Source organism: Salmo trutta, chromosome 7 (assembly GCF_901001165.1).
Source record: "Salmo trutta chromosome 7, fSalTru1.1, whole genome shotgun sequence".
NCBI lineage: Eukaryota > Metazoa > Chordata > Actinopteri > Salmoniformes > Salmonidae > Salmo > Salmo trutta.
The window spans coordinates 395,320-467,408 of NC_042963.1; the positions used below are offsets into that span (position 1 = coordinate 395,320).

The 72,089-nt window shown below is 43.7% G+C and overlaps 1 protein-coding gene and 1 pseudogene across 2 annotated transcripts in view; both read left to right on the forward strand.

The window, feature by feature from the left end:
- LOC115196706 (uncharacterized) overlaps positions 1–2,888 on the forward strand; it is a 4,587-nt gene extending 1,699 nt beyond the window's left edge. The window contains exons 2-4 of one of the 2 annotated variants that reach the window (XM_029757547.1): positions 361–728; positions 831–1,077; positions 2,022–2,888. In XM_029757547.1, the coding sequence (XP_029613407.1) occupies positions 438–728; positions 831–1,077; positions 2,022–2,383 (900 nt within the window). In that variant the 5' untranslated portion in view covers positions 361–437 and the 3' untranslated portion in view covers positions 2,384–2,888. The remainder of the gene's footprint in view (positions 1–360; positions 729–830; positions 1,078–2,021) is intronic. The other variant, XM_029757548.1, reaches the window with a different exon arrangement.
- An 18,215-nt stretch (positions 2,889–21,103) lies between these two features.
- LOC115197759 (RNA-binding protein 28-like) lies at positions 21,104–35,613 on the forward strand (annotated as a pseudogene).
- The last annotated feature ends 36,476 nt before the right edge of the window (positions 35,614–72,089 follow it).

Here is a 72,089-nt window from a genome sequence, read left to right on the forward strand (position 1 = left end):
CCACCACTGCCCAAATGTAAGTACTGTTTTAACGCCGTTGCAGCCAACAGTATTTTTCAGTGACAACACGTTTGTGGCGTCCGTCTTCCATTTACACACGTGTTCGGAGATGCAGATAGCTAATTAGCATAGTGAGCTAGTCCACTCAGTCTTCCGTTTTGTTTTCTGTAAATAACCGCTGTAATATGGAAGTGTGGGGAAACCTAACCCCATAAAGGTGTGTATCAATTGAATATATATATATATATATATTAATTCTCGCTGACATGAAAGATGAGGTCCTTATGCTTCCACACCCTATCTGTAATGTTGCATGTTTAAACAGCAAATCTGTCTGCAAAATTTTTCTTCCCCTTTCAGACCAAAGCCTTCAACAGTTGCCTTACAGCACCACCTCCAGGCTCCCTAACCCTGCACTCTGAATCCCTGCTGTCACCATGCAAGCCCGTAGGGTCACTGTTCACCGCATCAGCAAGACCGTCACTTTGTACCTGAATGACACAGCCTCACCTAAACCCTCCCCTGGCCCTCTGTCTGCCCTGAACGATGCAGCCAGTACCTCTCCATCCCTAGCCCTTACCTCTGCCCCAACGAAGCCCCTGCTGCTGATGCTGCCCTGGTTGGGGTCGCGACCTCAGGCTTTGGCCAAGTACTGTGAGATCTACTTCCGTACAGGCTTTGACGTGCTCATAGTGGAGAGTGCGGTGAGGAAGGGACAACGTTCATGGGTGGAAAATCTGTAATTATTTAAAAGTTCTGTTTAGAATGCTCCTCTCTATGGTCTCCTTCCTCTCTAAAATACCTCACATATTGCCTCTCCTCTACCCTAGGTGAGTCAGTTCCTGTGGCCTCGCTGGGGCCTGGACTACGGGGCAAGGGTACTAGATCTCCTGCAGAGTGACCGCTTTGTGTCACGCCCCCTGCTCGTGCACGCCTTCTCCATAGGAGGGTACACCTTCACCCAGCTGTTGGTGCATGTGTCCCGCGACACACAGAAGTATTACAGCTTCACTCAGAGGATCAGAGGCCACATCTATGACAGCCTTGTGCTGGGCTCGCTGGAGAGGATGGCTACAGGTGAGCCTGGGGTACAGGGGTTACCGTGAGAGGATACCGACCAGGTGTAACGCATCTGACAGCCTAGTATAGCCTGGCTAACCAGTGAGCTGATGTTGTTCTTTATCCTCAGGACATTTATACTGAACAAAAATATAAATGCAACAATTTCAATGATTTTACTGAGTTAGTTCATAAAAGGAAATCAGACAATTGAAATTAATTCATTAGGCCCAAGTCTATGGATTTCACATGACTGGGCGGGCATAGGCCTACCCTCTTGGGAGCAAGGCCCAGCCAATCCAAATGAGTTTTTCCCCACAAAAGGGACAGGTGATGAAACTGAGGAGTACTTCTGTCTGTAATAAATTACAGACAGAAGTACTCCTCAGTTTCATCACCTGTCCGGGTGGCTGGTCTCGGATGATCCCGCAGGTATGGAAACTGAATGTGGAGGTCCTGGGCTGGAGTGGTTATGCGTGGTCTGCGATTTATGAGGCCGGTTGGATGTACTGCCAAATTCCCTAAAACGACATTGGAGATGGCTATGGTAGAGAAATGAACATTAAATTATCTGGCAACAACCCTGGTGGACATTCCTGGAGTCAGCATGCCAATTGCACACTCCTTCAACTTGAGACATCTATGGCATTGTGTTGTGACAACTGCACATTTTAGTGGCCTTTTGTCCCCAGCACAAGGTGCACCTGTGTAATGATCATTCTATTTAATCAGCTTCTTGATATGCCACACCTGTCAGGTGGATGGATTATCTTGGCAAATGAGAAATGTTCACTAAAAGGGATGTAAAGAAATTTGTGCACATCATTTGAGAGAAGCTATTTGTGCGTTTGGAAAAATTCTGGGATCTTTTATTTCAGCTCCAGAACCGTAAGACCAATACTATACGTGTTGCGAGTTTATATTTCTTGTTCACTACATTTTGTCATTGATTATCTCTTCAGGTCTAGGTAAGAGCCTGTTCCCCCGGCTGGAGAGCCAAGTGAAATGGGCCAGTATGCTCTACTTCAGAGCCTTCAAACACCACACAGTCGACTACTTCAACAACGGCATTGATGTCTTCTGGAATAACCCTGTCACCGCACCCGCTCTCGTCTTCTTCTGCAAGAACGACGCACTGTGTGACCCGGAGGGCATGGAGGAGATCATCGCCTACTGGAGAAAACGAGGGATGGAGGTGACAGACAGGAAGTGGGAGGAGTCAACACATGCAGGCCACCTGAGACGACACCCCCAGGAGTACCTGTCTACCTTGGAGACCTTCCTAAAGACTCTCGGTATGGTCCCTCTCAAGGCCAAGATGTGACCCTAGGCAGGACCCACACAGCTGCATAATTCGTATGCGTGCCACTAGAGATCCCTGCATTAGCATGTTTCTGTTAGCTGGTAAATCCTGAAAAAATACCCCATTTTGCTGGCCTGCTAATGTGCCTGGACCTTGAAGGCTAAACATTTGAGGAAAAAAAAACAATTGATCCAAATGATTGTCCAATCAGGCAGGCTAGATGCAATCAATTTGAAATGAATATGCATTCAAAACACCAGGCTTTTGAGCAGTTATTCAAATGACAGGCTTTTCACTGCAGTTTACAGCCTAGACTAGAGTTTTGTACTCACTTGAAAACAATAACATTCTTCATTACATTGTGTTGTAGGCTACATTTCTTGTCCCTAAGAAGCTGAAACTATAGGGTAGCTTTTCAAGCTGGTACCAGGGGACTGGGAGGGAGCACACTCAGCTCAGCCTCGGGAGCACACACAGTGTAGGCTACCTATGATTTTGTTATCTGATAAATATTTTGTTGTGTAAATTTACGTGATATTCACTGCAGTATTGAGCTTATGAATTATGGGCTAATATGCATATGCTTCTAATTTAGGCTATAGTCTACATCCCAAGCCTGTCTGTCTTTGTTCTGTTTTGCAATTACGCACCTGGCCCCTCTGCTGCCATGGCTGTTCCTGTTAAATCTTGAGTCCCAGGAAAAGCAAGACTACAAAAGCTTGTTGGACACTTACAGTTGAAGTTGTAAGTTAACATACACCATAGCAAAATATATTTAAATTCAGTTTCTCAATTCCTGACAAGTAAAAATTCCCTGTCTTGGGTCAGTTAGGACCACCACTTTATTTTAAGAATGTGAAATGTCAGAATAATATAGATTTATTTCAGCTTTTATTTCTTTCATCACATTCCCAGTGGGTCAGAAGTTTACATACACTCAATTAGTATTTGGTAGCATTGCCTCCAAATTGTTTAACTTGGGTCAAACATTTCGGCTAGCCTTCCACAAGCTTCCCACAGTGAATTGGGTGAATTTTGGCCCATTCCTCCTGACAGAGCTGGTGTAACTGAGTCAGGTTTGTAGGCCTCCTTGCTCGCACATGCTTTTTCAGTTCTGCCCACAAATTTTCTATAGGATTGAGGTCAGGGCTTTGTAATGGCCACTCCAATACCTTGACTTTGTTGTCCTTAAGCCATTTTGCCACAACTTTGGAAGTATGCTTGGGGTCACTGTCCATTTGGAAGACCCCTTTGCGACCAAGCTTTAACTTCCTGACTGATGTCTTGAGATGTTGCTTCAATATAGCCATATCATTTTCCTTCTTCATGATGCCATCTATTTTGTGAAGTGCACCAGTCCCTCCTGCAGCAAAGCACCCCCACAACATGATGATGCCACCCCCGTGCTTCACGGTTGGGATGGTGTTCTTCGGCTTGCAAGCCTCCCTTTTTTCTCCAAACATAACGATGGTCATTATGGCCAAACAGTTCTATTTTTGTTTCATCAGACCAGATAACATTTCTCCAAAAAGTACAATCTTTGTCCCCATGTGCAGTTGCAAACTGTAGTCTGGCATTTTTATGGTGGTTTTGGAGCAGTGGCTTCTTCCTTGCTGAGCGGCCTTTCAGGTTATGTTGATATAGGACCTGTTTCACTGTGGATATAGATACTTTTGTACTTGTTTCCTCCAGCATCTTCACAAGTTTCTTTGTTGTTGTTCTGGGATTGCTTTGCACTTTTCTCACCAAAGTACGTTCATCTCTAGGAGACAGAACGCGTCTCCTTCCTGAGCGGTATAAAGGCTGCGTGGTCCCATGGTGTTTATACTTGCGTACTATTTTTTTTGTACAGATGAACGTGGTACCTTCAGGCATTTGGAAATTGCTCCCAAGGATAAATACAGGCTTGTGGATGTCTCTTATTATTATTATTATTATTATTATAATTTTTTTTTAAATCCTGAGGTCTTGGCTGATTTTTCTTTTGATTTTTTTTTTTTTTCCTCCCATGTCACGCAAAGAGGCACTGAGTATGAAGGTAGGCCTTGAAATACATCCACAGGTACACCTCCAATAGGCTAATTGACATCATTTGAGTCAATCAGAAGCTTCTAAAGTCATGTCATAATTTTCTGGAATTTTCCAAGCTGTTTAAAGGCACAGTCAACTTTGTATGTAAACTTCTGACCCACTGGAATTACGATTCTGTAAACAAATGTTGGAAAAATGACATGTCATGCACAAAGTAGATGTCCTAACCGACTATAGTTTGTTAACAAGAAATTTGTGGAGTAGTTGAAAATTAGTTTTAATGACTCCAACCTAAGTGTATGTAAACTTCTGACTTCAACTGTATATAGACTACTAATAGCCTATTGGATGAGAGATGCACACTTGCTCTTGCTGAATATAAAGTAGTCTACAGCATTAAGAACGTGTGGGGAGTTGGAAAGGAGAAGCACATATTTTCCAATTGGCCAATCTTAACACTGGGCTACATCCTGACAAAATACATTAGCAGGCCACTCATGATGTACCTTTCTGGACCTTCTAAACTGTTGAGAAAAGACCCAAAGTGATCCAAATGGTTGCATAGTCAGGCCTAGGCTGTTGGCCTATGCAGTTATTTCGACGTTAAATAAAACGGGACATTTGAGAGGTTATTCAAATTAGCCTACATCACTGCATATTACAGTCTATGGACAAGAATTGTGTACGCACTTGGTAACAATAATACATCCCCATTGCACTGTTGTAGCCCAGGTTGAATAATATTGTCTAAAAACGTAAGCTTTGCGTGTCATGGGGTCAACAGCGCAGCCAGGAGGAACATGCAGTACAGATCTTCAATTTCATAATCTGTTAACTTTTTTTTTTCTTGCACTTTGACTGGTAAATCTTTAGCTTATAGCACTAATATTTTGCTAATGAATGGCCTAATATCTAGCTAATATGCACAACCGGCTATAACAGGAGTAGACAACCCTGGTCCTGGGTGCCGCAGGCACTTCATGTTTTTGATTTAACCGACCTGGAAGACCAGATATGTTGACTTTAGGCAATCATTGAACTGATCAATTAGCTTAGTTGGTCAGGTGTGGTGCCTAGTTAGAACACAATCCTGCAGTACCTGTGGATTGTTGAGACAAAGTACATTGGTGTGCTAACTTTTGGCTGGTTATTATAACATTGTTGCGCCGATGCATTATTTGCAGTTTTCACTGACAATGAACATACCCGGCATTGAATGGTCTGAACCTGTGTCTGTGCGTTAGAGACCCCATGAATGGTTTTGTTAACACCTTTCATTAATAGGCAGCGTGCAGTATGATGCATTGATCAGTTGATTGACATGTAGGACTGCAGAATGAAAAACGATTATCTTTCCTCTAGTGTGGATGCTCAAATGTTTTATAGATGTAGCCTATAGTTATAGATGTAGCCTATAGTTATGGTGCTTGGTGGATGGCCTTTAATGCTGACGCGACACAACTAACGTTATCACAACAGAACTAGCCTAGCTAGCTAACGTTGGAGAACTTGGATGAAATAAAAATACACTTATACTTGTTTACTTTTATACTATATCAATTTACTCTGGCAAGTTTGCCACCGGCGCGCTGCAGTAGGAAAGCAAAGCGGAAGTTGAATCATCACTTCTGCTGTTTGGCTGTGCTCATAAAAGTTTGAAATTGAGGTGGACAGTGCAAAGTGTGTTAAATTACTACTGTTTTTATTATGACGTACAAACACTGCATAGATTATTTAACACAAGTTGTAATCTTATTAAAATTGTTCAATGGATTTATACGTTCTTATAAGTTTCTTGTAAAAGATATGCATACGGAGTGGTATTGTTGGTTACGTAACTAATGAAGAGGAATTTCTCAAACACACCCAGTGAGAGCCCCTCCACAGTTTGCCAAGAGATTCAAGGACATCTAGGCAGACAGTCTCTCAGCTGAACATGCCATAATTGTACTAACAATTACCTATTAATTGGGTGTAACTAATGACATATGTCCTCTTATGATAACCAGCCTTATAAAGCCTTAAGAACACATCCTTGTGTAAACTTTAATATCCAGCATAATACTGCTAACACTTAGTAACAAAAGCAACATGAATGCTGGGACAGAAGAGGAAAAAATAAACGTAATGACTGATATGCAATTCGCTTACACTGGTGGTTCTCAGAGAATGTATCTTTACACATATTTCCCAGAGCATACAGACTTGTTTTGAAGATCATTTAGAACAGGGGTGTCGCACTCATTCCATGGAGGGCCTACTGTCTGCTGGTTTTTTAAATTTTATTTTCAATTAAGACCTAGACAACCAGGTGAGGAGAGTCACTGATTCGTAAGGAAATCATCTGTACAAGGGAGGATCGAAAACCCAGACACTTGGCCCTCCGTGGAATGAGTTTGACGCCTATGATTTTAAAATAATCGGTTGTTCCTTATCAAGCAGTTATCAACTTGTTTTCGTCTTACTTGACAAATCCCATAGTTAAGCCTGACTATTATCAGACAGATGCAAGATTGCTTTGTTTCACTATCTAGATTTCAATCTGTCGCCAATTGGATGGAAATGTGAATACTCAAGAATCCGCATATTTTGTCACTAGTGGTGTTTTCCCAAAACTGACCCTTTCTCTTAAGTTTTCATGTACTGAATAAAAACCTAAAGTTCAATATTTCCATCGCATTGTCAATTCTACCGATAGTTTTGTCACAAACTGCATTAAATATAAAATGTGCGTCTTGGCACGTGCGCTCCAGCCAACATCTCGCAGATGCAGTGTGGGTAGGCTGTGCGGGTATAGTCTACATCAGGGGCGTCAAACTCATTCCATGCAGGGTCTGTTTTTTTCACCTTTCAATTAAGTCCTAGACTACCAGGTGAGGGGAGTTCCTTACTGATCAGTGACCTTGATTGATGAATTAAGTACAAGGGAGGAGCGAAAAATCGCCGATATACAGCCCTACATGGAATGAGGTTGACGTGTGGTCTACATGATGAATATTACGGATAAGAGCGATAATTTTTATTTGTCATGTCAAAAGGCAGTTAAGCATCGATCATGTCACCAGAATATGACCCTTTATGTATTGAAAGGAGCATCAAGATCAGTGCACTTTCACCACCCTGTGAAGTTTAACGTATTTCATCAGTAGCCTAATAAACTGCATGGGTTCCCGAGTCGTAGTGGGAGGACCACACACCATATCATCGCGTGACTCCAAGTTTACTTCGATATGATGGTTATTATTTACATATTTGCGCATAAAGGACTTTCCACCGCCATTTCTTGCATAATTTTAAATGCGTATGACACATTTCAGTTGAAGGCATTGTTGTACAACTGACTAGGTATCCCCCTTTCCCTGGATTTAATTTTACTAACACAAAAAGATCCTACTGTGTCGAACGAACATTATCTGTTGGCATTTATAAAGTTGTTTCCATCACAGCTGGCATACTCTTAAAATTATGACTTTACTCGCATAAAAATGAATGGAAACGTGGTTTATGATACATTTTCCAGACATGATTAATCTCCTGTTTTTATATAGAAACGTAATTTAGATTTGGCGTCAGTCTTACCCACCTTTCTATATTAACCAATCAAGTAGCAGTCTTGTTTGACAATCAAATGAGGAACACTAGAACAGGGGTCTTCAACCTTTTCTTGCCCAGGGAAACCGGTGACCCAGGTGGGATCTTTTGTTATCATCAGGTGAATGATAATGGCAAGGAGAAGTTATCAACATTTTAAAATGAATAGATTTGGTAGATAGTTTTTTTTCTTCCCTTATTTTGACCTGTGAAGGTGTGTGAATCTCTAACATACCTTTCTAGCTAATAGGCTAACTCCAAACACATTTTCACTAAGAGCAGCTGTTTAGCTGGTTAAACAAAGGTTAGCAATGTGTTGACAAAAATGTATACCCAAGTCAAGAAAGCTTTACCAGCAGCACTTGCTTCACTGGTAGCCTATTCGCGGGTGCTTTTTTTGAAGCCTATGATACTCCAGTGAGTGTAATTTGCTTAATATTAGGAGTTGAAGCCTTTAGAAGATATTCTCCTCTTTTCTACTGTAGGTATGTCATTCAAAAACATTTGTTGTTGCTAGCGATATTCATATAAAAATCCACTTGTTTTTATATATTTTCACCGTCCTCCTGCATTACCTCGAACCCCAGGTTGAATACCCCTGCTCTAGGACCTCCTAAATCTACAGGTATATAATAAATACTCTGTTATTATCATCCCTGTGTGTATTCTCCTGTGTACATCGCAGTGAAGTTCTGATTGTCTTCGCCGTTCTTTAAAAATAAATATTTTGTTAAGACATACTGCAACTCTTCAATGCAATGTTTTCCAACAGATGTGCCATTTTACTTTAACTGGATAAGTAATTCATTGAGATGAATTTGTCAATGTTACCATTAGTTGATTTTTCTAATATTTACACTAGATTTAAACTGGAAAGATAAGCTGACAATGGACAATTACATGTTTTTTTCCCCCCCAAGATTTATCCAATTCTGTCAATTTGTTTTAGCCAAACCTTTATGTTCATGATCCGCCAGTACTGTAGGTCCACCGTGACCACTTGTATTAGAACTATTGTCATGCATTCTATTTTTGGAAAGCATGATTAAAAGAACAGAAATGTTGAATTTTGTGGGACTCTTTGTTGGCGGAAATGTGTTTGTTTGGCGAGATGGTGCAAAATAGGGGAGGTGGCAGAACGAACCAGTTGGATGGTCTTTGATATTCATAGGCGGGCACGTCTTTCCACAAGTGTGCACGCGCTAGTGCGCTGATTTTCTTTTTTTAAGTGGTTGTAATTGTAAAGACCGTAGGCAGCTTTGGACAAACATACCTGATTCAACACATTAATGGTTTTAAGATTAATTGACAAGTTGAATCAGGTGTGCTTGTCAGGTGCTACAATAAAAATGTGTACTGTTGGGGTTACTCAAGGACCGAGACGGGCTCTCCGTGCAGTAGGTGGCGGTAAAGTTCCATGGACGGAAGATGGCGGAAACTGCTAGTGAGTCATGTGAAGCTAAGAGTACAGAAAGTGAGTGAGTGGGTTACAGTGGTGAAGAAAAAGGGAAACGATAAGTAAAGCTATGTTGGGAAAATAGGAAACCAATAGACTCGATTTTGGTCGGAGTCAGGGTTTTGGATGAATGCTACTTGGGAAATCTGTTTAACATCTCCAGGAAAATATGGAATGTGTTGGAAGAAAGTGTTGAGTCGATGAGAGTCACAAGTTTTTTTTTTTTGTGTGTGTCTGCGGAGCAGAAGAAGCATGTGTTAAGACTAAAAAAGATATCGGAGTGGAATGTTTCCTGCATGGATTTTCGTATCAAGGGGGTTATTTCTGGGGTGGTGCAAAAAATAAAGGCAGAGGATTTAACTGAAGAATTGATGGAGTGGTTGGTGCACGTCAATTGACCTGCATGGTAACAGTAGATGGAGAAAAGAAGTTCACTTCATCCATGCTACTGTTTTTTGATGAGTCTCTCCCTTCTCATATAAAGTTAGGATTCATGACATACCCTGTAAGAGCTTCTGTGCACAAGCCCCTTCAGTGTCATGAATGTAAAATATTTCGTCAAGTGTGTGTGTGTGCGCGTGCGTGCGTGCAGAAGGAAAGAATATTGTATGCCAGAGGAAGGGAAATGCTGCAACTGTGGATGTGAACATGCGCCTGAATTCTTGGAGTGCCCTGTTAGGGTGAAGGAGAATGAGGTGGCAAGGGTAAGGAGTATCCAGCGTGTCTCCTATCTGGAGGCGGTGAGAAGATTTGGAAGGAACGGGTAGCGGGGGAGAAGCAACGGTAGAGGAGCCACCAAGACCAGTGAAGGTTTCTCATCAACCGAAGGACAGTGAAATGCTACATGTTAAAAAGGTGGACTTTGTATTATTTATTGTAATGGTCATAAACTGTACAGCACAAGTGGAGAAGTCTAAGAAAATTGGAATCATTGAATGCCGCTGAACGTTTTTCTGGGGTCTTTTGTGATTTCACAGCCGAGGCGGTGCAAGAAATCCTGTAGGTGAATGTATACCCATCACAGGCCCTTGAGCCTGTGTAGGGATGTATTTTGGAGTGGACTGTGATTTTTTTTAAACATCATTATACTTCTTAATTATTTTAATGTTTTTTAGTTGACGTTTTATTTTGTATTATGTTTTTCCCCCTTTCCTGGAATGTTTATTTTGTTTCTTATTCAATACCCCGTCCAGTTGTTGGCGGTAATGCACCATTAACATTGGATGCCAACCGCCTTTAAACCCCATCGAAGAAGGTACTCAAGGACCAGAGTTGGGAACCACTGCCCTAGTAGCTTTGCATGATACACGCACAGTTGCAGTAATGCACAGACTAGTTGGTTGGCTCACTACTACCATACGGAATAAGAAGACTTGCTGGTGTCGATGCCATATCTAACTGTTTAATCCTGAATGCTGATTGGTTAAAACCGCATTCCAGACGGTGTCTATTCCACAAGTTACGAACAGCTAAGTCTACGATGTTAAAATGCCTATTTACTCTGTTCCATCTGACTGCGCAATCCACTGTCTCATCAATCCAGCCAGGCACTTTATAAACTTGATCTCCACTATAAAAAGTATCTAAACATGATCTCACATTTATTTTAACTGTATGAACCTTGCTGTATGTCTCTCTGACATTTGTATCATTGTTTCAATATTCAAATTCTATCTCCTGCTGTCCCGTAGTAATGAACATGTCGGGAGGCAGTGTTTCTCAGCCGGTCGAAATCATAAATCAGCTGGCATCATTTTTATGGATATATGCAAAGTCATTTCAATAGAAAAAAGGTCAAACTAAACTAAGTGTAGCTAGTTTTCAGTCTTTCCAGCTTCAGTTTGAAAAGATTGTGTTAGATGTGATGTGTTGTTGGCTATCTCCTCTGAACAACGAGAGCACATTTTCTATGCCAGGTGAAATCGCGCCTCATTAGCTCATTGTTATGGATGTGTCCAAATAAATGTCACTAGAAAACAGCTTATGCAAATGCCGCTACTGTTGTTCTGGCTGCACTGTTTGACGTGACTAAGTTAGCCGTAGTTGGCTAGCTAGCAAGCAATGGATAAGAACGTTGCCACTCAGTATGGCAATGGAACATTTAGTACGAACGACTGGGTCGCGTCCATATATACAGACAAAAAGACTGAACGACTGGGCCGTGTCTCTGGCAACCAAACTGATAGAAGGAACAACCAGCCGGCTTGGGTAGCAACCCTAGATTTGTGTCTGGACTTTATCTTGTGGAAGGATGAAATAGTATGAATAAATTCATAAAAATAATGTTACATTTACATTTACGTCATTTAGCAGACGCTCTTATCCAGAGCGACTTACAAATTGGTGCATTCACCTTATGATATCCAGTGGAACAACCACTTTACAATAGTGCATCTATATATTTTTTTTGGGGGGGGCAGAAGGATTGCTTTATCCTATCCCAGGTATTCCTTAAAGAGGTGGGGTTTCAGGTGTCTACAGAAGGTGGTGATTGACTCCGCTGTCCTGGTGTCGTGAGGGAGCTTGTTCCACCATTGGGGTGCCAGAGCAGCGAACAGTTTTGACTGGGCTGAGCGGCAACTGTGCTTCCGCAGAGGTAGGGGGGCCAGCAGGCCAGAGGTGGATGAACGCAGTGCCCTTTTTTGGGTGTAGGGCCTGATCAGAGCCTGAAGGTACGGAGGTGCCGTTCCCCTCACAGCTCCGTAGGCAAGCACCATGGTCTTGCAGCAGATGCGAGCTTCAACTGGAAGCCAGTGGAGTGTGCGGAGGAGCAGGGTGACGTGAGAGAACTTGGGAAGGTTGAACACCAGAAGGGCTGCGGCGTTCTGGATGAGTTGTAGGGGTTTAATGGCACATGCAGGGAGCCCCGCCAACAGGGAGTTGCAGTAATCCAGACGGGAGATGACAAGTGCCTGGATTAGGACCTGCGCCGCTTCCTGTGTAAGGCAGGGTCGTACTCTGCGCTTGTTGTATAGCATGAACCTACAGGATTGGGTCACCGCCTTGATGTTAGAGGAGAACGACAGGGTGTTGTCCAGGGTCACGCTGAGGCTCTTAGCACTCTGGGAGGAGGACACAATGGAGTTGTCCACCGTGATGGGGAGATCATAGAAAGGGCGGTCCTTCCCCGGGAGGAAGAGCAGCTCCGTCTTGCCGAGGTTCAGCTTGAGGTGGTGATCCGTCATCCACACTGATATGTCTGCCAGACATGCAGAGATGCGATTCGCCACCTGGTTATCAGAAGGGGGAAAGGAGAAGATTAATTGTGTGTTGTCTGCGAAGCAATGATAGGAGAGACCATGTGAGGATATGACAGAGCCAAGTGACTTGGTGTATAGCGAGAATAGGAGAGGGCCTAGAACTGAGCCCCGGGGGACACCAGTGGTGAGAGCACGTGGTGCGGAGACGGATTCTTGCCACGCCACCTGGTAGGAGCGACCTGTCAGGTAGGACGCAATCCAAGAGTGAGCCGCGCCGGAGATACCCAACTCGGAGAGGGTGGAGAGGAGGATCTGATTGTTCACAGTATCAAAGGCAGCAGATAGGTCTAGAAGGATGAGAGCAGAGGAGAGAGAGTTAGCTTTAGCAGTGCGGAGAGCCTCCGTGACACAGAGAAGAGCAGTCTCAGTTGAATGACCAGCCTTGAAACCTGACTGATTTGGATCGAGAAGGTAATTCTGAGAGAGATAGCAGGAGAGCTGGCCAAGGACGGCACGTTCAAGAGTTTTGGAGAGAAAAGAAAGAAGGGATACTGGTCTGTAGTTGTTGACATCGGAGGGATCGAGTGTAGGTTTTTTGAGAAGGGGTGCAACTCTCGCTCTCTTGAAGACGGAAGGGACGTAGCCAGCGGTCAAGGATGAGTTGATGAGCGAGGTGAGGTATGGGAGAAGGTCTCCGGAAATGGTCTGGAGAAGAGAGGATGGGATAGGGTCAAGCGGGCAGGTTGTTGGGCGGCCGGCCGTCACAAGATGCAATATTTCATCTGGAGAGAGAGGGGAGAAAGAGGTCAAAGCATAGGGTAGGGCAATGTGAGCAGGACCAGCGGTGTCGTTTGACTTAACAAACGAGGATCGGATGTCGGCGACCTTCTTTTCAAAATGGTTGACGAAGTCATCCGCAGAGAGGGAGGAGGAGGAGGGGGGGAGGAGGATTCAGGAGGGAGGAGAAGGTGGCAAAGAGCTTCCTAGGGTTAGAGGCAGATGCTTGGAAGTTAGAGTGGTAGAAAGTGGCTTTAGCAGCAGAAACAGAGGAGGAAAATGTAGAGAGGAGGGAGTGAAAAGATGCCAGGTCCGCAGGGATGCTAGTTTTCCTCCATTTCCGCTCGGCTGCCCGGAGCCCTGTTCTGTGAGCTCGCAATGAGTCGTCAAGCCACGGAGCAGGAGGGGAGGACCGAGCCGGTCGGGAGGATAGGGGACATAGACTCGAAGGATGCAGAAAGGGAGGAGAGGAGGGTTGAGGAGGCAGAATCAGGAGGTTGGTTGGAGAAGGTTTGAGCAGAGGGAAGAGATGATAGGATGGAAGAGGAGAGAGTAGCAGGAGAGAGAGAGCGACGGTTGCGACGGCGCAATACCATCTGAGTAGGGGCCAGAGTTAGTGGTGTTGGAGGAGAGCGAGAGGGAAAAGGATACAAGGTAGTGATCGGAGACTTGGAGGGGAGTTGCAGTGAGATTAGTAGAAGAACAGCATCTAGTGAAGATGAGGTCAAGTGTATTCCCTGCCTTGTGAGTAGGGGAGGACGGTGAGAGGGTGAGGTCAAAAGAGGAGAGGAGTGGAAAGAAGGAGGCAGAGAGAAATGAGTCAAAGGTAGACGTAGGGAGGTTAAAGTCACCCAGAACTGTGAGGGGTGAGCCATCTTCAGGAAAGGAACTTATCAAGGCGTCAAGCTCATTGATGAACTCTCCAAGGGAACCTGGAGGGCGATAAATGGTAAGGATGTTAAGCTTGAATGGGCTAGTGATTGTGACAGCATGGAATTCAAATGAGGAGATAGACAGATGGGTCAGGGGAGAGAGAGAGAATGTCCACTTGGGAGAGATGAGGATTCCAGTGCCACCACCCTGCTGACCAGATGCTCTCGGGTGTGTGAGAACACGTGATCAGATAAGGAGAGAGCAGTAGGAGTAGCAGTGTTTTCTGTGGTAATCCATGTTTCCGTCAGCACCAAGAAGTCGAGGGACTGGAGGGTAGCATAGGCTGAGATGAACTCTGCCTTGTTGGCCGCAGACCGGCAGTTCCAGAGGCTGCCTGAGACCTGGAACTCCACGTGGGTCGTGCGCGCTGGGACCACCAGGTTAGAGTGGCAGCGGCCACGCGATGTGAAGCATTTGTATGGCCCGTGCAGAGAGGAGAGAACAGGGATAGACAGACACATAGTTGATAGGCTACAGGAGAGGCTACGCAATGCAAAGGAGATTGGAATGAAAATTAACTAAACAACTGGGGAAGCGAGAGAGCAGGGCCTCCCTCACTAACAATTCACTGAAACACTAAAATGCTAAAATATAACTTTTCTAGCTACCACTAGACATTAAAATTGATGTAAACTACAGTGGTTCAATGTTTCCAGGAATAGGCTCAAACTTAGTTTATTCCGCTAGATAACTTGGTACAGTATTCTTCCGTGAAAACCCACCTAGTGCACCGTGTCCTATGACGCCGTAGCTAACTAGCATGCTAGCATCCTATAAACACACGGTTAGCACCAATACTTGGTAACAACAAGCTACCAATGGATCATTCGTGTCCGTGTCTAGTTCATAACGCAGAAGTAATTAAACGTTGGCTAGCTAACACAAAGTCAGTCCTGCTAGCTACACAAGTGGCCTACACATCTCGAATGTTCAGAAAGTTAAGCTTACATTGCAAAAATCTTTATTGACTAAAAATGATACAGCTAGCTGGTAGGGTTAGCTAGCTAGCAGTGGGCACGTTGTAGACTATGTTAGAAAATGTAGCTGGCTAGCTAACCTCGATAGTTACTCTGTACTACGCCTTTATCTTGATACAAAGACAACTATGTAGCTAGCTAACATTACACTAGTCTAATCGTTCTGTTGTAATGTATATAGTTTCTACGGTACTGCTAATTGGTAAAGTTGGCTAGCTAACAGTGGTGTTATGGTGTTGACGCCGTTTTGAAAACTTCGCGAACGAACGAATACAGCTGGCTAGCTAACCTCGTTAGTTCCTCAGAGCTACACCTTTATCCTTGATACAAAGACAGCAGATACAACTATGTAGCTAGCTAACAATACACTAATCAAATCGTTCCAATCAAATCGTTCCAATGTAATGTAATGTGATGAAATGTAATATTACCCGCGGAGCGAGGTGCAGCACGACCACTCACTCCAGTATCCTTAACTAGCATTGAACAAGTTAATCCATTCTTCTCTACTGTTAATGAAAATGTCAAACATTATTTGAATATATTGGTAACTCGTTGTATAAAAGTGATAATGCCCTCAAAGCCAGTGTTTGGAGGATGTATTTTGGAGTGGACTGTGATTGAAGAAGTATGTTTTTTTTTGTTTTTTTTTAAATGACAAAAACAATCACAGTCCACTCCAAAATACATATATATCCTCCAAACACTGGCTTCAAGGGCATTATTACTTAAACTGAATCAGCCACCGGGCTTCTCCATGCATCGCGCCGACAGAGATAAACACACCTCTGGGAAGAGGAAGGGCGGGGGTGTATGCTTGATGATTAACGACTCATGGTGTAATCATAACAACATACAGGAACTCAAGTCCTTCCGCTCACCCGACCTAGAATTCCTTACAATCAAATGCCGGTCATTTTACCTACAAAGAATTCTCGTCAGTTATAGTCACAGCTGTGTACATTCCCCCTCAAGCAGACACCAAGACGGCCCCCAAGGAACTTCACTGGAGTCTATGTAAACTGGAAACTATATGTCCTGAGGCTGCATTTATTGTAGCTGGGGATTTTTACAAAGCAAATTTGAGAACAAGGCTACCTAAATTTCATCAGCATATTAATTGCACCACACGCAGGGGCAATACACTCAACCACTGCTACTCTAACTTCCACGATGCATACAAAGCCCTCCCTTCGGCAAATCCAACCACAATGCCATCTTGCTTCTACCGTCTTATAGGCAGAAACTAAAACAGGATGTACCAGTGACGAGAACCATTCAACACTGATCTGACCAATTGGAAGCCACGCTTCAAGATTGTTTTGATCACGCAGACTGGAATATGTCCCGGTTAACCTCAGAGAATAACATCACGCTGACTCGGCAAGTGAGTTTATAAAGAAGTGCATTGGAGATGTTGGGAATATGGCTGAATATAAACATTGCTCCCTTGGCAAGGCAATCAAACAAGCGAAATGCTGGTACAGGGACAAGGTGGAGTTGCAATTCAACGTCTCAGATACGAGACGTATGTGGCAGGGTCTACAGGAGATCACGGACTACAAAAAGAAAACCAGCCACGTCACGGACACCGAAGTCGCGCTTCCAGACAAACTAAACACCTTCATTGCCAGCTTTGAGGATAATACAGTGCCACCGTCGCGGCCTGCTAACAAGGACTGCACCCCCCCCCCTCTCTCCGTGGCCGAAGTGAGTACAACATTTAAATGTGTTAACCCTCGCAAGGCTGCTGGCCCAGATGGCAGCCGTAGCCACGTCCTCAGAGCATCTAGCTGGCTGGTGTGTTTACGGATTAATTCAATCGCTCCCTATCCCAGCCTGTTGTCCCCACATGCTTCAAGATGGCTACCATTGTTCCTGTACCCAAGAAGGCACATAACTATACTAAATGACTACCGCCCAGTAGCACTCACTTCTGTCACCATGAAGTGTTTTGAGTGATTAGTCAAGGATCATATCACCTCCCCCTTACTGGCCACCCTAGACCCACTTCAGTTTGCATACCGCCCCAACAGGTCCACAGACGCAAACGCCATCACACTGCACACTGCCCTATTCCATCTGGACAAGAGGAATACATACAGTATGTAAGAATGCTGTTCATTGACTACAGCTCAGCATTCAACACCATAGTACCATCCAAGCTCATCATCAAGCTGGAGGCCCTGGGTCTCAACCCCGCCCTGTGCAATTGGGTCCTTGACTTTCTGATTGGCCGCCCCCAGGTGGTCAAGGTAGGAAACAAAATCTCCACTTCGCTGACCCTCAACACTGGGGCTCCACAATGGTGCGTGCTTAGCCCCCTCCTGTACTCCCTGTTCACCGACGACTGCGTAGCCATGCATGCCTCCAACTCAATCATCAAGTTTGCAGACGACAGAGGTGAGGGCACTCGGAGTGTGGTGTCAGGAAAACAACGTCTCACTCAACGTTAACAAAACAAAGGAGATGATCGTGGACTTCAGGAAACAGCAGAGGGAGCATCCTCCTATCCACATTGGAGGGACAGCAGTGGAGAAGGTGGAAAGTTAAGTTCCTCAGCGTACACGTCACAGACAAACTGAAATGGTCCACCCACACAGACAGTGTGGTGAAGAAGGCACAACAGCACCTCTTCAACCTCAGGAGGCTGAAGAAATTTGGCTTGTCACCCAAAACCCTCACAAACTTTTACAGATGCACAATCGAGAGCATCCTGTCAGGCAATATCACAGCCTGGTACGGCAACTGCACCACCCTCAACCGCAAGGCTCTCCAGAGGGTAGTGCGGTCTGCACAACACATCACTGGGGGGAAACTACCTGCCCTCCATGACTACTACAGAACCCGATGTCAGAGAAAGACCAAAAAGATCAAGGACAACAACCATCCGAGCCACTGCCTGTTTACACCGCTACCATCCAGAAGGCGAGGTCAGTACAGGTGCATCAAAGCTGGGATCGAGACAGAAGCAGTTTTTCAATCTCAAGGCCATCAGATTGCTAAACAGCAATCACTAACACAGAGGCTGATGCCTACATTGAGACCCAATCACTGTACACTTTAATAAATGGATCACTAGTCACTTTAAACAATGCCACTTTAAAAATGTGTACATATCTTACATTACTCATATCACATGTATATACTCTATTTTATACCTTGCCTACGGTGCTCAGCCATCACTCATCCATATACTTATATGTACATATTCTCATTCACCCCTTCAGATTTGTGTGTATTAGGTACAGTTGAAGTCGGAAGTTCACATACACCTTAGCCAAATACATTTAAACTCAGTTTTTCCACAATTCCTGACATTAATCCTAGTAAAAATTCTCCGTCTTAGGTCAGTTAGGATCACCACATTTTAAGAATGTGAAATGTCAGAATAATAGTAGAGTGATTTATTTCAGCTTTTATTACTTTCATCACATTCCCAGTGGGTCAGAAGTTTACATACACTCAATTAGTATTTGGTAGCATTGCCTTTAAATTGTTGAACTTGGGGTCAAACATTTTGGGTAGCCTCCCACAAGCTTCCCACAGTAAGTTGGGTGAATTTTGACCCATTCCTCCTGACAGAGCTGATGGAACTGAGTGAGGTTTGTAGGCCTCTTTGCTCGCACAAGAATCTTCAGTTCTGCCCACACATTTTCTATAGGATTGAGGTCAGGGCTTTGTGATGGCCACTCCAATACCTTGACTTTGTTGTCCTTAAGCCATTTTGCCACAACTTTGGAAGTATGCTTGGGGTCAGTGAATATTTGGAAGACCCATTTGCGACCAAGCTTTAACTTCCTGACTGATGTCTTCAGATGTTGCTTCAATATATCCACATAATTTTCCTACATCATGAAGCCTTTTATTTTGTGAAGTGCACCAGTCCCTCCTGCAGCAAAGCACCCCCACAACATGATGATGCCACCCCCGTGTTTCACGGTTGGGATGGTGTTCTTCGCTTGCAAGCCTCCCCCTTTTTCCTCCAAATGACAGTCATTATGGCCAAACAGTTCTATTTTTGTTTCATCAGACCAGAGGACATTTCTCCAAAAAGTATGATCTTTGTCCCCATTTGCAGTTGCAAACCGTAGTCTGGCTTTTTTATGGTGCTTTTGGAGCACTGGCTTCTTCCTTGCTGAGCGGCCTTTCAGGTTATGTCGATATAGGACTCGTTTTACTGTGGATATAGATACTTTTGTACCTGTTTCCTCCAGCATCTTCACAAGGTCCTTTGCTGTTGTTCTGGGATTGATTTGCACTTTTCGCACCAAAGTACGTTCATCTCTAGGGAACAGAACGCGTCTCCTTCCCGAGCGGTATGATGGCTGCGTGGTCCCATGGTGTTTATACTTGCGTACTGTTGTTAATACAGATGAACGTGGTACCTTCAGGCGTTTGGAAATTGCTCCCAAGGATGAACTAGACTTGTGGAGGTCTACAATCTTTTTTCTGAGGTCTTGGCTGATTTCTTTCTATTGTCCCACGATGTCAAGCAAAGAGGCACTGACTTTGAAGGTAGGCCTTGAAATACATCAACAGGTACACCTCCAATTGACTCAAATGATGTCAATTAGCCTATCAGAAGCTTCTAAAGCCATGACATCATTTTCTGGAATATTCCAAGCTGTTTAAAGGCACAGTCAACTTAGTGTATGTAAACTTCTGACCCACTGGAATTGTGATCCAGTCAAATAATCTGTCTAAACAATTGTTGTAAAAATGACTTGTGTCATGCACAAAGTAGATGTCCTAACCGACTTACCATAACTATAGTAACATGAAATTTGTGTAGTGGTTGAAAAACGAGATTTAAAACCCCAACCTAAGTGTATGTAAACTTCCGACTTCAGCTGTAGTTGTTGGGGAATTGTTAGATACTACTGCACTGTCTGAACTAGAAGTACAAGCATTTCGCTACACTCGCATTAACATCTGCGAACCATCTGAATGTGACCAATAAAATGTGATTTGATTTTACTAACCGCCGTGCCAATCTGCATCACAAAAAAAAGTTTGGGATGCTGATTCGCTGCTTCTCTCCCACAACTCTGTTACTATGCCTAACAGGTGCGTGTGAGCAGTTCCCGGGAAAACACCTTGCTTGCCGGATCTGTCTCCAAGTTGTGGGAGAGAATCAGCATCCAAAACGTTTATTTGTGACGCAGATCGGCGCTGTGCTCAGTCAGATTCGGTCGGTTGTCAGAACTGGCATCGAAAATTACCGATGACAACTTCCTTACAATTAGAAGATGGCTGCGTCGTTGAGAAAACGTGTGTTTACCATTTAGCTACTAGCGGTTACCATTCTTTCATACCATTTTTATATTATTTTGATAATTGTATCACTGTCTTGGAAGTGAAGATTAGAATTCGCTGGGGAGACAATACTTTTGAAAGTACCGGAAAGAAAGTGGCCAGTTAGCTTGCCAGTGTGCTCCATTTGACGTTGGTTGACTGGCTAAAAAAAAGCAACAGTTGTCAGACGAAACTAGCTAAAGATTAGTAAATAATAAACAATGTCAGCCCTAACAATTTTCGTCCGGAGTCTGCCAGTAGATGCATGTAACGACCGCCTGGAGGAGATATTCTCTGAGATTGGACCTGTGAACCACTATTTTGTTGTCAAGGAAAAAGGTGAAACAGCTACTAGTTAGCTAGCCAATTTTATGACATTTGTCATCTTTGTAAAATTGTGCTGATCTCAACGTCATCCAGACCATGTCGTGCTTTGTAATAATATTAAAGAATATGTGTGAAAAGACAACTCTTACACATGGTCCCTACAGGTGAAGACAAATGTCGGGGGTTTGGGTATGTCACCTACTCCATGGAGGAGGATGCACAGCACGCTGTTAGAGAGGTGAAAGTCTATGATGGACAGAAGATCAACGTGTCGGTGGCCAAGAAGAAACTACCCAGGGGTGGATTTAGACATGGGCGGCATGGGGCGCCTGCACACAAAAAAATATATATTCCAAATGGTAACATTTGCGCGATCGATTTTCTATTGCTCATTTGCTCGTCACGTCAATGATATCATGTCACCGTGTGGGACTGTAGGTCAATTAACTTTGTCGGAGTGGGCACCCTGATTCTAGTTTGCGAGTTAGGCAGGCTACTGTCTGGGAAGATCTCCCACTCAGAAGTACAAGATGGGGAGGGGGCAGAGGTAGGTTGATCTCACGTTCTCCCCATTGGAAGCCCGAGGTAGGGGCGCGGGGGTAGGTTGTCCTCACGTTCTCCCCACTGGAAGCCCGAGGTAGGGGAGCGGGGGTAGGTTGTCCTCACGTTCTCCCCACTGGAAGCCCGAGGTAGGGGTACCAGGGGTTGATTGACCTCGGGTCTCCCCATTGGAAGCCCGAGGCAGGGGGGGCGGGGGTAGGTTGACCACAGGTCTCCCCACTGGAAGCCCGAGGCAGGGTGAGCGGGGGTAGGTTGACCTCAGGTCTCCCCACTGGAAGCCCGAGGCAGGGGGAGCGGGGGTAGGTTGACCTCAGGTCTCCCCACTGGAAGCCAGAGGTAGGGGAGGCGGGGGAATCTATCAAATACTGCATCTCTAACTTTGTACGGTACTAATGCAATTAGTTGTGCAATTTAGTTTGTGTTTCTTGTTTTGAAGTGCAATAATCTAATCAGGTTCTCTTTTTTATAAGTGTGTTATTCTTTGTGTGATATAGAATTTGTGCAATTGTTTTATTTGTGTATTTTTTGTTAGCAATAGGGTAATAGTGTAATTTATTTGTATTTATATACTACAATTTGTTTGTCTTTGTTTCTGCTTTTTGATATTTGAGTCTTTTTGTGTATATTTTTATATTTATATAGTTTTAAATGTTATGATTTTTTACATTTGTTTTCCAAATGTCTGAATAAAATTACAATTAGTGCAGAATTGTGTTTTTTTTTTTGGGGGGGGGGGGTTCGCCCAGGGAGCCATACAAGCTAGAACCACCACTGCCTGCACCTAACTATAACCTGCAAATATAGAAAATGCACAGCACAGTCAGAGATGGCCGAATTCGTTTTTGACGGGCCTTTTTAGATAGGCTTATGTTTTTGCTTATCGTTTCCAACATTTTAGGCTTAGTCAACTTGTCTATAATTAGATACATGCAGCTTCTCTTCTGTCATTACTTGTTGCCCTAGAAGACTAAATAAACCCCTGCTCACCAGAATGCCATAAATTGATGTAATCGATAGTTTTTCTCTTTCCTCTTTCATCTCTGCTTCTCTCCCGCAGCAAATACGTTTAGGGACCAGGGAGAAAATGCAATAAAAATAAGCTGTACAAGTTTTTCTATGCTAAATTTCCAAATGGCATCAGTGACCGGTTTTAAGGAAATTAGTAGCAGTTAAAACGACTCAACATGTTTTTGATTAGATTTCAGTTCGGCTCGGATGCATATTTTATGATGCTGATGAAGATGACGCCTTTTACAGATGGTCCCTAACCGCTCATTTATTCTCTCTGAAAGAAAGAGATCATATTTCTCCACTCCTGATCCAGAGTAAAAATGTTACATTTGGTGTATAATTTTACTGCAAGAAATGCTTAATTCTGAGGGAGTTAATATTATTATAGGCATTGTGAGAGGTTGAATTTGTACAGCGCTTCGCAATCATCGCACAATCATCCTCTTTTTACCACTTAATTGAATCTTTCCCAATCATTAGTATACTGTTCTGGCCCTCCTTTCTATTTATTTTCAACTCTCAATTTTGCAGCTTTTCTCTTATTGAATGAAATGCTGAACTTGTTGCCTCAGTGGATCATCGTTAACTTTTTCTGCCCAAGTTCCCCAAAGCGTTTCGCAATTGTTGTGTATTTGGTGCACGCTACAGTTAGGCCATGAAGTTTAGGCTTAGGCTACGTACCAACAGCAGATTAAAAAATAATGAAAGAAAAACCTAAATGTAAACCATAGATATGAATTTCACAAAAATTATACTAAGTGTACAAACCATTTGGAACACCTGCTCTTTCCATGACACAGATTTGACCAGGTGAAAGCTTTAGTCCCTTATTGATGTCACTTGTTAAATCCATTTCAATCACTGTAGATGAAAGGGAAGAGAAAGGTTCAAGAAGGATGTTTATGCCTTGAGACAATTGAGACCTATTGTATGTGTGCCATTCAGAAGGTGAATGGGCAAGATGGTAGTAGGTGCCAACAGCACTGGTTTGAGTGTGTCAAGAACTGCAACGCTGCAGAGTTTTTCACACTCAATAGTTTCCCGTGTGTATCAAGAATGGTCCACCACCCAAGGACATCCAGCCAACTTGACACAACTGTGGGAAGCATTGGAGTCAACATGGGCCAGCATCCCTGTGGAATGCTTTCGAAACCTTGTAGAGTTCATGTCTCAATGAATTGAGGCTGAGGGCAAAAGGGGGCGAAACTCAATATTAGGAAGGTGTTCCTATTGTCTTGTTCACTGTGTACATTTATGGATTTTTAATGCATTGTTTTCTCTTTATTCAACCCACCCGCCACCCACCCGCCTTTCAACCACACAATATTTCATTGCCTTAAACCTGCCCACCCCGCTGATATAACCGCGGGGATTGTGGGTTACGAGTCAACCCTTGCATAACTAACAGACACACAGACAAACAATCTTTCGCTTTGGCCTCCCCTTTGTGCGAGGATGCTTTGTCTGCAGTTAGTTGTTAATGTTTGTCTTGTGTTTTCACAGTGCTCTGAGGATGATCTGAAACAGACCTTTGCCAAGTTTGGGACAGTTCTGGAGGCTAACATCCCCCTTAAACCAGGTACAGACTTTAACTTGAGAGAATCACCACCCAACCACACTAAGCACGGTTGAGCCTTTGTGGATTTAGTTGCGCAAAGACAACTACAGAGTCAGTAACATGTTTTCTATCTGCTGTCTGACTATTCCTCATTTTGTTTACCTTCCCGTGTGTGTTTCATCAGATGGAAAGATGCGGGGCTTTGCGTTTGTCCAGTTTAAGAATGTCTTGGAGGCAGGAAAGGCCTTGAAAGCAATAAACCTAAAGGAAATGAAAGGTGAGACACCTTAACCTGGTGTGTGTGTGTGTGTGTGTGTGTGTGTGTGTGTGCGTGTGTGTGTGTTAGGAATTGAAAACCTGGTCAAGGTGTGGAGAACTGCTAGATGAAAAATATAAGGGGAACAACTTCTTTAATTAAATGTTGAATTAACAAAGACAGACATATGTGAAGACAGATATGTTCCTCTAAGAGGTTTGCAGCAAATCTCTCACCCTCCAGCGGGGAGGGCTGGTCTAAATACTCTGCCATATCTGTTTGTTGTTTCACACTTCCGTGCCCGGTGCCAAAACATTTGATCAAGGTGGAGACCTTGGTGTTGAATAGACTATACATTTGAAACATCTTAATCATTTAAGGACACCTATGGTTATGGCTCAGGGGCCAAGATACCATTTACTGAGACCTGCTTTACGGTGACCTCTGGCCTGAGAGAGGGTACCTAGAGGCCATATTCCAATAGGGAATAATCATGAGAAAATAGTATTCTTAACAGTGTGTGTGAGACCTTTTTCTGCCCTGTGAATATCTCTGATAAAGATGGGTCACATCTCAATAGTCTACTGTGGCTTCATCTGTGCAATCAAGTCGTTCTCTCCTCTGTTCTTTACAGGAAGGCAGGTAGCTGTTGATTGGGCTGTGGCTAAAGACAAGTTTGTCGCTACTCAGCCAGGAGCTAAGAAAGAGGAAAAGGTCACAGCAGAGAAACCGGCACCTGAAAGTGACTCTGAAGAGGAGGAGGAGGAGGAAGAAGTAGAAGAGAACAAGTATGAGCTTTTGCTGTCTTTTTAATCTCTATTTCTGCATGTCCTCAGTTTGAGATGAGCTGTAAAGATGTAGACCTTGACCTAGATGTAATTAAGCAATAAGGCATGAGAACCTAGGGATTATCGTGTGAATAACTGCCGACTAAGGGCTGTCTGAAGACCCAACACAGCCTGGGGGGTCAGGGGAAACAGCCCATAGGAGGCTGTTATTCCCTATCATTCCTGTTTTAGAAAATGGTTACCAACATATATTTTTAAAGATGAATGACATGTTTTCATAAATGAAAATGAGTACATTTGTTTAATTCCGTCCTTCCACCAGATGATATAGTCCGGGCAAAAGCCAGTTGTTACTTCTGAGATTCCGAAGTAGCTAGCCAAACAAGCTTTGTTTATTACAAACATTCTAAGCAAAAAAGGTTGCCATGCAGGCTAGCTTCTTCTTCTTTGCTAGCTAGCCAACTAAAGCTAACTCACGAGCAAATCAAGCAGCTGAAATGACAACAGACATTTGTTTTACGTTTGTTTCTGTTGCCAGTTCTTTTGATATATCCGTAAAAATGATCCTGATAAATGTATTCGTCTGGCTCAGAGATTGTCAGTCATGTTTATTCTCTCCTATGGTAGGGTGGAGATTGCCCAAAAAAAACTGTAACATTGTTGCACATGTCGGAAAAGCAAGCAGCAAGATTTAGTCAAACCCCAAATGTTGCAAACCAAATGCTTGCCTAGTAGAATGAGTTAATAATGTGTCAACTTTTTTCCAGGGGAGATTAAGTTTATAAATTGCCTGGCTGGGCTGTAGGACAGTAGATCTGCATTGATAATTCAAATTGAACTGTTAACAGCGAGTTAACCAATCAGGATCCAAACAACCCATTTTATGTCTAAGTTGATCTTCTTTGGCCAGTCTTTGGTTCTGAGGACTGGAGTATTTCCGCCAGGATATTGTTGAAGTGTTGTGTTTAATAGTTTTTCTTTCTACAGAGTCAGCTCTAAGTCAGCTCAGCATCCAGACACCCCGTCAGAGGACGAGGGTGTTGAGGAGAATGACGATGCAGAGTCTCAGGAGGCAGATGACGACAAAAGTGATCTTGGGTCTGATGAAGACAACGATGAAGATGATGACTGTGAGGATTCTGGTATGAAATAGTTGTCTTTCTCTTGATGAAATATCAATGTGTATGTTCCAGGCTGCCTTCTGTTTGAACCCCTCCAACGCCCTGGCTCTTGCTCTCTCTGGCTCTGGCTCTCTCTGGCTCTTGCTCTCGCTCTCTCTGGCTCTCGCTCTCTCTGGCTCTCGCTCTCTCTGGCTCTCGCTCTCTCTGGCTCTCGCTCTCTCTGGCTCTCGCTCTCTCTGGCTCTGGCTCTCTCTGGCTCTGGCTCTCGCTCGCTCTCTCTGGCTCTGGCTCTGGCTCTCTCTGGCTCTGGCTCTCTCTGGCTCTGGCTCTCTCTGGCTCTGGCTCTCTCTGGCTCTCTCTGGCTCTCTCTGGCTCTCTCTGGCTCTCTCTGGCTCTCGCTCTCGCTTTCTCTGGCTCTGGCTCTCGCTCTCTCTGGCTCTCGCTCTCTCTGGCTCTCGTTCTCTCTGGCTCTCGTTCTCTCTGGCTCTGGCTCTCTCTGGCTCTCTCTGGCTCTGGCTCTCTCTGGCTCTGGCTCTCTCTGGCTCTGGCTCTCTCTGGCTCTGGCTCTCTCTGGCTCTGGCTCTCTCTGGCTCTCTCTGGCTCTCGCTCTCTCTGGCTCTCTCTCGCTCTCTCTGGCTCTCTCTCGCTCTCTCTGGCTCTCTCTGGCTCTCTCTGGCTCTCTCTGGCTCTCTCTGGCTCTCTCTGGCTCTCTCTGGCTCTCTCTGGCTCTCGCTCTCTCTGGCTCTCGCTCTCTCTGGCTCTCGCTCTCTCTGGCTCTCGCTCTCTCTGGCTCTCGCTCTCGCTCTCTCTGGCTCTCGCTCTCGCTCTCTCTGGCTCTCGCTCTCGCTCTCTCTGGCTCTCGCTCTCGCTCTCTCTGGCTCTCGCTCTCGCTCTCTCTGGCTCTCGCTCTCGCTCTCTCTGGCTCTCGCTCTCGCTCTCTCTGGCTCTCTCTCTGGCTCTCGCTCTCTCTGGCTCTCTCTCTGGCTCTCGCTCTCGCTCTCTCTGGCTCTCTCTCTGGCTCTCGCTCTCGCTCTCTCTGGCTCTCTCTGGCTCTCTCTGGCTCTCTCTGGCTCTCTCTGGCTCTCTCTGGCTCTCATTCTCTCTGGCTCTCTCTGGCTCTCATTCTCTCTGGCTCTCATTCTCTCTGGCTCTCTCTGGCTCTCATTCTCTCTGGCTCTCTCTGGCTCTCTCTGGCTCTCTCTGGCTCTCTCTGGCTCTCTCTGGCTCTCTCTGGCTCTCGCTCTCTCTGGCTCTCGCTCTCTCTGGCTCTCGCTCTCTCTGGCTCTCGCTCTCGCTCTCTCTGGCTCTCGCTCTCGCTCTCTCTGGCTCTCGCTCTCGCTCTCTCTGGCTCTCGCTCTCTCTGGCTCTCGCTCTCGCTCTCTCTGGCTCTCTCTGGCTCTCTCTGGCTCTCTCTCGCTCTCTCTGGCTCTGGCTCTCTCTGGCTCTCGCTCTCTCTGGCTCTGGCTCTCGCTCTCGCTCTCTCTGGCTCTGGCTCTCGCTCTCGCTCTCTCTGGCTCTCGCTCTCGCTCTCTCTGGCTCTCTGGCTCTCGCTCTCTCTGGCTCTCGCTCTCTCTGGCTCTCGCTCTCTCTGGCTCTCTCTCTCGCTCTCGCTGGCTCTCGCTGGCTCTCGCTGGCTCTCGCTGGCTCTCGCTGGCTCTCTCTGGCTCTCGCTTGCTCTCGCTCTCTCTGGCTCTCGCTCTCTCTGGCTCTCGCTCTCTCTGGCTCTCGCTCTCTCTGGCTCTCGCTCTCTCTGGCTCTCTCTCACTCTCGCTCTCTCTGGCTATCTCTGGCTCTCGCTGGCTCTCGCTGGCTCTCGCTCTGTCTGGCTCTCTCTGGCTCTGGCTCTCTCTGGCGCTGGCTCTCTCTGGTGCTGCCTCTCGCTGGCTCTCGCTCTCTCTGTCGATCATGCAGCCAACAGAAAGCCCCTCCCATCAGATGTCAATGAGGGCAAAACCATCTTTATCAGGAACCTGTCATTTGATACGAAGGAGGAGGGCTTGGAGGAGGTGTTACTGCAGTATGGAGAACTGAAGTACATCAAGATCTGCCTACACCCAGACACTGAACACTCTAAAGGTATAGTCCTGGCTCCAACACAACATCATTCTCTCTCTAGCTCTGTCCCCTGCCCAAACTTAAACAATGCCAGGAAGTGATGCCAGTCAGATAGTAGATGTCTACATGTTAACATTGAATCATGACTGTGTTGGTTGGTAATGGTTGTTGACTGTGCTCTGTTGTCTGGTCAGGTATTGCCTTTGCTCAGTTCATGTCTAAAGAAGCAGCAGAGAAATGCATTGCTGCCGCGGAGGACGAGTCAGAGGTGAGACGGAATAGGATAAATTACTCATGTATTCTACAGGTACATCTCTTCTGATGAGCTCTGAGTTGCTGTAATGTATGCTTGGGGGTAACATGTTTGTCTGTCTTAGAGCGAGGGTATCCGTGTGGATGGTAGAAAGCTGAACATCGTAGCATCGGTAAGCAGAGAGGATGCCGTCAAACTGAAGGACAAGAAGGTCAAAACACATACAGGGACCAGGAACCTCTACCTGGCTAGAGAGGGATGTAAGTTACACCTCCTTTCTCCTCCCTTTTCCTCTCCTCTCCCCAACCCTCCATCTCATACCCCTTTCTCTCAGTGATACGGGCAGGAACTAAGGCAGCTGAGGGTGTTCCAGCAGCAGACATGACCAAGAGGACCAGAGTAAGTACTTCCTGTTTTTTAACCAATCAGAGCGTCATAGTGTTACAATCACAACACAGTGTGTTGGTAACTTGGGGCTTGTGTCCTCAGTGTGTTTTTTTTGAGGAAGGCTAACACTCTCCTTCTGTGTTAGTTTTAGGACCTGAAGCGGACCAAGCTTCGGGACATGAATGTGTTTGTGTCCAAGACCCGCTTGTGTATCCACAACCTGCCCAAGTCTGTAGACAGCAAACAACTAGGACAACTCTGTCTGAGCTCTGCAGGAGCTGGCAAGGGGGTCCTCATTACCGAGGTAAGACACTGCTAGCACATTTCCATAGCTGTTTCCATCCCAGTCAAATCTGTCAATAGGTCCTCATCTCTCTGGGTCAGTGGTTCCCAAACTTTTTATAGTCCTGTACCTTTTCAAACATTCAACCTCCAGCTGCGTACCCCCTCTAGCACCAGGGTCAGCTCACTCTCAAATGTTGTTTTTTGCCATCATTGTAAGCCTGCCACACACACACTATACGATACATTTATTAAACATAAGAATGAGTGAGTTTTTGTTACAACCCTGCTCGTGGGAAGTGACAAAGAGCTCTTATAAGACCATAATAATCAATAATTTTGCTCTTAACCATCTTACATATAACACCTTATTTGTTAATACAAAATGGAGAATAACTCACCACAGGTTAATGAGAAGGGTGTGCTTGAAAGGATGCACATAACTCTGCAATGTTGGGTTGTATTGGAGAGAGTCTCAGTCTTAAATCATTTTCCACATACAGTCTGTGCCTGTATTTAGTTTTCATGCTAGTGAGGGCCGAGAATCCAATTTCACATAGGTACGTGGTTGTAAAAGGGCATCAGTGTCTAAACAGCGAGATTTGCCAAGTGCAGCCCAATCCAGAAATCTGGCAGTGGCTTCTGATTTAAATTACATTTTCACAGAACCGCTTGTTGCAATTTCGATAAGGCTCTCTTCAGGGATGCAAACTAGTCACCTTTTGGCAAAATTCGCTGTTTTGAATCCAAAATAGGTGACCTATGTGATTCGTGTAGATCTGATGAGAAAAGTTTTGGAGGGATAGGGGGCTTTGGATCAGACTACTGGCTGTAAGCGAATGAGTGATGTGCGTTTGGAGCAATACTGGCTGTATCCAAGGCTCAGCCAATCGTAACAGCAGAATGCAGCACGTGACTAAAGAGAGAAGAGACAACCAAATTGCCAATTATAGCATCAGCGCATCCTCTGGAAAGACAGCAGAGAGTAGAAAGGCAGTTTTCCATTTACATCAGCTTGTCTCCTGAACGATAACGAAGAGGTAGGTGAGAAGCCTGACCACGGAGACGGGGGTGAGAAGGTGATGAAGCATACTTCATGTGCTGTAACCGAAAAACAACTGGCATTTGGAAGGTTTGAGGTGAGGGAGAAAGTGTGATGGAACAAGTATTGTTAGCATTTTAAGTAATGTTTTCTTGCTAGCAGGATCGAATTCTCCGTTAGCTAAGTTAACCAGAGAAACCTATAGAGGTGAAAGGAACACCACACACTTTTCCTCTTTCTCACTTTTTCAGTACAGTGGATAAAAATAGGGTATGTCAGGTCTGCCTGAAAGAGATCAATTATGCCAACAAAAGGGTCTCATGCTCTGCTGCTGGCACATTGGACATTTTCTGACTGTTGACATCTGTTCTACAATGTAGTAACCTCCAGTGTAGCCCAAAGGTATTGCTTTTGTTGAACTTGACAGTACCACGTGTGTGAGTGAGGGGGGATTATTACCTTTTTTAACTTGGTGAATGTTATTTTTGCACACATGTAGCCTTGTGCACTTGATCGATGTCTACTATAGTGGCCTCTATAATAGAGCAAAAATAGAATGCCTGTTTGTTTCATTCTATTTCTACTTTAGATGTTTTTTCCCCCAAGTGCAATATTTAGATGTGTGTGTGGTCACAAGCATTCTATTATAAACGCTGTCATGGCTAACTGCAATATTAGTGTATTGTTTTTTTCTCAAGACTTGCGTGTCATTTGCAGTAAAGTCTAGGCAACAATTATATATTTTTTGCTGTGAGTTAGGTTCACATTAACCACTTTTTATTTTACACCCACAGACTGAGCATGTAGATCATATTCTTTGTTGTTTAATTAGTTAAAACTTGCATTTCCCCCTAGCAGGGATTTTTAGAATTGTTCAGTGCAACAAAAAAGTGTCACCTTTTTGGGCCCTCACCAGTTTGCATCCCTGTCTCTTGTTCAGATATTGGTAAGTGGACTGGAGGCAGGGCATGAAAGGGATAACGAATCCAGTTGTTTGTGTCATCTGTTTCAGGAAAGTACCTGTGTAATTTCGCACCCAATTCACTCAGGTGCTTCGCTATATTACATTTGACATTGTCCGTAAGCTTGAGTTGATTTGCACACACAAAAATCATACAATGATGGAAAGACCTGTGCTGTCCTTGTTAATGCAGACAGGGAAGTGTATCAACTTCTTAATTATAGCCTCAATTTTGTCCCGCACATTGAATATAGTTGCGGAGAGTCCCTGTAATCCTAGATTCAGATCATTCAGGAGAGAAAAAACATCACCCAGATAGGCCAGTCGTGTGAGAAACTCGTCATAGTGCAAGTGGTCAGACAAGTGACAATTATGGTTAGTAAAGAGAACTTTAAGCTCGTCTCTCAATTGAAAAAAACCGTGTCAATACTTTGCCCCTTGATAACCAGTGTACTTCTGTATGTTGTAAAAGCGTTACATGGTCACTGCCCATGTCATTGCATAGTGCAGAAAATACATGAGAGTTCAGGGGCCTTGCTTTAACAAAGTTACCATTTTAACTGTAGTGTCCAAAACATCTTTCAAGCTGTCAGGCATTCCCTTGGCAGCAAGAGCCTCTCGGTGGATGCTGCAGTGTACCCAAGTGGCGTCGGAAGCAACTGCTTGCACGCATGTTAACACTCTACTTATGTCTCATGGCTTTTGCGCCATCAGTACAGATACCAACATGAGCAGCAGCAACGTTTGGCTACATACGGACCATTAGTGGAATTCCCACGAGAGGGTAACGGTTAATGTGATTGGATGTTAATTATTTGACTAGCCTACCTGTATTTGACATTGTGTTGTTATTTCACTGAACACTAGATGGTTTAATTTTATTTTTGGCAGTGAAACGAGGCTACTCAGGCGAGGGGAAAAAAACCTCACCCAAATGTATAGCCCCGTTGGAAAATATATATTGACTGTTTGAAAATGTGAAGAAAAAAACATGTAAAGAAATAATATTTTTACCCCAAAAAATAAAACCCAGTTTTGGAATACCTGCTCTGGGTGAACTATTAGTGACCACCAGGTAGCACTACAGTGCCTTCAGAAAGTATTCACACCCCCTTGACTTTTTGTTCTAATGGTTTCTTCTTCCTCCTCTTCTTCAAAGTCACTTTCAGGTGCCACATTTTTTTGTTTTACAGCCTGAGTTCAAAATGTATTAAATTGACCCACCCATAATGTCAATGTAATTATGTTTTTAGAAATGTTTTAATTAAAAATACAAATTAAATGTTTTAATTAAAAATTAAAAGCTGAAAAGTCTTGTCAATAAGTATTCAACCCCTTTGTTATGGCAAGCCTAAATAAGTTCGGGAGTAAACATGTGCTTAACAAGTCACATAATAAGTTGCATGGCCTCACTGTGTGCAATAAGTGTTTTAACATGATTTTTAATGAATACCTCATCTCTGTATCCCACATATAAAATGATCTGTAAGCTCCCTCAGCCGAGCAGTGAAGTCCTTCCTACCTCAGTTGCTGGAGAAGAAGAAAACCGCTCAGGGATTTCACTGAGGCCAATGGTGACTTTAAAACAGAGTTTAATGGCTGTGATAGGAGAAAACTGAGGATGTATCAACAACATTGTAGTTAGTCCACAATGCTAACCTAATTGACATAGTGAAAAGAAGGAACACTGTACAGAACAAAAATATTCCAAAACATGCAGCCTGTTTACAACAAGGCACTAAAGTAATACTGCATAGCAATAAACTTTTTGTCCTGAATACAAAGTGTTATGTTTGGGGGCAAATCCAATACAACACATTACTGAGTACCATTTTCCATATTTTCAAGCATAGTGGTGGCTGAATCATGTTATGGGTATGATTTGCAATCGTTAAGGACTGGGGAGTTTTTTAGGATAAAAAAGAAACGGAATGGAGCTAAGCACAGGCAAAATCCTAGAGGAACACCTGGTTCAATCTGCTTTCCACTAGACACTGGCAGATTAATTCACCTTTCAACAGGACAAAAACCTAAAACACAAGGCCAAATCTACACTGGACTTGTTTACCAAAAAGACAGGGAATGTTCCTGAGTGGCTGAGTTACAGTTTTGACTTAAATCCGCTTAAAAATCTATGGCTATCTAGCAATGCTCAACAACCAATTTGACAGAATTTTGAAAAGAATAATGGGCAAATATTGCACAATCCAGGTGTGGAAAGCTCTTAAAGACTTACCCAGAAAGAATCGCTGCCAAAGGTGATTCTAACATGTACTGACTCAGTGGGTTGAATACTTACTTAATTACTGGGTTTTTCTGGGGTTTTTTCATACAAATGTTATAATTTTTCTTCCTCTTTGACATTTTAGAATTTTGTGTAGATTGTTGATGGAAAAAATGACATTAAATGCATTTTAATCCCACTTTGTAACAACAAAATGTGGAAAAAGTAAAGGGGTGTGAATACTTTCTGAAGGCACTGTTTTGTCCTATAAAGCTGCCCTTTCCATGTTGAATGGCCTTTTATTTGTCTCTTTACAACCTCTTTCCGCAATTGTCTCTTTGTTTATCGTTTGCTTCTCACCCCCTTTCTTTTCCTCACCATCTCTATCTGTATGCCCCCTCTCTCTCTCTCTCTCTCGCTGTCTTTCTCTCTCAAGTGCAGGGTGATGTATGATAAGAAGCCAGAGCGGGGTCAGGTGTTAGGCCGGTCGCTAGGTTACGGCTTTGTTCAGTTCCAAGATCATGAACACGCTCTGAAGACACTACGACACCTCAACAATAACCCTGATATCTACGGAAACACCAAGGTGTGTTTGTGTGGTGCTGTGTCTTTGTTGATCTATCTGTGTGTGTATGCATGTCCTTGACCTTGTACTCGACAGAATGCAGCTGTGTTTGAGGATGAATGCCAGGTTATGTTTCAGGATGTTGTCTTTGGCTCTCAGTAGCTGATGTCAGTAATTGCATTCATTTTATCTCTGAACAATATTGCGTCTCGACTCAAACATCCTAGTCATCAATAGTTATTGTCCCTGAGGAATATAAAGAGAATGTCAAATTGCACGTACACACATTTGGTTTGGCAACCTACAGCATCTGATCAATAATGACGGTCTTGCTAAATGATGAGAATGTGTTATTGAGAAGACTATTCACAGGTTTTTTTTTTTCCTTGAGTGATTTACATTGTCTGTCTACAGAGACCCATTGTTGAGTTCTCTCTTGAAGATGGGAGGAAGCTGAAGATGAAAGAAATGCGACAACAACAAGTCAAGGTTTGTCTTCTCTGCCGTTTATGTTGGTGTGTGATGATGGTTAAGATTAAGAGTAACACATTTTCCAGTCTCCATGGTTCCAGGAGCGTTTTAAGGGGCGTGGCCCTATGGGAAGAGGGAAGATGCAGCCGCAGTCAGGAGGCAGGCTTGGACCTCAGAAGGGTGTGTCTAAACCCCATAGTAACATGGTAACAAAGGAGGGGTCAGCGAAGACCCAGACACAGTCGGCACCATCCGGTCAGGGCAGAAAGGATGGAGGTATGACGCTCTACACTTCTGCCCTAACCCTGAATATAACACACACACAGCTCATCAATTCTGGTGGAACTGCAAATGTTTGTCATTTTTAACATTTCCCTCATTTTCTGTGTTCTTTTTGCTTTTTGGTTGTCGCTGATATTTCCTTCCATTCCTTTCTCTCTCGTCTAGTACCTCCCGCCCAGCCACAGGCCAAGGCTCAGACTCAGCAACAGGCCCAGAAGCAGGGCCGGCAGTACTCAGGCTTCCAGACCACCTCAGTTCTAGAACACATAGAACTGGAGGATGGAAAGAAACGAAGGAAGGTTCTATCTCAGCCCTCTCACTATGGCCCAAAGATAAGGTAATACACACACACACACACACACACACACACACACACACACACACACACACACACTGTACCTATCACATTGTAACCCATACTACATGGTATAATTTTGGTCCTGCAGGGCACGTGATAAGGGAAAGCCTGCTCAGCCTAAGAAGCCCAGGATCGGTTCCAGCAGGAGAGAGAGACAGGGAGCAACGTCACTGGAGAAACCTACACAGGTATGCACACAAATACACACAAACATTACCCATGTCTGCATGTCTTGGCCCCAACATCATGTAATACATTCGACTGTCTTCATTGGTTTTCCAGAGGACTAAAGGGGCCAAGAGGCGGTTTAGGAGCCGAGAGGATGACCGCTTTGACAATCTGGTTGAACAATACAAGAGGAAACTGATGGGCGGCAACAAGACTGCAACCATCAAGAAGAACAAGTGGTTCAACAGTTAAAACCTCTTGGCATTCCCCTAGGATAGGGGGCGCCACAGCGCATTTTGAAAAGAATTTGTGCCCATTTTAAACGGCCTACTACTCAAACTCAGAAGCTAGGATATGCATATAATTAATACTTGTGGATAGAAAACACCCTAACGTTTCTAAAACTGTTTGAATGGTGTCTGTAAGTATAACAGAACTCATATGGCAGTCAAAACCCCGAGAACATTTGTTGTGGACCTGGGATGCCTGGAAGTGCTTTCTGATGAAGACAACCAAAGGTAAGGGATTATTGACAATAGTATACAAGAATAGATGTGATATGCGATTGTTCCAAGATGGCGCAGAGCTGTATTTATTAGGTAATTTTCTGAGTATCGCATCCCCTTTTATCGCAAAGTGTGATTACCCCGTAATGTTATTTTTAAATCTGGTATTACAGGGGCTTTCAAGAGATATTCATCTATAAATCTTAGAATGACAATATTACATTTTAAAAATGTTTTCGAATAGTAATTGAGTAAATTGTAGCACTGTTTCCCCGGATGCATTTGAGGGAAAATAGTTAGTCAACGTTACGTGCCGATGTAAAATGCTGTTTTTATATATAAATATGAACTTTATCGAACAAAATCATGCATGCATTGTGTAACATGATGTCTTAGGTGTGTCATCTGATGAAGTTTGTAAAAGGTTAGTGCTGCATTTAGCTGTTTTTTGGTTATTTGTGATGCATGTGGTTGGTCGGAAAATGGCTATGTGGCTACTTTTACGATATACTCCTCTAACATAATCTATTGTTTTGCTTTTCCTGTAAAGCCTTTTTGAAATCGGACAACGTGGGTCGATTCAGGAGAGGTGTATCTATAAAACGATATGAGACAGTCCTATATTTGAAAAAAATATATATTAAATTTCGTTATGCTAATGTCGATAGGAGTTTTTCGCTGGATGTTCGTCCCATAAGCGTCAAGAGGTTTTAAGTGTGTGAGATGCCATTTTTTGGCATAACCAAAGAAACCTTTCCTTATGTTGGTTTCGACATCATTTACATTTTGAACAAAGATATATGATGGTTGAAATGTTGGTGTAAAATTCACCCATGAACTGTGTAGAATAGAGTCCAGCATATTACTGTCCGTGTATGTCTGTGTCCTCATGTTATACACAACTTGTGGTGTGCCATCACAGTGGTAAAAGGTGGGGTGTCCGAGCAGTCACTTCCTGAATTAACTCTGACGTTAACTCTGTTCAGAACAGATGCTGATGTTTTACTGTACTTTGCTTGATGTTCATGTTAACTATTGGTGAATAATAATGTAAAGAAAATCAGAGATTTGAGAAATGTAAATGACTGACATTTTTATTAAAGAACTTGCAAAGACGGAGACAGTTTTAGTTTCTCTATATTTCATATGTTAAGTGGTCATCTGTGATATAAGAAAATGTTAATGTATCGATACATTTTGGAAACACCCACACAATGTTCATGTGTAATGTTTGCTATACATGTACATCTTCACCCCATGTACCTCTCCCACCCACCCATTTCTGGGCATGTTGATGTACTCTGTGTAAAGGTATTGGTGTGTTCAATAAAGGGTCATCTTTGATCAAGGTAATGTTCAACCTCAGACCAGTTTCTAGTTTGGGAAATGTTGGATTGTAGAAACACTGTCACACCCACACTGTTGATGGCATATTTGGTAATGTTTGCTGACTGACCCTGTTCTTCTCACCCACGCACTGGCCTAGTCAAGGGGAAATTCCGACCCACGCTAAGCACCTGTAAATGGAAGGTAATTCCCTTTTTTATGTCCTTTCTCTGTATTCATTAACTTAAAGGAAAACAATACCTGAAACTGCTATTTGTTTCATTAGGCCATTGTTGACATAGACCCAAAATGTTTTGCTTATCAGCAATCAAGTTTAAGATGCACTATATATACAAAAGTATGTGGACATCCCTTAAACATTTGTGGATTTGACTATTTCAGCCACACCTTTGCTGACAGGTGTATAAAATCAAGAACACAGCCATGCAAACACTGGCATTAGAATGGCCTTACTGAAGAGCTCAGCGACTTTCAATGTGGCACTGTCATAGGATGCCACCTTTACAACAAGTCAGTTTGTAAAATGTCATGGTTCGGTCTAGGTCCATTAGTTCAATTGAATTTAACATTACGGCATACAATGATGTTCTAGACAAATTCTGTGCTTCCAACTTTGTGGCAACAGTTTGGGGAAGGCCCTTTCCTGTTTCAGCATGACAATGCCCCTGTGCACAAAGCGAGGTCCATACAGAAATTGTTTGTAGAGATCGGTGTGGAAGGACTTGACTGGCCTGCACAGAGCCCTGACCTCAACCCATTGAACACCTCGGGAATGAATTGGAACACCGACTGCGAGCCAAGCGTACTTCGCCCAACATCAGTGCCCAACTTGAATGGAAGCAAGTCCTCGCAGCAATGTTCCAACATCTAGTGGAAAGCCTTCCCAGAAGAGTGGGGGCTGTTATAGCAGCAAAGGGGGGAGCAACTCAATATTAATTCCCATGATTGTGGAATGAGATGTTAGACGAGCAGTTGTCCACGTACTTTTGGTCATGTAGTGTATGTAACTTTCAAAATACAAAAATTATCCCGTGTGAAGCAAAACGCAGGATCATATGATGCAAAATGCATCATACAGGGATGATTTCTGTATTTTGAAAGTTACGTATCTTGAATACTTGATTTAGAACGTCTCATGTCGTTGCCTGGAGTATTCAAGATTCAACATGTCATATCTTTAGCCAGTCTTGCGACATGACAGACCCATTTGGACATTCGAACAACAGTGTGCTAAAATTCTGTGTTCAGCTAAGCAGCTAGCTAGCCAAGCAGAGAGGTAGCTAGTTATTTTGATAGCCTGGCTTGCTGATATTTAGGCCAAGTCAAAAAGTGTACCCCGTTTCTGGTGCATGTATTTCAAGACACTCGTTGGTTAAAACAAGTGGCAACTTTGTTTCATCATTGAATTGTAAAGAGGCCCAGTTACCGTGGAAACATTCAACGGCATGTCTTGTGTTCTAGATCTAAATGCCCGTTTTTAGTCAGCTGTTGTACAACAAACATTATACAACTGGCTAGTTTTAACTTTTCATGTCAACTGTTATTTCTGAACTGGGCTTCATTACTTGATGTCTAAACTCTAGAAAATATATAGACTATTTTATATGACTATTTTTCTGTCATGACAGGAATTAATCGACATCAATGCTTGGCAAGCCTGTGTTTCTAGCCCAACCATTATCGAGTATTGGCGCAGAATCAGATCGTTAAGCACAGACTTTATCAAAGTACTTTTGACCATGTCTGTTCCATCATTGTTTCCCCTAGCTGGCCAAGAATAACGTTTTAGCTATCGAATAACAAATTAGACCTAGCCCAAAATATACACGTCTTGCGTGTATGAGACTGTAACATGACATTATATTGAATGATTGAATGTGTCCAATCTGTCTAATAACCTCCTTGTCCAATGATTAAACAAATCATTGGGGAGCCTGATTGCTGTCACTTTTTCCCCCAGCCCCAGCTAACACACCTGACTCCAATAATCAATGTATCATGGTCTTCAGTTAAGAATGCAATTAGTTTAATCAGGTGTGATTAGTTATAGGGCTGGGGGAAAGTGTGATACCAATCAGGAACCAGAGAACAGGAGTTGCCATCCCTGATCTATGTCTACATCTGAGCTCGAGACATTCCAGAATCAATTGCTCATGTTCACAATTTGCTTTCCCTTCTCCAGCCTCACCCTACTGGCCGACTTGAAGGTTCACGGGAAGTGTGAAAACCTACAGAATACTCAGAATTGTTGTTAAAAGTGGTGGGCCTACAACCAAACATGTAAAAAATTTAATTTTGTGTAGGCAACAAAAAACTTGTGTGAGAAACAATACTTGTGCATTCTTTATCTAGTACAGTTGAAGTCGGAAGTTTACATGCACCTAGGTTGGAGTCATTAAAACTCGTTTTTCAACCACTCCACAAATTTCTTGTTAACAAACTATAGTTTTGGCAAGTCGGTTAGGACATCTACTTTGCTTCTGTCCCTCTCCTCGCCCCTACCTGGGCTCGAACCAGGGACCCTCTGCACACATCGACAACAGCCACCCTTGAAGCATCGTTACCCATTGTGCCACAAAAGCAGCGGGCCTTGCAGAGCAAGGGAAACAACTACCTCAAGGTCTCAGAGCGAGTGACGTCACCGATTTAAACGCTATTAGTGTGCACCCCGCTAACTAGCTAGCCATTTCACATCGGTTATACATGACACAAGTCATTTTTCCAACAGTTGTTTACAGACAGAGTGAATTAAGTGAAATAACCTATCACAATTCCAGTTGGTCAGAAGTTTACATACACTAAGTTGACTGTGCCTTTAAACAGCTTGGAAAATTCCAGAAAATTATGTCATGGCTTTAGAAGCTTCTGATAGGCTAATTGACATCATTTGAGTCAATTGGAGGTGTGGATGTATTTCAAGGCCTACCTTCAAAGTCAGTGCCTCTTTGCTTGACATCATGGGACAATAGAAAGAAATCAGCCAAGACCTCAGAAAAAAGATTGTAGACCTCCACAAGTCTGGTTCATCCTTGGGAGCAATTTCCAAACGGCTGAAGGTACCACGTTCATCTGTACAAACAATAGTACGCAAGTATAAACACCATGGGACCACGCAGCCATCATACCGCTCAGGAACGAGACGCGTTCTGTCTCCTAGAGATGAACATACTTTGATGCGAAAAGTGCAAATCAATCCCAGAACAACAGCAAAGGACCTTGTGAAGATGCTGGAGGAAACGGGTACAAAGTATCTATATCCACAGTTAAACGAGTCCTATATCGACATATCCTGAAAGGCCGCTCAGCAAGGAAGAAGCCACTGCTCCAAAACCGCCATAAAGCCAGACTAAGGTTTCCAACTGCACATGGGGACAAAGATCGTACATTTTGGAGAAATGTCCTCTGGTCTGATGAAACAAAAATAGAACTGTTTGTCCATAATGACCATCTTTATGTTTGGAAGAAAAAGGGGGAGGCTTGCAAGCCGAAGATCACCATCCCGACCGTGAAGCACGGGGGTGGCAGTATCATGTTGTGGGGGTGCTTTGCTGCAGGAGGGACTGGTGCACTTCACAAAATAGATGGCATCATGAGGGAGGAAAATGATGTGGATATATTGAAGCAACATCTGAAGACATCAGTCAGGAAGTTAAAGCTTGGTCGCAAATGGGTCTTCCAAATATTCACTGACCCCAAGCATACTTCCAAAGTTGTGGCAAAATGGCTTAAGGACAACAAAGTCAAGGTATTGGAGTGGCCATCACAAAGCCCTGACCTCAATCCTATAGAACATTTGTGGGCAAAACTGAAGAAGCGTGTGCGAGCAAGGAGGCCTACAAACCTGACTCATTTACCCCAAACATTTACTCATTTACCCCAAACAGCAAGCAATGCTGGTGTAGAAGCACGGTGGCTAGGAAAAACTCCCTAGAAAGGCCAGAACCTAGGAAGAAACCTAGAGAGGAACCAGGCTATGAAGGGGGGCCAGTCCTCTTCTGGCTTGGCCGGGTGGAGATTATAACAGAACATGGCCAAGATGTTCAAATGTTCATAGATGACCAGCAGGGTAAAATAATAATAATCACAGTGGTTGTTGAGGGTGCAACAGGTCAGCATCTCAGGAGTAAATTACAGTTGGCTTTTCATTGCCGATCATTCAGAGTATTTCTACTGCTCCTGCTGTCTCTAGAGAGTTGAAAACAGCAGGTCTGGGACAGGTAGCACGTCCGGTGAACAGGTCAGGGTTCCATAGCCGCAGGCAGAACAGTTAAAACTGGAGCAGCAGTATGGCCAGGTGGACTGGGGACAGCAAGGAGTCATCAAGCCAGGTTGTCCTGAGGCATGGTCCTAGGGCTCAGGTCCTCCGAAAGAGAGAATTAGAGAGAGCATACTTAAATTCACACAGGACACCGAATAAGACAGGAGAAATACTTCAGATATAACAGACTGACCCTAGCCCCCTGACACATAAACTATTGCAGCATAAATACTGGAGGCTGAGACAGGAGGGATCAGGAGACACCGTGGCCCCATCCGACGATACCCCCGGACAGGTACAAACAGGCAGGATATAACCCCATCCACTTTGCCAAAGCACAGCCCCCACACCAATAGAGGGATATCTTAAATCACCAACTTATCATTCTGAGACGAAGCCGTGTATAGCCCACAAAGATCTCCGCCACGGCACAACCCAAGGGGGGCACTAACCCGGACAGGAAGATCACGTCAGTGACTCAACCCACTCAAGTGACGCACCCCTCCTAGGGAAGGCATGGAAGAGCACCAGTAAGCCAGTGACTCAGATCCTGTAATATGGTTAGAGACAGAGAATCCCAGTGGAGAGAGGGGAACTGGCCAGGCAGAGACAGCAAGGGCGGTTCGTTGCTCTAGTGCCTTTCCGTTCACCTTCACGCTCCTGGGCCAGACTACACTCAATCATAGGACCTACTGAAGAGATGAATCTTCAATAAAAACTTAAAGGTTGAGACCGAGGTTGAGACCGAGTCTACGTCACATGGGTAGACCATTCCATAAAAATGTAGCTCTATCGGAGAAAGCCCCGCCTCCAGCTGTTTGCTTAGAAATTCTAGGGACAGTAAGGAGGCCTGCGTCTTGTGACCATAGCGTACGTGTAGGTATGTATGGCAGGACCAAATCGGAAAGATGGGTAGGAGCAAGCCCATCTAATGCTTTGTAGGTTAGCAGTAAAACCTTGAAATCAGCCCTTGCCTTAACAGGAAGCCAGTGTAGAGAGTCTAGTACTGGAGTAATATGATCAAATATTTTGGTTCTTGTCAAGATTCTTGCAGTGCTAAACACGGCTAACTTAAGTTTATTTAGTGCTTTATCCTGGTAGCTGGAAAGTAGAGCATTGCAGTAGTCTAACCTAGAATTAACAAAAGCATGGATACATTTTTCAGCATTGTTTTTGGACAGAAAGTTTCTGATTTTTGCAATGTTACGTAAATGGAAAAGCTGTCCTTGAAACAGTCTTTATGTTTGTCAAAAGAGAGATCAGGGTCCAGAGTAATGCCGAGGTCCTTCACAGTTTTATTTGAGACGACTGTACAACCATCAAGATTAATTGTCAGATTCAACAGAAGATCTCTTTGTTTCTTGGGACCTAGAACAAGCATCTCTGTTTTGTCCGAGTTTAAAAGTAGAACATTTGCAGCCATCCACTTCCTTATGTCTGAAACACAGGCTTCCAGGTAGGGCAATTTTGGGGCTTCATCATGTTTCATCAAAATGTACAGCTGTGTGTCATCCGCATAGCAGTGAAAGTTAACATTATGTTTCCGAATGACATCACCAAGAGGTAAAATATATAGTGAAAACAATAGTGGTCCTAAAACGGAACCTTGAGGAACACCGAAATGTGCAGTTGATTTGTCAAAGGACAAACCATACACAGAGACAAACTGATATCTTTCTGACAGATAAGATCTAAACCAGGCCAGAACTTGTCCGTGTAGACCAATTTGGGTTTCCAATCTCTCCAAAAGATTTTGGTAATGGATGGTATCAAAAGCAGCACTAAGATCTAGGAGCATGAGGACAGATGCAGAGCCTCGGTCTGACGCCATTAAAAGGTAATTTACCACCTTCACAAATGCAGTATCAGTGCTATGATGGGGTCTAAAACCAGACTGAAGCATTTCGTATACATTGGTTGTCTTCAGGAAGGCAGTGAGTTCCTGCGCAACAGCTTTTTCAAAACATTTTGAGAGGAATGGGAGATTCGATACAGGCCCATAGTTTTTTTATATTTTCTGGGTCAAGGTTTGGCTTTTTCAAGAGAGACTTTATTACTGCCACTTTTAGGGAGTTTGGTACACATCCGGTGGATAGAGAGCCGTTTATTATGTTCAACATAGGAAGGCCAAGCACAGGAAGCAGCTCTTTTAGTAGTTTAGTTGGAATAGGGTCCAGCTTGAAGGTTTAGCCTCTCTAGGATAGGGGGCAGTATTTTCACATCCGGATAAAAAACATACCCGATTTAATCTGGTTATTACTACTGCCCAGAAACTAGAATATGCATATAATTGTTTGATTTGGATAGAAAACAAAACACCCTAAAGTTTCTAAAACTGTTTGAATGGTGTCTGTGAGTATAACAGAACTCATATGGCAGGCAAAAACCTGAGAACATTCTGTACAGGAAGTGCCCTCTCTGACCATTTCTTGGCCTTCTACACTCTCTTTATTGAAACTGAGGATCTCTGCTGTAACGTGACACTTCCTACGGCTCCCATAGGCTGTCAGAAGGCGCCAGAACATTGACTGATGACTTTGCAGCCCATGGCTGAAAAACAGTAGTGCATTTGGTAAGTGGTCGATCTGAGAACAATGAGACGGGGGCGCGCGTGCACATGAAGAGTCCATTTTAGATTTTGAGTCTTTGAACGAAAACAGGGTTTCCCGGTCGGAATATTATTGCTTTTTTACGAGACAAATCGCATAAAAATTGATTTTAAACAGCGTTTGACATGCTTCGAAGTACGGTAATGGAATATTTAGAATTTTTTTTTGTCACGATACGCGTCCGCGCGTCATCGTTCGGATAGTGTCTTGAACGCAAGAACAAAACAGAGGATATTTGAACATTTTTTTGAACCAAAACAACATTTGTGGATGAAGTAGAAGTCCTGGGAGTGCATTCTGACGAAGAACAACAAAGGTAATCCAACAGCTCCTTCGGGAAGGGAGAGGGTGTCCGCCCTCATCTCGTGCCTCTCGGGGAGAGCTCTTGAGTGGGCAAACGCCGTGTGGGGAGAAGGAGACGCGGCGTTGGACCACTTCGAGGAGTTCACCTGCGCTTCCGGGCCGTCTTCGACCATCCGCCCGAAGGTAGATCGGCAGGGGAACGGCTCTTCCACTTGAGGCAGGGGACGAGGAGCGCCCAGGAGTTCGCCCTGGAATTTCGGGACCTTGGCTGCTGGAGCTGGATGGAACGACAGGGCCCTGATTGACCACTACAGATGCAGTCTGCGCGAGGACGTCTGGCGCGAGTTGGCCTGCAGGAATGCCACCATCACCTTCGACCAACTGGTGGATTTGTCCATTTGGTTGGATAACCTGCTGGTCACCCGTGGACTTCCAGAGAGGGCTCTGTCGGTTCCATCTTCCAGCACCCCCGCTGGGAGGGGCTGCACTTAGGGAGGCTGGAGGAGGCACCTTCACATGCACCATCTGTGGCCGCAGAGGACACACTGCCGGTCGGTGCCGGGTTGGTGCCTCTGGGAGTCGAGGCAGCAGGCAGGGCTCTCTGGCGTCATAGCAGATGAGTCTGCACTACTCTCATCCAGAGTCCTCTGTTGTCCACCTGTTTGTCCATGTTCTTTTCCCTGAGTTTTCCCCGCATTCCCAGCATAAGGCGCTCGTCGATTCAGGCGCGGCTGGGAATTTTATCGACTGAGTGTTCGCCCTTAGTTTTGGGATCCCCATTATTCCTGTAGTTAGACCTTTCCAGGTACACGCTCTGGATAGTCGACCATTTAGGTCCGGGCTAATAAGGGAAGTCACCATCTCCTTGGCCATGGTGACGCAGGGGATCACGAGGAGAGAATCAGTCTCTTTCTCATTGACTCTTCTGCATTTCCCGTGGTACTAGGCCTTCCCTGGTTGGCTCGTCATGACCCCACCATTTCATGGCAACAGAGGGCTCTCACTGGGTGGTCGCGAGAGTGCTCGGGGAGGTGTGTAGGGGTTTCTGTTGGTGCTACCACGGTGGAAAGTCCAGATCAGGTCTCCACCGTGCGCATTCCCCCAGAATATGCCGATTTGGCTCTCACCTTCTCCAAAAGGAAGGCGACTCAATTACCACCCCATCGGCGGGGGGATTGTGCGATAAATCTCCTGGTGGACGCATCACTTCCCAGGAGTCACCTGTATCCCCTGTCGCAAGCGGAGACGGAGGCTATGGAGACATATGTCTCTGAATCCCTGCGTCAGAGGTACATTCGGTCCCCCACTTCACCCGCCTCCTCAAGTTTATTTTTTGTGAAGGAGGGAGGGAGGTCTGTGCCCGTGCATTGACTATCAAGGTCTCAATCAAATAACGTTGAGGTACAGTTACCCGCTACCTCTCATCGCCACGGCGATTGAGTCAATGCACGGGGCGTGCTTCTTCACTAAACTGGATCCCAGGAGCGCTTACAACCTGGTGCGTATCCTGGAGGGGGACGAGTGGAAAAGGGCGTTCAGTACCACCTCAGGGCATTATGAGTACCTCGTCATGCCGTACGGGTTGATGAATGCTCCATCAGTCTTCCAATCCTTTGTAGACGAGATATTCAGGGACCTGCACGGGCAGGGTGTAGTGGTGTATATCGATGACATTCTGATATACTCCGCTACACGCGCCAAGCATGTGTCCGTGGTGCGCAGGGTACTTGGATGACTGTTGGAGCATGACCTGTACGTCAAGGCTGAGAAATGACTGTTCTTTCAGCAGGTCGTCTCCTTCCTAGGGTATTGCATTTCCACATCAGGGGTGGAGATGGAGAGTGACCGCATTTCAGCCGTCAGTAATTTGCCGACTCCCACCACGGTAAAGGAGGTGCAGCGGTTTTTAGAGTTTACCATTTACTACCGGAGATTTATCCGGGGTCTGGCCAGGTGGCTGCTCCCATTACCTCACTACTGAAGGGTGGTCCTGTACGTTTGCAGTGGTCGGCTGAGGCGGACAGGGCTTTTGGGCACCTAAGGGCTCTGTTTACCTCGGCTCCCGTGCTGGCCCATCCGGATCCCTCTTTGGCGTTCATTGTGGAGGTGGACGCGTCCGAGGCTGGGATAGGAGTTGTGCTCTCTCAGCGCGTGGGCACGCCACCGAAGCTCCGCCCCTGTGCTTTCTTCTCGAAGAAGCTCAGCCCTGCGGAGCGGAACTATGATGTAGGGGACTGGGAGCTGTTGGCTGTGGTTAAAGCCTTGAAGGCGTGGCGACATTGGCTTGAGGGGGCTAAACACCCTTTCCTCATCTGGACTGACCACCGCAACCTGGAGTACATCCGGGCAGCGAGGAGACTGAATCCTCATCAGGCAAGGTGGGCCATGTTCTTTACCCGTTTAGTGTTTACCCTGTCCTACAAACCAGGTTCCCAAAATGAAGGCAGACGCACTGTCCCGGCTGTATGACACAGAGGAGCGGCCCATGGATCAGACTCCCATACTCCCGGCCTCCTGCCTGGTAGCACCAGTCGTGTGTGAGCTGGACGCGGACATTGAGCAGGCGTTGCGTACAGAGCCCGCTCCACTCCAGTGTCCCGTCAGGCGTCTGTACGTTCCGTCTGCTCTCCGTGACCAGTTGATCTATTGGGCCCACACATCACCCTCCTCTGGTCGGTGATGTGTCTGAGTGGGAAGTACTGGTGGCCTACCTTGGCAAGGGACGTGAGGGTTTATGTTTCCTCCTGCTCAGTATGCGCCCAGGGTAAGGCTCCAAGACAACTGCCCAGAGGTAAGCTACAGTGAGGGAAAAAAGTATTTGATCCCCTGCTGATTTTGTACGTTTGCCCACTGACAAAGAAATGATCAGTCTATAATTTTAATGGTAGGTTTATTTGAACAGTGAGAAACAGAATAACAACGAAAAAATCCAGAAAAATGCATGTAAAAAATGTTATAAATTGATTTGCATTTTAATGAGGGAAATAAGTATTTGACCCCTCTGCAAAACATGACTTAGTACTTGGTGGCAAAACCCTTGTTGGCAATCACAGAGGTCAGACCCGTCATTATCTGATCCTCCTAAGATAAGGCATGACAAATAATGACCTTGTTGTACATTTATGCATTATATTATCCAATAATATAATCAATGGTTTAATAATTGAAATTACTATTATTCCCAGATCCCAGACTGTAGCATTAAGCTGCTGTCCTGTAGCTACTGTAGGTCTACCCATCAACTCAAGATGGAACTTTGTATAATTTTATATTGTTAATATATATCGTTAATATACTGCAAAATTCACCTAAGCTCCATAGACCTGTCTTCCCTGACTGTCTGACCCTACACCTGTCACCATCTGATCCTGCTAAGACATGATGTTCATAGTGTTGTGTATTGACAGTGCACCATGACTGTGAAGCCTGTAGAGCTGTTTATTACTGTGTCAGTGTTAAAAGTGGGGAATTAGATAGGGAAACTGACAAATCAATAACATTACATTGCTATACTGACTCTAATAAAAACTCACATTGCACCAACATTTTTTCACAATTATCGGTCTTCAATTATTTGGCCGCTGGTTTCAGCGTTTGATTCGGGCCTAATGTGAATGATTCAAAAATAATACTTACTTTTGGCCAGCTCTCTCTCTCTAATTGTAGATCTAGCTAGCTTATTCATTTACCTCAGTCAAGAGGGGATGAAACATTAGTGTAACTAACATGTAACGTTGGCTATCAGCTCAGCACTGGGAACAAGCCGTTTCGTTTTTTTTTCTCTTGTTAAATAGCAGTTACCTTACCAGCTACATCAGTCAACTAAAGATTAGCCAGTTTCTGCTCTGCTTGCTTTTACAACTGGGAGAAAGAGTGCAATACAAACACTGACAGCAGCTGCCTCTGTTCAACTCTTCTGTGCTGGACCAGCCAGCCTTTCGGAAGCTTTGCCTTCACTCAGCCTGTCCGCCCGCTCTTTGGTGTGTGCACAGTCCTAAATCCAGCTGTCTGAAACCTCCAAACAGCCTACCCGACCGCTCTAAGGCGTCTGCCTGGTCCTAAAGTACACCAATGCTGTATTTGGTATCACAGTGCAATGATAAAACTGGGGGAGAGAAAAATGCAATTTCAGAATGTGGGGGGTCATGACCACTCCGTCCCCAGCGAAAGTTGCGCCCCTTCTGAAAGCACTGAATGGTCTGAGCCAGTATCTGTGCGTTAGAGACCTCATGAATCTTCTTGTGTTACTACCTTATTCATAGGCAGCGTACACAGTAGGATGGGTTGATCAGTTGATTAACAGGTGTAGAACTGCAGAACGATAAATGATCAACTTTCCTCTAATGTTAATGCTCACCAACGTTTAATAGAGTTATGTAGCCTATAGTTTATCATTATAGTTATTGGCTTGGTGGATGACCTCTAACACAACACAATACCATTATTATCACAAATGAAGTAGCCTAGTATATCTAGCTAATGTTAGTGAACTTGAATTAAATAAATATAAAAGTACTTGTTTACTTGTAATTAGCACCCCCCCTAAGAAAAATGTCTAATTTCTGACACAAAAAAACAACGTTTGGAAAGAAATTGGTATGTGGATGATGGTCATGCTTAGGCGAATAAACTATGACGGTAAATAAAGGGCTACAGTTTACTCTAGTTATTTCATGAAATGTTTTTAGAAAATGGACGTTTTTTAAAAGTACCAGGGTAACTGCCCAGTGAAGATAATTTAGTGACATCTTGTGGTCTTAATGGGAATTACAGCGGGGAGAGGCATTTAATCCAAGGTTCTAGTTACACCCTTGTACCCTACTCTTTCAAATCATTTACTCTGGCAAGTTTTCCACCTGCATGCTGCAGTAGGAAAGTAAAGCGAAAGTTGAATCCATTATTTCCGTTTGGCTGTGCCCATAGCAATGTTCGAAAATGGGGTGGATAGGAGTCAGAGAAGGACAAAAGATTTAGTTATTAAGGATGTGTGAGATAGCTAATGTACTAAAGCTATCTCAACATTGCTTACGTTCATTTTGAACCCCACATTTTTAGCAAAAAATAAATAAAACATTTTATTTGTTGCCTGTATATGTTATTTTGGCATTAATATGTGTCACATTATCTGTTTGCAAACAATGTAAAAAAAATTGAGTTAACTTGTTATGGATAGGGGAGAGTATTTTCACGGCCGGATAAAAAACGTACCCAATTTAATCTGATTACTACTCCTGCCCAGAAACTAGAATATGCATATAATTATTAGCTTTGGATAGAAAACACTCCAAAGTTTCTAAAACTGTTTGAATGGTGTCTGTGAGTATAACAGAACTCATCTGGCAGGCCAAAACCTGAGAAGATTCCAAACAGGAAGCGCCCTCTCTGACTATTTCTTGGCCTTCTTGATCATCTCTATCCAAAACAGGGGATCTCTGGCATAACGGGACATTTTCTAACGCTCCCATAGGCTCTCAGAAGGCGGCAGAACGGTGAATGATGACTTTGCAGGCCATGGCTGAAAAACAGTAGCGCATTTGGATAGTGGTCGATCTGAGAACAATGAGACTGGGGATGCGTGCATGAGCCGACACCATGTTTTTATTTTTTCGTCTTTGAACAAAAACAGGGTTTCCCGGTCGGAATATTATTGCTTTTTTACGAGAAAAATTGCATAAAAATTGATTTTAAACAGCGTTTGACATGCTTCGAAGTACGGTAATGGAATATTTTTACTTTTTTTGTCACGAAACGCGCCGGGCGCGTCACCCTTCTTTACCCTTCGGATAGTGTCTTGAACGCACGAACAAAACGCCGCTATTTGGATATAACTATGGATTATTTGGAACCAAACCAACATTTGTTATTGAAGTAGAAGTCCTGGGAGTGCATTCTGACGAAGAACAGCAAAGGTAATCCAATTTTTCTTATAGTAAATCTGAGTTTGGTTAGTACCAAACTCGGTGGGTGTCAAAATAGCTAGCCATGATGGCCGGGCTATCTACTCAGAATATTGCAAAATGTGCTTTCACCAAAAAGCTATTTTAAAATCGGACACCGCGATTGCATAAAGGAGTTCTGTATCTATAATTCTTAAAATAATTTGTTTTTTGTGAACGTTTATCGTGAGTAATTTAGTAAATTCACCGGAAGTGTTCGGTGGGAATGCTAGTTCTGAACGTCACATGCTAATGTAAAAATCTGTTTTTTGATATAAATATGAACTTGATTGAACAAAACATGCATGTATTGTATTACATAATGTCCTAGGAGTGTCATCTGATGAAGATCATCAAAGGTTAGTGCTGCATTTAGCTGTGGTTTTGGTTTTTGTGACATTATATGCTAGCTTGAAAAATGGGTGTCTGATTATTTCTGGCTGGGTACTCTGCTGACATAATCTAATGTTTTGCTTTCGCTGTAAAGCCTTTTTGAAATCGGACAGTGTGGTTAGATAAAGGAGAGTCTTGTCTTTAAAATGGTGTAAAATAGTCATATGTTTGAAAAATTGAAGTTTTTGGATTTTTGAGGAATTTGTAATTCGCGCCACGCCTATCATTGGATATTGGAGCAGGTGTTCCGCTAGCGGAACGTCTAGATGTAAGAGGTGTTAATAAATCTTCCATACAAACATTCACTATTTTTTGTTTTCTTGAGTAAGACAGCTCCAAAATGTAGGTGTTTCAACCTAGCTAAATACTTTTTGTAGTGTTGGGGCAGCCTGCGGAAAATACGGAGCGTAGAGGTTGGTAATGTTCTCTAGTTGCACCGTGATTGGCTCAGTGTTCTGTCAAACATAGTGTCCCTATGTCACTGCCAAATCTAAGGGCAGAAAATTCATGCCCCTTGGGTGCTGCCATAGCTACATTAGAAGTGCCCATCCAAGAAGGCTCAAGGTCATTGGCCACAGATAAAATGACGTCAAATCACGTTATATCTACCGTAGCTTTGATTGGACTGTTCATGTCAAAATCATACTTTCAAAATCTTAGCTATCAAGCTAGACAAGCAGTCATTATCATGCATCATGTTGGCAATCTACTAGCAAATCCTTTTCAATCATTGTCAAATGAAGAGAAATTATAAATAAAACGTATCAGTGCTCATCAGCCATTAGACATAAACATTACACTACAAGTTGTAAATCGCAAATTCAACAATGAGGGGTTTGGAAGGAATTAGTGGCTATCTGCAAGCATTGCAAATCAATCACTAGCCTGCTATTCAGTGGAGTGGGTGTGGGTGTGTGGTTCCAATTCTCGATTTAAGGGTCTCTTTTCCAAGCTTAAAATGATAAACATTCAACATTGGCCATGCTGTCAATCCAGCATGATTTCAGCCTGGTATAAAACAACTGTTAACTCAGAACTTGGAAATCTGACTTCAGTCAGTTCAAGACAACTGGGAACTCAGGAAATGATCCAACTCGGAATTGTAAGTCGGGAACTCGGGCCTCTTTCTAGAGCTACGACACTGACGTTATCATGATTCGACCTTGTTTATTTTTGAGATCCCAGTTGTCTTGAAAGCACCATAAATCAAGAGAATTCCAGACTTTGATAACAAAGTTTGTTGACAAAATGTGCTCATGAAGGACCGCCATACCACCTTCCTGTTAAACTGAGCACAGCACAACAAGGTGAGTCCAAAAGTGTCTTGTACGCTGCTGCATAAATTATGTAATATGGCAGGGAGATATGTATACTGTAGCTAAGAAAGTAATACTAAGCGTATGTTGTGTATAAAGCTGTTAGTAGCTCACGTGCCTCACCCTAATAATTTGGGTTATTTTCCCCTCTTAATTTTGCCTACTGTTCTGACTTGGTGGTGCACATGTAACCTGTTTTAGAGAAATGTAATAATTGAATATTGTAAGAGCTTCCATTGTCTGCTTATACAGTGGCTTGCAAAGTATTCACCCCCTTGACATTTTTCCTAATTTGTTGCCTTACAACCTGCAATTAAAAGTAGATTTTTGTGAGGTTTGTATCATTTGATTTACCACTTTGAAGATGCAAAATATTTTTAATTGTGAAACAAACACGAAATAAGACAAAAAAACAGAACTTGAGCGCGCATAACTATTCACCACCAAAGTTAATACTTTGTAGAGCCACCTTTTGCAACAATTACAGCTGCAAGTCTCTTGGGGTACGTCTCTACAAGCTTGGCACATCTAGCCACTAGGATTTTTTTCCCATTCTTCAAGGCATAACTGCTCCAGCTCCTTCAAATTGGATGGGTTCCGCTGGTGTACAGCAATCTTTAAGTCATACCACAGATTCTCAATTGGATTGCTTAGGGTCATTGTTCTGCTGGAAGGTGAACCTCCGGCCCAGTCTCAAATCTCTGGAAGACTGAAACAGGTTTCCCTCAAGAATTTCCCTGTGTTTAGCGCCATCCTTCAATTCTGACTAGTTTCCTAGTCCCTGCTGACGAAAAACATCCCACAGCATAACGCCGTGGGATGTGGGGATGGTGTTCTCAGGTGATGAGAGGTGTTGGGTTTACGCCTAAAAGCTCAATTTTAGTATCATCTGACCAGAGTACCCTCTTCCATATGTTTGGGGAGTCTCCCACACATATTTTGGCAAACACTAAACATGTTTGCTTGTTTTTTCCTTTAAGCAATGGCTTTTTCTGGCCACTCTTCCTTAAAGCCCAGCTCTGTGGAGTGTATGGCTTAAAGTGGTCCTACTCCAGTCACTGCTGTGGAGCTTTGCAGCTCCTTCAGGGTTTTGGTCTCTTTGTTGCCTCAAATTAATGCCCTACTTGCCTGATCTGAGTTTTGGTGGGCAGGTTTGTTGTGGTGCCATATTCTTTCAATTTTTTAATAATGGAGTTTTTTTCTTCCGTTATTTAACTAGGCAAGTCAGTTAAGAACAAATTCTTATTTTCAATGACAGCCTAGGAACAGTGGGTTAACTGCCTTGTTCAGGGGCAGAACAACAGAACAACCTTGTCAGCTCGGGGATTCGAACTTGAAACCTTACGGTTACTAGTCCAACACTAGGCTACCCTGCCGCCCCACAATTTAATTTAATTTGATTCAATTTAATGGTGCTCCGTGGGATGTTCAAAGTTTCAATGTTAAAATATTTTTTTATAATCCAACCCTTATCTGTACTTCTCCACAACTCTGTCCCTGACCTGTTTGAAGAGCTCCTTGGTCTTCATGGTGCCGCTTGCTTGGTGGTGCCCCTTGCTTAGTGGTGTTGCTAAATCTGGGGCATTTCAGAACAGGTGTGTGTGTATATATACTGAGATCATGTGACACTTAGATTGCACACATGTGGACTTTATTTAACTAATTATGTGACTTCTGAATGTAATTGGTGGCACCAGATCTTATTTTTTCATTTCACTTCAACAATTTGGACTATTTTGTGAATGTCCATTACTTGAAATCCAAATAAAAATCAATTTAAATTACAGGTTATAATGCAACAAAATATGAAAAACGCCAAGGGGATGAATACTTTTGCAAGGAACTGTATGCCCCCTTTATTTATCCTACGGTTCTGACTTGGTGTACATGGAGAACACTGTAAGAACGGCCTATGTTCTGAGTTCTATTGCTGTACATTTCCAAAGTGCTGAACAAATAGTTATAATGACTACATCCATCATAGCTCGTGTATACATGTCTTTATCGAAATTATGGATTGCCTCTTATCTGCTTGTCGTCCCCTTATGCCATAGCTTGAACATCTCAATTGTCAATAGAAACCACATTTGTTTAAGCAAGTCAGCCATATCAGCTATGTTTTTTTTAAATGCAGTAAATGAGGCTGAATGAACTGTTTCGCTGCCAGACAAGGCTCCGCTGATAGCCAGGTGTAGCGATGGTAAGGTGTTGGGACTCTGTTGTTGAGACAGCTTTATGTAGGCCCTAACAGTTTGTGGGCACCGTTTGTCATCATTATAGTGCAAAAATGTATTGTTTAGTGTTGTGTTGTCTAGTGGCTTTGCTGGCATTCATCCCCCCCAAAAATGTAGTTTGCCCCACCAAGATTTACATGCCAAAATTACCACTGCTTACGTTAGCTACTTTTCTGGCTGACAATGTTAATCTTTTTTATTACAATATAAAAATGAGATCTAGCCGGTGTAGAATGTTTGAGAATGTTTAAAATGGAATTGAGTTGTAATCAATCTTGTCCATCATTGTAATTGCATTGGCATCCACAGTCTCAAATCTGTTGGGTTGTCACTAGTTACCACAGCCACAAAGTCTCAGAGCAGATGTTGACCAACCTATGAGAGAGGGGTTTCTGGGAAATTGAGTTCTATCTAGAATATATAGTGTATTCTAGCAAGAGGGGTCTACAAACACACCTGTACACACAAACTTACCTAGTGCAATCTATCTGCAATATTAAAGCTGATCTACCCCCTAAAAATATATATGTTATGCAGTGCAGCTTTAATGATATATATATATATATATATATATATATATATATATATATATATATATATATATATATATATATATATATGGTCAGACCTTTCACAATATGTTTTACATTTTGTATCGTGTTAAATAGTAGCCACTATCGGTAGCCACCGTCAGTTATACCTGTCGTGTATTGATGTGACATACTGATATATGATGTCACCACATCAGTAAAGGAATGGGGGCTTGTTACATGGACAGTGATGGAGTAAAGACATGTTGAAGTTTAACTCTGAGTCTGGTTGATTTAGTTCAGTATAATATCCTAATTTAGTACAAGTTGTAAGTATAGGATTGAACAATGGTGACGAGAATAACTTTTGAAAACAATAGTTAAATCTGAAAAATGAGTTAGTGTGGTCAAGATAGAAAACACTGTGCCAAAGTGTTCACGGATGGTAAAGGATTAATACTATCCGGTGACATTGATGCAGTTACAAAACAACGGAGGAGAGCTTTGCTTCGACATCATGCTTGGACAGATGTGCAGGACGTTTTCTCCACAGTCGCAGACACCAGAGAACCAACGGACTACGTCAGGGCTGTGGCTGATGTTAAATGCATGCCTTGTGCCACAGGTGAACACAGAGTTCGCGACACAGACATGTTATCAACTAACACTGAAAACTGGTGAGACAGTTCAGCAATTTGTTACTCGTCTTTGACAAGTAGCTAAAGATTGTGACTTTGCTGGAGATAAAGACAATCACATTGGAGATGCCATACTGAGCAAATTTAATATGGAATATGTGCGCAGAAAACTATTGGAGGAGGGCCCTGGGCTAACAGGGCCCAGGGCAAATACCCGCCATGCACGTGAGTACAGATGCTAAAGATAAAGAGACTGTGCATCGTGTTTAAAAAAATTAAATAATGCAGAAGGAAAAGACATCAGAGAAGGTGTGCAATCGTTGTGGACGTGCAGATAATTTTCCAGATATTTTTTAAAGGACCCTGATTTGTGGCTCTGAACGAAACTCCAGATGCGAGCTTCCCAGTGACACGAGCCTACCAGGTGAGCTAAATTACTTCTATGCTCACTTAGAGGCAAGTAGCACTGAAACATGCATGAGAGCATCAGCTGTTCCAGACCACTGTGTGATCATGCTCTCCGTAGCCGATGTGAGTAAGACCTTTAAACAGGTCAACATTCACAAGGCCGCGGGGATAAACGGGACGTGTACTCAGAGCATACGCTGACCAACTGGCAAGTGTCTTCACTGACATTTTCAACCTGTCCCTGACCAAGTCTGCAGTACCAACATGTTTCAAGCAGACCACCATAGTCCCTGTGTCCAAGAACTATTGCAGCATAAATACTGGAGGCTGAGACAGGAGGGATCAGGAGACACCGTGGCCCCATCCGACGATACCCCCGGACAGGTACAAACAGGCAGGATATAACCCCATCCACTTTGCCAAAGCACAGCCCCCACACCAATAGAGGGATATCTTAAATCACCAACTTATCATTCTGAGACGAAGCCGTGTATAGCCCACAAAGATCTCCGCCACGGCACAACCCAAGGGGGGCACTAACCCGGACAGGAAGATCACGTCAGTGACTCAACCCACTCAAGTGACGCACCCCTCCTAGGGAAGGCATGGAAGAGCACCAGTAAGCCAGTGACTCAGATCCTGTAATATGGTTAGAGACAGAGAATCCCAGTGGAGAGAGGGGAACTGGCCAGGCAGAGACAGCAAGGGCGGTTCGTTGCTCTAGTGCCTTTCCGTTCACCTTCACGCTCCTGGGCCAGACTACACTCAATCATAGGACCTACTGAAGAGATGAATCTTCAATAAAAACTTAAAGGTTGAGACCGAGGTTGAGACCGAGTCTACGTCACATGGGTAGACCATTCCATAAAAATGTAGCTCTATCGGAGAAAGCCCCGCCTCCAGCTGTTTGCTTAGAAATTCTAGGGACAGTAAGGAGGCCTGCGTCTTGTGACCATAGCGTACGTGTAGGTATGTATGGCAGGACCAAATCGGAAAGATGGGTAGGAGCAAGCCCATCTAATGCTTTGTAGGTTAGCAGTAAAACCTTGAAATCAGCCCTTGCCTTAACAGGAAGCCAGTGTAGAGAGTCTAGTACTGGAGTAATATGATCAAATATTTTGGTTCTTGTCAAGATTCTTGCAGTGCTAAACACGGCTAACTTAAGTTTATTTAGTGCTTTATCCTGGTAGCTGGAAAGTAGAGCATTGCAGTAGTCTAACCTAGAATTAACAAAAGCATGGATACATTTTTCAGCATTGTTTTTGGACAGAAAGTTTCTGATTTTTGCAATGTTACGTAAATGGAAAAGCTGTCCTTGAAACAGTCTTTATGTTTGTCAAAAGAGAGATCAGGGTCCAGAGTAATGCCGAGGTCCTTCACAGTTTTATTTGAGACGACTGTACAACCATCAAGATTAATTGTCAGATTCAACAGAAGATCTCTTTGTTTCTTGGGACCTAGAACAAGCATCTCTGTTTTGTCCGAGTTTAAAAGTAGAACATTTGCAGCCATCCACTTCCTTATGTCTGAAACACAGGCTTCCAGGTAGGGCAATTTTGGGGCTTCATCATGTTTCATCAAAATGTACAGCTGTGTGTCATCCGCATAGCAGTGAAAGTTAACATTATGTTTCCGAATGACATCACCAAGAGGTAAAATATATAGTGAAAACAATAGTGGTCCTAAAACGGAACCTTGAGGAACACCGAAATGTGCAGTTGATTTGTCAAAGGACAAACCATACACAGAGACAAACTGATATCTTTCTGACAGATAAGATCTAAACCAGGCCAGAACTTGTCCGTGTAGACCAATTTGGGTTTCCAATCTCTCCAAAAGATTTTGGTAATGGATGGTATCAAAAGCAGCACTAAGATCTAGGAGCATGAGGACAGATGCAGAGCCTCGGTCTGACGCCATTAAAAGGTAATTTACCACCTTCACAAATGCAGTATCAGTGCTATGATGGGGTCTAAAACCAGACTGAAGCATTTCGTATACATTGGTTGTCTTCAGGAAGGCAGTGAGTTCCTGCGCAACAGCTTTTTCAAAACATTTTGAGAGGAATGGGAGATTCGATACAGGCCCATAGTTTTTTTATATTTTCTGGGTCAAGGTTTGGCTTTTTCAAGAGAGACTTTATTACTGCCACTTTTAGGGAGTTTGGTACACATCCGGTGGATAGAGAGCCGTTTATTATGTTCAACATAGGAAGGCCAAGCACAGGAAGCAGCTCTTTTAGTAGTTTAGTTGGAATAGGGTCCAGCTTGAAGGTTTAGCCTCTCTAGGATAGGGGGCAGTATTTTCACATCCGGATAAAAAACATACCCGATTTAATCTGGTTATTACTACTGCCCAGAAACTAGAATATGCATATAATTGTTTGATTTGGATAGAAAACAAAACACCCTAAAGTTTCTAAAACTGTTTGAATGGTGTCTGTGAGTATAACAGAACTCATATGGCAGGCAAAAACCTGAGAACATTCTGTACAGGAAGTGCCCTCTCTGACCATTTCTTGGCCTTCTACACTCTCTTTATTGAAACTGAGGATCTCTGCTGTAACGTGACACTTCCTACGGCTCCCATAGGCTGTCAGAAGGCGCCAGAACATTGACTGATGACTTTGCAGCCCATGGCTGAAAAACAGTAGTGCATTTGGTAAGTGGTCGATCTGAGAACAATGAGACGGGGGCGCGCGTGCACATGAAGAGTCCATTTTAGATTTTGAGTCTTTGAACGAAAACAGGGTTTCCCGGTCGGAATATTATTGCTTTTTTACGAGACAAATCGCATAAAAATTGATTTTAAACAGCGTTTGACATGCTTCGAAGTACGGTAATGGAATATTTAGAATTTTTTTTTGTCACGATACGCGTCCGCGCGTCATCGTTCGGATAGTGTCTTGAACGCAAGAACAAAACAGAGGATATTTGAACATTTTTTTGAACCAAAACAACATTTGTGGATGAAGTAGAAGTCCTGGGAGTGCATTCTGACGAAGAACAACAAAGGTAATCCAACAGCTCCTTCGGGAAGGGAGAGGGTGTCCGCCCTCATCTCGTGCCTCTCGGGGAGAGCTCTTGAGTGGGCAAACGCCGTGTGGGGAGAAGGAGACGCGGCGTTGGACCACTTCGAGGAGTTCACCTGCGCTTCCGGGCCGTCTTCGACCATCCGCCCGAAGGTAGATCGGCAGGGGAACGGCTCTTCCACTTGAGGCAGGGGACGAGGAGCGCCCAGGAGTTCGCCCTGGAATTTCGGGACCTTGGCTGCTGGAGCTGGATGGAACGACAGGGCCCTGATTGACCACTACAGATGCAGTCTGCGCGAGGACGTCTGGCGCGAGTTGGCCTGCAGGAATGCCACCATCACCTTCGACCAACTGGTGGATTTGTCCATTTGGTTGGATAACCTGCTGGTCACCCGTGGACTTCCAGAGAGGGCTCTGTCGGTTCCATCTTCCAGCACCCCCGCTGGGAGGGGCTGCACTTAGGGAGGCTGGAGGAGGCACCTTCACATGCACCATCTGTGGCCGCAGAGGACACACTGCCGGTCGGTGCCGGGTTGGTGCCTCTGGGAGTCGAGGCAGCAGGCAGGGCTCTCTGGCGTCATAGCAGATGAGTCTGCACTACTCTCATCCAGAGTCCTCTGTTGTCCACCTGTTTGTCCATGTTCTTTTCCCTGAGTTTTCCCCGCATTCCCAGCATAAGGCGCTCGTCGATTCAGGCGCGGCTGGGAATTTTATCGACTGAGTGTTCGCCCTTAGTTTTGGGATCCCCATTATTCCTGTAGTTAGACCTTTCCAGGTACACGCTCTGGATAGTCGACCATTTAGGTCCGGGCTAATAAGGGAAGTCACCATCTCCTTGGCCATGGTGACGCAGGGGATCACGAGGAGAGAATCAGTCTCTTTCTCATTGACTCTTCTGCATTTCCCGTGGTACTAGGCCTTCCCTGGTTGGCTCGTCATGACCCCACCATTTCATGGCAACAGAGGGCTCTCACTGGGTGGTCGCGAGAGTGCTCGGGGAGGTGTGTAGGGGTTTCTGTTGGTGCTACCACGGTGGAAAGTCCAGATCAGGTCTCCACCGTGCGCATTCCCCCAGAATATGCCGATTTGGCTCTCACCTTCTCCAAAAGGAAGGCGACTCAATTACCACCCCATCGGCGGGGGGATTGTGCGATAAATCTCCTGGTGGACGCATCACTTCCCAGGAGTCACCTGTATCCCCTGTCGCAAGCGGAGACGGAGGCTATGGAGACATATGTCTCTGAATCCCTGCGTCAGAGGTACATTCGGTCCCCCACTTCACCCGCCTCCTCAAGTTTATTTTTTGTGAAGGAGGGAGGGAGGTCTGTGCCCGTGCATTGACTATCAAGGTCTCAATCAAATAACGTTGAGGTACAGTTACCCGCTACCTCTCATCGCCACGGCGATTGAGTCAATGCACGGGGCGTGCTTCTTCACTAAACTGGATCCCAGGAGCGCTTACAACCTGGTGCGTATCCTGGAGGGGGACGAGTGGAAAAGGGCGTTCAGTACCACCTCAGGGCATTATGAGTACCTCGTCATGCCGTACGGGTTGATGAATGCTCCATCAGTCTTCCAATCCTTTGTAGACGAGATATTCAGGGACCTGCACGGGCAGGGTGTAGTGGTGTATATCGATGACATTCTGATATACTCCGCTACACGCGCCAAGCATGTGTCCGTGGTGCGCAGGGTACTTGGATGACTGTTGGAGCATGACCTGTACGTCAAGGCTGAGAAATGACTGTTCTTTCAGCAGGTCGTCTCCTTCCTAGGGTATTGCATTTCCACATCAGGGGTGGAGATGGAGAGTGACCGCATTTCAGCCGTCAGTAATTTGCCGACTCCCACCACGGTAAAGGAGGTGCAGCGGTTTTTAGAGTTTACCATTTACTACCGGAGATTTATCCGGGGTCTGGCCAGGTGGCTGCTCCCATTACCTCACTACTGAAGGGTGGTCCTGTACGTTTGCAGTGGTCGGCTGAGGCGGACAGGGCTTTTGGGCACCTAAGGGCTCTGTTTACCTCGGCTCCCGTGCTGGCCCATCCGGATCCCTCTTTGGCGTTCATTGTGGAGGTGGACGCGTCCGAGGCTGGGATAGGAGTTGTGCTCTCTCAGCGCGTGGGCACGCCACCGAAGCTCCGCCCCTGTGCTTTCTTCTCGAAGAAGCTCAGCCCTGCGGAGCGGAACTATGATGTAGGGGACTGGGAGCTGTTGGCTGTGGTTAAAGCCTTGAAGGCGTGGCGACATTGGCTTGAGGGGGCTAAACACCCTTTCCTCATCTGGACTGACCACCGCAACCTGGAGTACATCCGGGCAGCGAGGAGACTGAATCCTCATCAGGCAAGGTGGGCCATGTTCTTTACCCGTTTAGTGTTTACCCTGTCCTACAAACCAGGTTCCCAAAATGAAGGCAGACGCACTGTCCCGGCTGTATGACACAGAGGAGCGGCCCATGGATCAGACTCCCATACTCCCGGCCTCCTGCCTGGTAGCACCAGTCGTGTGTGAGCTGGACGCGGACATTGAGCAGGCGTTGCGTACAGAGCCCGCTCCACTCCAGTGTCCCGTCAGGCGTCTGTACGTTCCGTCTGCTCTCCGTGACCAGTTGATCTATTGGGCCCACACATCACCCTCCTCTGGTCGGTGATGTGTCTGAGTGGGAAGTACTGGTGGCCTACCTTGGCAAGGGACGTGAGGGTTTATGTTTCCTCCTGCTCAGTATGCGCCCAGGGTAAGGCTCCAAGACAACTGCCCAGAGGTAAGCTACAGTGAGGGAAAAAAGTATTTGATCCCCTGCTGATTTTGTACGTTTGCCCACTGACAAAGAAATGATCAGTCTATAATTTTAATGGTAGGTTTATTTGAACAGTGAGAAACAGAATAACAACGAAAAAATCCAGAAAAATGCATGTAAAAAATGTTATAAATTGATTTGCATTTTAATGAGGGAAATAAGTATTTGACCCCTCTGCAAAACATGACTTAGTACTTGGTGGCAAAACCCTTGTTGGCAATCACAGAGGTCAGACCCGTCATTATCTGATCCTCCTAAGATAAGGCATGACAAATAATGACCTTGTTGTACATTTATGCATTATATTATCCAATAATATAATCAATGGTTTAATAATTGAAATTACTATTATTCCCAGATCCCAGACTGTAGCATTAAGCTGCTGTCCTGTAGCTACTGTAGGTCTACCCATCAACTCAAGATGGAACTTTGTATAATTTTATATTGTTAATATATATATCGTTAATATACTGCAAAATTCACCTAAGCTCCATAGACCTGTCTTCCCTGACTGTCTGACCCTACACCTGTCACCATCTGATCCTGCTAAGACATGATGTTCATAGTGTTGTGTATTGACAGTGCACCATGACTGTGAAGCCTGTAGAGCTGTTTATTACTGTGTCAGTGTTAAAAGTGGGGAATTAGATAGGGAAACTGACAAATCAATAACATTACATTGCTATACTGACTCTAATAAAAACTCACATTGCACCAACATTTTTTCACAATTATCGGTCTTCAATTATTTGGCCGCTGGTTTCAGCGTTTGATTCGGGCCTAATGTGAATGATTCAAAAATAATACTTACTTTTGGCCAGCTCTCTCTCTCTAATTGTAGATCTAGCTAGCTTATTCATTTACCTCAGTCAAGAGGGGATGAAACATTAGTGTAACTAACATGTAACGTTGGCTATCAGCTCAGCACTGGGAACAAGCCGTTTCGTTTTTTTTCTCTTGTTAAATAGCAGTTACCTTACCAGCTACATCAGTCAACTAAAGATTAGCCAGTTTCTGCTCTGCTTGCTTTTACAACTGGGAGAAAGAGTGCAATACAAACACTGACAGCAGCTGCCTCTGTTCAACTCTTCTGTGCTGGACCAGCCAGCCTTTCGGAAGCTTTGCCTTCACTCAGCCTGTCCGCCCGCTCTTTGGTGTGTGCACAGTCCTAAATCCAGCTGTCTGAAACCTCCAAACAGCCTACCCGACCGCTCTAAGGCGTCTGCCTGGTCCTAAAGTACACCAATGCTGTATTTGGTATCACAGTGCAATGATAAAACTGGGGGAGAGAAAAATGCAATTTCAGAATGTGGGGGGTCATGACCACTCCGTCCCCAGCGAAAGTTGCGCCCCTTCTGAAAGCACTGAATGGTCTGAGCCAGTATCTGTGCGTTAGAGACCTCATGAATCTTCTTGTGTTACTACCTTATTCATAGGCAGCGTACACAGTAGGATGGGTTGATCAGTTGATTAACAGGTGTAGAACTGCAGAACGATAAATGATCAACTTTCCTCTAATGTTAATGCTCACCAACGTTTAATAGAGTTATGTAGCCTATAGTTTATCATTATAGTTATTGGCTTGGTGGATGACCTCTAACACAACACAATACCATTATTATCACAAATGAAGTAGCCTAGTATATCTAGCTAATGTTAGTGAACTTGAATTAAATAAATATAAAAGTACTTGTTTACTTGTAATTAGCACCCCCCCTAAGAAAAATGTCTAATTTCTGACACAAAAAAACAACGTTTGGAAAGAAATTGGTATGTGGATGATGGTCATGCTTAGGCGAATAAACTATGACGGTAAATAAAGGGCTACAGTTTACTCTAGTTATTTCATGAAATGTTTTTAGAAAATGGACGTTTTTTAAAAGTACCAGGGTAACTGCCCAGTGAAGATAATTTAGTGACATCTTGTGGTCTTAATGGGAATTACAGCGGGGAGAGGCATTTAATCCAAGGTTCTAGTTACACCCTTGTACCCTACTCTTTCAAATCATTTACTCTGGCAAGTTTTCCACCTGCATGCTGCAGTAGGAAAGTAAAGCGAAAGTTGAATCCATTATTTCCGTTTGGCTGTGCCCATAGCAATGTTCGAAAATGGGGTGGATAGGAGTCAGAGAAGGACAAAAGATTTAGTTATTAAGGATGTGTGAGATAGCTAATGTACTAAAGCTATCTCAACATTGCTTACGTTCATTTTGAACCCCACATTTTTAGCAAAAAATAAATAAAACATTTTATTTGTTGCCTGTATATGTTATTTTGGCATTAATATGTGTCACATTATCTGTTTGCAAACAATGTAAAAAAAATTGAGTTAACTTGTTATGGATAGGGGAGAGTATTTTCACGGCCGGATAAAAAACGTACCCAATTTAATCTGATTACTACTCCTGCCCAGAAACTAGAATATGCATATAATTATTAGCTTTGGATAGAAAACACTCCAAAGTTTCTAAAACTGTTTGAATGGTGTCTGTGAGTATAACAGAACTCATCTGGCAGGCCAAAACCTGAGAAGATTCCAAACAGGAAGCGCCCTCTCTGACTATTTCTTGGCCTTCTTGATCATCTCTATCCAAAACAGGGGATCTCTGGCATAACGGGACATTTTCTAACGCTCCCATAGGCTCTCAGAAGGCGGCAGAACGGTGAATGATGACTTTGCAGGCCATGGCTGAAAAACAGTAGCGCATTTGGATAGTGGTCGATCTGAGAACAATGAGACTGGGGATGCGTGCATGAGCCGACACCATGTTTTTATTTTTTCGTCTTTGAACAAAAACAGGGTTTCCCGGTCGGAATATTATTGCTTTTTTACGAGAAAAATTGCATAAAAATTGATTTTAAACAGCGTTTGACATGCTTCGAAGTACGGTAATGGAATATTTTTACTTTTTTTGTCACGAAACGCGCCGGGCGCGTCACCCTTCTTTACCCTTCGGATAGTGTCTTGAACGCACGAACAAAACGCCGCTATTTGGATATAACTATGGATTATTTGGAACCAAACCAACATTTGTTATTGAAGTAGAAGTCCTGGGAGTGCATTCTGACGAAGAACAGCAAAGGTAATCCAATTTTTCTTATAGTAAATCTGAGTTTGGTTAGTACCAAACTCGGTGGGTGTCAAAATAGCTAGCCATGATGGCCGGGCTATCTACTCAGAATATTGCAAAATGTGCTTTCACCAAAAAGCTATTTTAAAATCGGACACCGCGATTGCATAAAGGAGTTCTGTATCTATAATTCTTAAAATAATTTGTTTTTTGTGAACGTTTATCGTGAGTAATTTAGTAAATTCACCGGAAGTGTTCGGTGGGAATGCTAGTTCTGAACGTCACATGCTAATGTAAAAATCTGTTTTTTGATATAAATATGAACTTGATTGAACAAAACATGCATGTATTGTATTACATAATGTCCTAGGAGTGTCATCTGATGAAGATCATCAAAGGTTAGTGCTGCATTTAGCTGTGGTTTTGGTTTTTGTGACATTATATGCTAGCTTGAAAAATGGGTGTCTGATTATTTCTGGCTGGGTACTCTGCTGACATAATCTAATGTTTTGCTTTCGCTGTAAAGCCTTTTTGAAATCGGACAGTGTGGTTAGATAAAGGAGAGTCTTGTCTTTAAAATGGTGTAAAATAGTCATATGTTTGAAAAATTGAAGTTTTTGGATTTTTGAGGAATTTGTAATTCGCGCCACGCCTATCATTGGATATTGGAGCAGGTGTTCCGCTAGCGGAACGTCTAGATGTAAGAGGTGTTAATAAATCTTCCATACAAACATTCACTATTTTTTGCTTTCTTGAGTAAGACAGCTCCAAAATGTAGGTGTTTCAACCTAGCTAAATACTTTTTGTAGTGTTGGGGCAGCCTGCGGAAAATACGGAGCGTAGAGGTTGGTAATGTTCTCTAGTTGCACCGTGATTGGCTCAGTGTTCTGTCAAACATAGTGTCCCTATGTCACTGCCAAATCTAAGGGCAGAAAATTCATGCCCCTTGGGTGCTGCCATAGCTACATTAGAAGTGCCCATCCAAGAAGGCTCAAGGTCATTGGCCACAGATAAAATGACGTCAAATCACGTTATATCTACCGTAGCTTTGATTGGACTGTTCATGTCAAAATCATACTTTCAAAATCTTAGCTATCAAGCTAGACAAGCAGTCATTATCATGCATCATGTTGGCAATCTACTAGCAAATCCTTTTCAATCATTGTCAAATGAAGAGAAATTATAAATAAAACGTATCAGTGCTCATCAGCCATTAGACATAAACATTACACTACAAGTTGTAAATCGCAAATTCAACAATGAGGGGTTTGGAAGGAATTAGTGGCTATCTGCAAGCATTGCAAATCAATCACTAGCCTGCTATTCAGTGGAGTGGGTGTGGGTGTGTGGTTCCAATTCTCGATTTAAGGGTCTCTTTTCCAAGCTTAAAATGATAAACATTCAACATTGGCCATGCTGTCAATCCAGCATGATTTCAGCCTGGTATAAAACAACTGTTAACTCAGAACTTGGAAATCTGACTTCAGTCAGTTCAAGACAACTGGGAACTCAGGAAATGATCCAACTCGGAATTGTAAGTCGGGAACTCGGGCCTCTTTCTAGAGCTACGACACTGACGTTATCATGATTCGACCTTGTTTATTTTTGAGATCCCAGTTGTCTTGAAAGCACCATAAATCAAGAGAATTCCAGACTTTGATAACAAAGTTTGTTGACAAAATGTGCTCATGAAGGACCGCCATACCACCTTCCTGTTAAACTGAGCACAGCACAACAAGGTGAGTCCAAAAGTGTCTTGTACGCTGCTGCATAAATTATGTAATATGGCAGGGAGATATGTATACTGTAGCTAAGAAAGTAATACTAAGCGTATGTTGTGTATAAAGCTGTTAGTAGCTCACGTGCCTCACCCTAATAATTTGGGTTATTTTCCCCTCTTAATTTTGCCTACTGTTCTGACTTGGTGGTGCACATGTAACCTGTTTTAGAGAAATGTAATAATTGAATATTGTAAGAGCTTCCATTGTCTGCTTATACAGTGGCTTGCAAAGTATTCACCCCCTTGACATTTTTCCTAATTTGTTGCCTTACAACCTGCAATTAAAAGTAGATTTTTGTGAGGTTTGTATCATTTGATTTACCACTTTGAAGATGCAAAATATTTTTAATTGTGAAACAAACACGAAATAAGACAAAAAAACAGAACTTGAGCGCGCATAACTATTCACCACCAAAGTTAATACTTTGTAGAGCCACCTTTTGCAACAATTACAGCTGCAAGTCTCTTGGGGTACGTCTCTACAAGCTTGGCACATCTAGCCACTAGGATTTTTTTTCCCATTCTTCAAGGCATAACTGCTCCAGCTCCTTCAAATTGGATGGGTTCCGCTGGTGTACAGCAATCTTTAAGTCATACCACAGATTCTCAATTGGATTGCTTAGGGTCATTGTTCTGCTGGAAGGTGAACCTCCGGCCCAGTCTCAAATCTCTGGAAGACTGAAACAGGTTTCCCTCAAGAATTTCCCTGTGTTTAGCGCCATCCTTCAATTCTGACTAGTTTCCTAGTCCCTGCTGACGAAAAACATCCCACAGCATAACGCCGTGGGATGTGGGGATGGTGTTCTCAGGTGATGAGAGGTGTTGGGTTTACGCCTAAAAGCTCAATTTTAGTATCATCTGACCAGAGTACCCTCTTCCATATGTTTGGGGAGTCTCCCACACATATTTTGGCAAACACTAAACATGTTTGCTTGTTTTTTCCTTTAAGCAATGGCTTTTTCTGGCCACTCTTCCTTAAAGCCCAGCTCTGTGGAGTGTATGGCTTAAAGTGGTCCTACTCCAGTCACTGCTGTGGAGCTTTGCAGCTCCTTCAGGGTTTTGGTCTCTTTGTTGCCTCAAATTAATGCCCTACTTGCCTGATCTGAGTTTTGGTGGGCAGGTTTGTTGTGGTGCCATATTCTTTCAATTTTTTAATAATGGAGTTTTTTTCTTCCGTTATTTAACTAGGCAAGTCAGTTAAGAACAAATTCTTATTTTCAATGACAGCCTAGGAACAGTGGGTTAACTGCCTTGTTCAGGGGCAGAACAACAGAACAACCTTGTCAGCTCGGGGATTCGAACTTGAAACCTTACGGTTACTAGTCCAACACTAGGCTACCCTGCCGCCCCACAATTTAATTTAATTTGATTCAATTTAATGGTGCTCCGTGGGATGTTCAAAGTTTCAATGTTAAAATATTTTTTTATAATCCAACCCTTATCTGTACTTCTCCACAACTCTGTCCCTGACCTGTTTGAAGAGCTCCTTGGTCTTCATGGTGCCGCTTGCTTGGTGGTGCCCCTTGCTTAGTGGTGTTGCTAAATCTGGGGCATTTCAGAACAGGTGTGTGTGTATATATACTGAGATCATGTGACACTTAGATTGCACACATGTGGACTTTATTTAACTAATTATGTGACTTCTGAATGTAATTGGTGGCACCAGATCTTATTTTTTCATTTCACTTCAACAATTTGGACTATTTTGTGAATGTCCATTACTTGAAATCCAAATAAAAATCAATTTAAATTACAGGTTATAATGCAACAAAATATGAAAAACGCCAAGGGGATGAATACTTTTGCAAGGAACTGTATGCCCCCTTTATTTATCCTACGGTTCTGACTTGGTGTACATGGAGAACACTGTAAGAACGGCCTATGTTCTGAGTTCTATTGCTGTACATTTCCAAAGTGCTGAACAAATAGTTATAATGACTACATCCATCATAGCTCGTGTATACATGTCTTTATCGAAATTATGGATTGCCTCTTATCTGCTTGTCGTCCCCTTATGCCATAGCTTGAACATCTCAATTGTCAATAGAAACCACATTTGTTTAAGCAAGTCAGCCATATCAGCTATGTTTTTTTTAAATGCAGTAAATGAGGCTGAATGAACTGTTTCGCTGCCAGACAAGGCTCCGCTGATAGCCAGGTGTAGCGATGGTAAGGTGTTGGGACTCTGTTGTTGAGACAGCTTTATGTAGGCCCTAACAGTTTGTGGGCACCGTTTGTCATCATTATAGTGCAAAAATGTATTGTTTAGTGTTGTGTTGTCTAGTGGCTTTGCTGGCATTCATCCCCCCCAAAAATGTAGTTTGCCCCACCAAGATTTACATGCCAAAATTACCACTGCTTACGTTAGCTACTTTTCTGGCTGACAATGTTAATCTTTTTTATTACAATATAAAAATGAGATCTAGCCGGTGTAGAATGTTTGAGAATGTTTAAAATGGAATTGAGTTGTAATCAATCTTGTCCATCATTGTAATTGCATTGGCATCCACAGTCTCAAATCTGTTGGGTTGTCACTAGTTACCACAGCCACAAAGTCTCAGAGCAGATGTTGACCAACCTATGAGAGAGGGGTTTCTGGGAAATTGAGTTCTATCTAGAATATATAGTGTATTCTAGCAAGAGGGGTCTACAAACACACCTGTACACACAAACTTACCTAGTGCAATCTATCTGCAATATTAAAGCTGATCTACCCCCTAAAAATATATATGTTATGCAGTGCAGCTTTAATGATATATATATATATATATATATATATATATATATATATATATATATATATATATATATATATATATATATATATATGGTCAGACCTTTCACAATATGTTTTACATTTTGTATCGTGTTAAATAGTAGCCACTATCGGTAGCCACCGTCAGTTATACCTGTCGTGTATTGATGTGACATACTGATATATGATGTCACCACATCAGTAAAGGAATGGGGGCTTGTTACATGGACAGTGATGGAGTAAAGACATGTTGAAGTTTAACTCTGAGTCTGGTTGATTTAGTTCAGTATAATATCCTAATTTAGTACAAGTTGTAAGTATAGGATTGAACAATGGTGACGAGAATAACTTTTGAAAACAATAGTTAAATCTGAAAAATGAGTTAGTGTGGTCAAGATAGAAAACACTGTGCCAAAGTGTTCACGGATGGTAAAGGATTAATACTATCCGGTGACATTGATGCAGTTACAAAACAACGGAGGAGAGCTTTGCTTCGACATCATGCTTGGACAGATGTGCAGGACGTTTTCTCCACAGTCGCAGACACCAGAGAACCAACGGACTACGTCAGGGCTGTGGCTGATGTTAAATGCATGCCTTGTGCCACAGGTGAACACAGAGTTCGCGACACAGACATGTTATCAACTAACACTGAAAACTGGTGAGACAGTTCAGCAATTTGTTACTCGTCTTTGACAAGTAGCTAAAGATTGTGACTTTGCTGGAGATAAAGACAATCACATTGGAGATGCCATACTGAGCAAATTTAATATGGAATATGTGCGCAGAAAACTATTGGAGGAGGGCCCTGGGCTAACAGGGCCCAGGGCAAATACCCGCCATGCACGTGAGTACAGATGCTAAAGATAAAGAGACTGTGCATCGTGTTTAAAAAAATTAAATAATGCAGAAGGAAAAGACATCAGAGAAGGTGTGCAATCGTTGTGGACGTGCAGATAATTTTCCAGATATTTTTTAAAGGACCCTGCTTGTCCAGCACGTGGGCAGACCTGCAAGAAATTTAATAGGAAGGACCATATTGAAAAAATGTGCAAGACCAAAGGTTACTCGAAACAGATTGTGAAGTATGTTGATTCAGAGGAACAAAACCGCACCTATGCAATTGTGGTAAAAGAGAACTGTAACTCAGACAGGATCACGTTCTCAGTGGGAGGGGTCAATTTATTAATGTTAATTGACTCTGGGGTCACGAGTAACATAGTAGATGAGAGCACATGGGAAATGTTGAAAGCCAATGAAAACAGGTGCCGTTCATCACTGACTGATAAAAAGCTATATGCATGCTCATCAAGCAAGTGGGTGTTGACATAGCAGCAGTGACAGATGTAAAAATGCAGATAAAACAGCAATACCCCAAGTTGTTTGAAGGGGTGGGTAAGCTAAACACAAAGTAGATAAACCTACATGTGACACCAGTAGCACAGGCCCTTAGGCATGTACCATTCCACCTGAGAGAAGCCGTGGAGAAAAAGATAGAGGAACTACAAAACATGGACTTAATCGAGAGAATGGATGGTGCCACACCATGGGTGAATCCAGTAGTGGTAGTGCCAAATACAGACAGCAACATAAGACTGTGTCTGGACATGAGACAAGCGAACACAGCGATCATATGTGGAAGGTACCCAATCCCCACAGTAGATTAACTTTTGCAAGGAATGAAAGGGTCTGTAATGTTCAGTAAACTGGATGGGGCTATCATCAATTGGAGCTAACAGCAGAGTCGAGAGGCATAACGACGTTTGCAGTGGATAATGGGATATATAGATATGAAAGGCTCATATTTGGAGTTATAAGGCGAGCGAGCAGTATCAAAATGAAATCGCAACAGCACTGGCAGGCATCGAGGGGGTGGAGAACATATCAGATGACATCATCGTCCACGCCCCAGACAAGGAAACCCATGACCAGCGGCTACATGCTGGACTCAATAGGCTGGAGAACTGTGGGCTTACTCTCAACTCAAATGTCAGTTCAACATGGACACATTGGTGTTCATGGGCATGTAACTCTCACAGAAGGGCATTGGGTCCATAACTAAAAGAGTGAGAGCAGTGGTCGAGGCCTCCGAGCCTGACATTTCAATTCGGACCGGAACAGAAGAAGGCATTTCAGACATTAAAATAGAAACTGTCTGAAGCCGTGACACTGGCGTACTTTGACAAAGACGCTCCCACAAAAGTAATAGCAGACGCAGGACCAGTTGGCCTAGGAGCTGTGGTCATGCAAGAACGACACAGAGAAATGGTTCCAGTCTGTTATGTGAGCAGGAGTCTGACAGAGTGTGAATGCAGATATTCACAAACTGAGGGTGAGGCCCTTGCATTGGTTTGGGCTTGTGAAAGGCTTCACCCGTACATATACGGCAGGGAATTTGATCTAGTGACTGATCATAAGGCGCTAGAAGCTATTTACAGTCCTCGCTGGGTGGGTGCTGAGACTCCAACCCTATGACTTTTGTGTTGTCCACATACCAGGGAAAAACATCATCGCTGACCCTCTGTCTCGTCTAATTGGAAAGACTGCAGTGAAAGACTCACACACACAGAGCAGAGGAGTATGTGAGATTTGTGGCTCTGAACGAAACTCCAGATGCGAGCTTCCCAGTGACACGAGCCTACCAGGTGAGCTAAATTACTTCTATGCTCACTTAGAGGCAAGTAGCACTGAAACATGCATGAGAGCATCAGCTGTTCCAGACCACTGTGTGATCATGCTCTCCGTAGCCGATGTGAGTAAGACCTTTAAACAGGTCAACATTCACAAGGCCGCGGGGATAAACGGGACGTGTACTCAGAGCATACGCTGACCAACTGGCAAGTGTCTTCACTGACATTTTCAACCTGTCCCTGACCAAGTCT